The 72089-nt window shown below is 48.1% G+C and overlaps 1 protein-coding gene across 1 annotated transcript; it reads left to right on the forward strand.

Moving 5' to 3' along the window:
* Positions 1 to 948: 948 nt before the first annotated feature.
* On the forward strand, positions 949 to 45661 carry IFFO1 (intermediate filament family orphan 1). The gene is made up of 9 exons (XM_063962431.1): positions 949 to 1709; positions 22876 to 22936; positions 25831 to 25926; positions 26217 to 26357; positions 26659 to 26825; positions 28477 to 28597; positions 38955 to 39050; positions 39142 to 39272; positions 40506 to 45661. Exons 1-9 carry the CDS (start codon positions 1141 to 1143, stop codon positions 40594 to 40596), a joined length of 1473 nt encoding a protein of 490 aa, XP_063818501.1. The 5' UTR covers positions 949 to 1140; the 3' UTR covers positions 40597 to 45661.
* The last annotated feature ends 26428 nt before the right edge of the window (positions 45662 to 72089 follow it).

The raw sequence follows: 72089 nt of genomic DNA on the forward strand, positions 1-72089 counted from the left end.
CACTGACCTGTCACGCTGCGGCCTGTACTCCCCGTATACACTGACCTGTCACGCTGCTGCCTGTACTCCCCGTATACACTGACCTGTCACGCTGCGGCCTGTACTCCCCGTATACACTGACCTGTCACGCTGCTGCCTGTACTCCCCGTATACACTGACCTGTCACGCTGCGGCCTGTACTCCCCGTATACACTGACCTGTCACGCTGCGGCCTGTACTCCCCGTATACAATGACCTGTCACACTGCAGCCTGTACTCCCCGTATACATTGACCTGTCACACTGCGGCCTGTACTCCCCGTATACACTGACCTGTCACGCTGCGGCCTGTACTCCCCGTATACAATGACCTGTCACACTGCAGCCTGTACTCCCCGTATACATTGACCTGTCACACTGCGGCCTGTACTCCCCGTATACACTGACCTGTCACACAGCAGCCTGTACTCCCCGTATACACTGACCTGTCACACTGCGGCCTGTACTCCCCATATACACAGACCTGTCACGCTGCGGCCTGTACTCCCCGTATACACTGACCTGTCACACTGCGGCCTGTACTCCCCGTATACACTGACCTGTCACACTGCAGCCTGTACTCCCCGTATACACTGACCTGTCACACTGCAGCAGTTGTGTTTTCTTTATACAATATTTACATTCTATAACAGCTAGTCTGTAATAAGCCTCTCCCACCCCGTTATCTGTGCTCTCCCTGTTATTATGTCCCATTATCTGTGCATGCAGCCAGCTGCTGTCTCTTTCCCCAGCAGTCAGAAAGGAAGAATGTGCTGCCTCCATCTCTCGTTCCACCATCTCTGAGTCCTCCCCCTCTCTCTGCAGTTGGTCTGTGTGTTGCCTGTGGTGAATAAAACAGGAATGTCCCCCCCCTCTCCCGGCACGTCACAGCATATGTGTCTCATCCATCCAGCCCATTTCTGTCCCCTTCTCATCATACTTCTCTCTTTCCTCCTATCTTCCTGCATTCCCCTCTCTATCTCTGTCCTTACATCACAGATAATGTGAGTCCCCCACCCTCCTCTTCTCTCTGGTCTTCCCCTCCTCTCCCTCCTCTTCTCTCTGGTCCTCCCCTCCTCTCTGGTCCTCCCCTCCTCTCTGCAGTGCTGAGAATAGTCCAGCCATGAATCCTCTATTAACTCCCAATCTCCTCCTGCTCTCATCAGATCCCCCTCTCCAGCCGGGCGACAGCCCCCCTCCATCTCCTCAGTCGTCGTTACTTATGGGGGGCCCCTATCCCCAGAGCGGGGGTGCCTCTGCTCTGCGCAATGACTTCGGTTCCAACATCAGCGTCCTGAAGACCCTCAATCTGCGGTTCCGTTGCTTCCTGGCCAAGGTGCATGAGCTGGAGAGGAGAAACCGTTCTCTGGAGAGGGCGTTGGAAAGAGCCCAAGGAGCGGGGCCCATCACCCGGGACCAGGCAGTCCAGACCGGCTTTGTGGGGCCCATCTTACCCCCGCCATTACTGGGGCTCACACGTCCATCGCCTAGTCCTCCTCCTCAGCCATGGGTCTACGGGTCAAGGAGGTTGTTGACCAGGTCCGACGTAGGGTCAGTGAGCACCGGATGCAGCGCCTATTGGGGCCATGCCGATGGGGTTGGGGTGCAGATTGACACTATCACCCCTGAGATCAGAGCCCTTTATAATGTCCTGGGGAAGGTGAAGAGGGAGCGAGATGCCTATAGGCAGAGGTAAGTTGGCATGCTTATGTATTATACGCGTACAAGTCCAGAAAATGTATACACCACCTTACAGAGCGGATCTGCTCTCCGGGAAGCCGTAAACTTGCAATAGTCACTCAGGCAGTAGCACAGTACACATCTGCATCGTGCAGGCCTGTCCGTTGCACATAGTGCTGAGACACATATAGAAGAGAGAGATATAGGGACACTTCCAGGGGTGCTTCCTGCAGCCACTGATTTCAGTCCCCAAATCTACATTTAAGGCAGGTAGAGAGATGCGGACTGTTGTGTCCAGGCCCAGTAGCGATTTGCATAGGAAGAGATGTACTTAGGTTTATATAAAGTTCTCCTGTGTATATGATGACGTAAAGTTATATACAGCCGATAGTATATTTAGGATACCCAGGATATGTTTTTGATGACAAAGATTAAAAAGCAAACATACACTCCCAGTCCTAGTGTACGTGTAGGAAATGATCATGCTTTATAATAATACGGAAATATCACTGTCAGCGCTTAGGAAAGAGTCACAAATTTATGTTATAATTGCACAACATATAAATGTACGGTATATATGCATAATGGAGCATACAGAATTTGGTAGGATTCAGGATCCCCTGTGGGAGGTATAATAATTCACTTCCTTAGTACATTGCACTAGTTCTTGTACAACTGTCACAAATCTGCACCTGGATAGACAAGGCTGAGATACACAGGGTGCAATTACTTAGCATGCAGAGCACATAAAACTTTCCGTTCTAGCTTGCGGTGCACAGCTGTATTACTGTTGCACTGCGGTCGAGAGCTGAGTTAGGCAATGTACCTCCTGACTGCATTAACTTCTTACTGTAAGAGGAGGTAATGAGAACTGCATGCAGACAACGCTATATAATACTGTGGCCGTTGTGTAGGGGAAAGTGGGGTGAGACTGGCAGCTGCCAGGGGAAAGTGGGGTGAGAACGGCAGCTGCCAGAGGAAAGTGGGGTGAGACTGGCAGTTACAGGGGGAAAATGGGGTGAGAACGGCAGCTGTCAGGGGAAAGTGGGGTGAAACTGGCAGCTACCAGGGGAAAGTGGGGTGAGACTGCCAGCTGCCAGGAGAAAGTGGGATGAGATTAACAGCTGCAGGGGACAAGAAGGGAGAGACTGGCAACTGCCAGAGGGAATAGGGGTGAGAACGGCAGCTGCCAGGGGAAAGTGGGGTGAGACTGGCAGCTGCCACGGGAATAGGGGTGAGAATGGCAGCTGCCAGGGGAAAGTGGGGTGAGACTGGCAGCTGCCACAGGGAATAGGGGTGAGAACGGCAGCTGCCAGGGGAAAGTGGGGTGAGACTGGCAGTTGCAGGGGGAAAGTGGGGTGAGACTGGCAGCTGCCAGAGGGAATAAGGGTGAGAACGGCCGCTGCCAGAGGAAACTGGGGTGAGACTGACAGTTGCAGGGGGAAAATGGGGTAAGACTGGCAGCTGCCAGAGGGAATAGGGGTGAGAACGGCAGCTGCCAGGGGAAAGTGGGGTGAGACTGGCAGTTGCAGGGGGAAAGTGGGGTCAGATTGGTAGCTGCCAGAGGGAATAAGGGTGAGAACGGCAGCTGCCAGAGGAAACTGGGGTGAGACTGACAGTTGCAGGGGGAAAATGGGGTGAGACTGGCAGCTGCCAGAGGAAATAGGGGTGAGAACGGCAGCTGCCAGAGGAAAGTGGGGTGAGACTGGCAGTTGCAGGGGGAAAATGGGGTGAGACTGGCAGCTGCCAGAGGGAATAAGGGTGAGAACGGCAGCTGCCGGGGGAAAGTGGGGTGAGACTGGCAGCTGCCACAGGAATAGGGGTGAGAACGGCAGCTGCCAGGGGAAAGTCGGGGTGAGACTGGCAGCTGCCACAGGGAATAGGGGTGAGAACGGCAGCTGCCAGGGGAAAGTGGGGTGAGACTGGCAGTTGCAGGGGGAAAGTGGGGTGAGAGGGACTAGGGGTGAGAACGGCAGCTGCCAGAGGAAAGTGGGGTGAGACTGGCAGTTGCAGGGGGAAAATGGGGTGAGAATGGCAGCTGCCGGGGGAAAGTGGGGTGAGAACGGCAGCTGCCAGGGGAAAGTGGGGTGAGACTGGCAGCTGCCGGGGGAAAGTGGGGTGAGACTGGCAGCTGCCGGGGGAAAGTGGGGTGAGACTGGCAGCTGCCGGGGTATAGTCGGGTAAGACTGGCAGCTGCCGGAGGAAAGTGAGGTGAGAGTGGCAGCTGCCAGAGGAAACTGGGGTGAGACTGGCAGCTGCCTTGGGTACAGTGAAATGTGGGCTCAGAGAGCTCTGCCCCTACGCCGTAGCTGCAGTGCATCAGGTTATGGGTTGAGTACATATCATCTCTGTTGCTAGAGTCTGTCCTTAAAGTTACATAGGTGGTCATTCCGAGTTGATTGCAGCCAGCAACTTTTTGCTGCTGCTGCGATCAACTAATCCACACCTATGGGGGAGTGTATTTTAGCTTTGCAGGGCTGCGATCGCTTGTGCAGTCCTGCTCAGCTAAAAAAAAATTCAAGCAGAAGTAGACCAGCCCTATACCTACTTACCCTGTGCGACGTTCTCTGCGATGGCGGGGGCCGGCTTTGATGTCAGACATCCGCCCTCCATTCTGCTGGACACGCCTGCGTTTTCTTCACCACTCCCCGAAAACAGTCTCCAACGCTCCGGATCCGCCCAGGTACGTCTTCTTTCTGTCAATCTTCTTTGCGGCCCGCTCTGCGACCGCTTCCTTCGTTAGACGCAACGTAACCCGGCGACATCGTGCACTGCTGCCACTGCGCATGCGCACTCCGGACCCGTTCGCACTGCAGCGATAAACCGCTGCATGCGAACGGGTCGGAATGATCCCCATAGTTTGTGAGGCTGAGAGGAAATTGCAGGTCTAACAAGTTCAACTTTTTATAGTGTTAATCCAGGGAAAGGTGAAACAAAACCACCACATGACCGTTATCAGATTCAATTCATTGGGGAGTAAATATTCCATTCTGACCTCAAAAGCACAATTGGATTCATTTATTGTATCGGTTAATGTACTAATTAAAGTCACAGGTACCAGTTTAGTCTGTAAAACACTGCATAAAATATAAGCGCTACATAAAAATCTGTTTGTAAGTAAATAGTAAATATGGCGTCCGATCTGTTTTTTTAATCTTGGTAATGAATTTGTCATCACAGCCTTGCGTTGTAAAGAATCCCGCAACTTAACTACCTTTACCGTAAATAACTCTTTCCTCTGCTCCTGGTGAAATTTGTCTTCTCTCTGAATTTTATGAGCCCTTGTCCTCTCTGTGGTTACTGGTTCAAAATGTTCATTGGTAAAAGCTTTGTGCTAACCTCAGGCATAATATAGTATATAATTGTTTATTTAGTAACCTGTAATATATCTGTGACTATAGTATATAATTGTTTATTTAGTAACCTATAATATATCTGTGACAATAAGGACATCTATTAAGGCTCCTTTTTTGCAAAGTAAACAAACCTAGTTGTTCTAGCTTGTTTCATAAATGATGCCTGCATCCCTTTTACTACTGAGGTGGTGAACCACTCTAATCCCCCTATGTCCTTCAGACAGTGAGGTGCACGGAGCTGTACCCCGCATTCAGTATGTGGTGTAACTAGTAACTTATACAGTGGCCATACTAGGTTTGTATGACCGTACATTTAATTCCATCTGCCGTGTTACTATCCTGCTGTGAGGAGATTCATCAGCAGATATGGACCCTTTCTAGGCCAAGTACAAGGTCATTAATAAAAGTAATGGAAAGGACGGGCCCCAGCACTTATCCCTGTGGTATACCACTTACAGCATTAACCCGGTATAAATATATCCCATTAATCAGCACAATGCCTCTGTGATATCACTGCCCCCACTGATTTCGGTCACCTAAGGCATGCCTGTGCTGAGTGTGTGTAACAGCTGCATCAGCCCAATCCATATCTGTAGCAGAGGGTGGGGGGAGTAGCCAGAGTGCGGTCAGGCCTGATGAGGGGGTGGGGGTGGGGGGCGCGGTGGCCCAGGAGAATGCAAGTGACAGTCAGTGTTCCCATAAAGCTGCATGATTTACCTACTAAAATTGGAAATCATGGCAACAAATTTCATGGTGGCCACAATGATCCATTTTAGCGACCTCAGCTGCAGGGACACAGGCTCCCCATGAGAGCCCGTCCCAGAGATCAGTCAGAAGTAAAGTGACCACTGTACTTCTGGGTATGGTCCCCGAAGCCGCTACTGCTCGGTATGGCTTTCCAGCAGCGTATGTGCAATGTGTAGAATGCGCAGTGGGCATTGGGATCCCCTCCAACCCATTTACAAGATCCCTCTCCTGCAGGGCTGCCCCATGAAAGATAAAGGATTAACGCTATCTGAAGATGGCTGAAGCCCACATATGTAATGCGGATCTTGTTACATTCCGTCCCAATGGCGGACAGGTAATGCGAGGGCTAGCAGTCGGAAAGCAGGAGATAGCTATGTGTGGTATATATTTAGTTGATATAATGAATGTCGGCATGTTGACAATACGATTTTCCATGTAACCCTAATCTAGTCCTAATCCTAAAATCAGATGTTGACATTCAGGCTGCATCCCCTGGAGACACATGTTAAATGATCTATTACATGACTTTGTATAATGCAGCAAACCATTGTTTGTACTGTCACCGTTCCTGTGTGTGTGTGCCGTCGTGTTTTCAAAATGTTATTTGAACTCATCGAGAAGCCTGCAGCAGCCGGCAGTGAGCTCGGAGCTCTGATTGTCTAAAACACCCGGCAGAAAGCAAGTAAGAATGCATCTGAAATGGAAGTACACTGCCAGTGGGTATGAGGAAGTACAGTGCCAGTGGATATGAAGACACACACTGCCAGTGGGTATAAGGAAGTACACTGCCAGTGGGTATAAGGAAGTACACTGCCAGTGGGTATGAGGAAGTACACTGCCAGTGGGTATGAGGAAGTACAGTGCCAGTGGATATGAGGACACACACTGCCAGTGGGTATAAGGAAGTACACTGCCAGTGGGTATGAGGAAGTACAGTGCCAGTGGGTATGAGGAAGTACACTGCCAATGGGTATGAGGAAGTACAATGCCAGTGGGTATGAAGAAGTACACTGCCAGTGGGTATAAGGAAGTACACTGCCAGTGGGTATAAGGAAGCACACTGCCAGTGGGTATGAAGAAGTACACTGCCAGTGGGTATAAGGAAGTACACTGCCAGTGGGTATGAGGACACACACTGCCAGTGGGTATGAAGAAGTACACTGCCAGTGGGTATAAGGAAGTACACTGCCAGTGGGTATGAGGACACACACTGCCAGTGGGTATGAGGACACACACTGCCAGTGGGTATGAGGAAGTACACTGCCAGTGGGTATGAGGAAGTACACTGCCAGTGGGTATGAGGACACACACTTCCAGTGGGTATAAGGAAGTACACTGCCAGTGGGTATGAGGACACACACTGCCAGTGGGTATGAGGAAGTACACTGCCAGTGGGTATGAGGACACACACTGCCAGTGGGTATGAGGAAGTACACTGCCAGTGGGTATGAGGAAGTACAGTGCCAGTGGGTATGAGGACACACACTGCCAGTGGGTATGAGGAAGTACACTGCCAGTGGGTATAAGGAAGTACACTGCCAGTGGATATAAGGAAGTACACTGCCAGTGGGTATGAGGAAGCACACTGCCAGTGGGTATGAGGAAGTACAATGCCAGTGGGTATGAAGAAGTACACTGCCAGTGGGTATAAGGAAGTACACTGCCAGTGGGTATGAAGAAGTACACTGCCAGTGGGTATAAGGAAGTACACTGCCAGTGGGTATAAGGAAGTACACTGGCGGTGGGTATGACGACACACTTTCTAGTGGGTATGAAGAAGTACACTGCCATTGGGTATAAGGAAGTACACTGCCAGTGGGTACGAGGACACACACTGCATGTGTGTATGAGCTGGAAGTACACTGCCAGTGGGTATGAGGACACACACTGCCAGTGGGTATGAGGAAGTACTATGCCAGTCGGTATGAGGACACACACTGCCAGTGTGTATGAGGAAGTACAGTGCCAGTGGGTATGAGGAAGTACACTGCTAGGGGGTATGAGGACACACACTGCCAGTGGGTATGAAGAAGTACACTGCCAGTGGGTATAAGGAAGTACACTGCCAGTGGGTATGAGGACACACACTGCCAGTGGGTATGAAGAAGTACACTGCCAGTGGGTATAAGGAAGTACACTGCCAGTGGGTATGAGGACACACACTGCCAGTGGGTATGAGGAAGTACACTGCCAGTGGGTATGAGGAAGTACAGTGCCAGTGGGTATGAGGACACACACTGCCAGTGGGTATGAGGAAGTACACTGCCAGTGGGTATAAGGAAGTACACTGCCAGTGGGTATGAAGACACACACTGCCAGTGGGTATGAGGAAGTACACTGCCAGTGGGTATGAGGACACACACTGCCAGTGGGTATGAGAACACACACTGCCAGTGGGTATGAGGAAGTACACTGCCAGTGGGTATGAGGAAGTACAGTGCCAGTGGGTATGAGGACACACACTGCCAGTGGGTATGAGGAAGTACACTGCCAGTGGGTATAAGGAAGTACACTGCCAGTGGGTATGAGGACACACACTGCCAGTGGGTATGAGGAAGTACACTGCCAGTGGGTATGAGGATGTACAGTGCCAGTGGGTATGAGGAAGTACACTGGCAGTGGGTATGAGGACACACACTGCCAGTAGGTATGAGGAAGTACACTGCCAGTGGGTATGAGGACACACACTGCCAGTGTGTATGAGGAAATACACTGCCAGTGGGTATGAGGACACACAGTCAGTGGGTATGAGGAAGTACACTGCCAGTGGGTATGAGGACACACACTGCCAGTGTGTATGAGGAAGTACACTGCCAGTGGGTATGAGGACACACACTGCCAGTGTGTATGAGGAAGTACACTGCCAGTGGGTATGAGGACACACACTGCCAGTGTGTATGAGGAAGTACAGTGCCAGTGGGTAAGAGTATACGCACTGCCAGTGGGTATGAGGACACACACTGCCAGTGTGTATGAGGACACACACTGCCAGTGTGTATGAGGAAGTACAGTGCCAGTGGGTATGAGGAAATACAGTGCCAGTGGGTATGAGGAAGTACAGTGCCAGTGGGTATGAGGAAGTACACTGCTAGTGGGTATGAGGAAGAACAGAGGATATATGAAGAATGATCCATTCCTCAAGAAATGGCAATTGAAAATGAAATGTGACCAATCTTTAAAAATATGAATTCATGCTCGTGCGCGGCTGCAAATCATTAGTAGGCCCAGGGCAACACATTTGTGGCCCACATAACTCTTTAGAAAATTTTGGAAGTACTTCATAACTATATCCTAAAGGTATAGTGCATGTCCAGACCTATAATTGTTGCCGCCCCCTCCCTAGTCCCTTCACTACATGCCAATTCACCGCTTCCGTAACCTCCCTCTGTAAGCTGAATCCCAAACAACTTATTGTGATTGTTGAACAATTTTGTCTCGCTCTGTAACACCCTCGTGTTTCTTCCCCACCGTGTTCCTGATGTGTGATGGCCCCAGATAACGATATTCCCCTCCTGGGCTTCTTTTACTCAAGGATAAGAAATGTAGTAAGATACCAGGAATTCAGTGTGACCCCAGGCCTTATGTTTTATTATTGATAAATAGGTTTGTTTGATCTTCCTCTATAACTGTGCAAATTGCAGTCTAGTCTGAGAGTATTTTCTATAAAGTCCTGGTATCTTCCAGATGGCCTTTTGTATAATGTTATACCGTACGCTGTTATTCTTGTCGGGCAGCACAGTGAAAATATCTTGTGACTATTTCTTATTCCTGCCCTTTTCATCTCCCGCATGAGCTACTGTAACCTTTCACTCTTCAGTCTTCCTCTCTCCTACCTCTCCTCTATTAAACCTATCCACAGTGATGCTGCCGCCCACCTCGCCCTCCTATCTCGTTGCTCTGATCAACCCCTCCTCTACTGCAACTCTTTCACTAGTATGTAGTCAAACTGTCGACATTCAAACGGCCAACACCAGAATGTCAACATCGTCTGGATGCCACCATTGGCGTTATGTCACTTATCAAAATGTCAACGTGAATGTCATATTGTCAACACTGTGAATGATGACAGCACCCGTTAGTATTAGGGTTACGGTTAGGCTGCCGGTAGGGTTACAGTTAGGCTGTGTCGACATTATGACTGTCAAATTGTCAACATTGTGAATGTCAAACCACACAATGACGACAGCACCCGTTAGTATTAGGGTTAGGGTTAAGGTTAGGCTGCCGTTAGGGTTACGGTTAGGCTCCTGTTAGGGTTAAGGTTAGGCAGTGGTTAGGGTTATGGTTAGGCTGTGGTTTGGGTTAAGGATAGGCAGTGGTTAGGGTTATGGTTAGGCTGCGGTTTGGGTTAAGGATAGGCAGTGGTTAGGGTTATGGTTAGGCTGTGGTTTGGGTTAAGGATAGGCAGTGGTTAGGGTTACGGTTAGGCTGCTGTTTGGGTTAAGGATAGGCAGTGGTTACGGTTAGGGTAAAGGTTAGGCAGTGGTTAGGGTTATGGTTAGGCTGTGGTTTGGGTTAAGGATAGGCAGTGGTTAGGGTTACGGTTAGGCTGTGGTTTGGGTTAAGGATAGGCAGTGGTTAGGGTTACGGTTAGGGTAAAGGTTAGGCAGTGGTTAGGGTTATGGTTAGGCTGTGGTTTGGGTTAAGGGCAGGCAGTGGTTAGGGTTATGGTTAGGCTGTGGTTTGGGTTAAGGATAGGCAGTGGTTAGGGTTATGGTTAGGCTGTGGTTTGGGTTAAGGATAGGCAGTGGTTAGGGTTACGGTTAGGCTGTGGTTTGGGTTAAGGATAGGCAGTGGTTAGGGTTACGGTTAGGGTAAAGGTTAGGCAGTGGTTAGGGTTATGGTTAGGCTGTGGTTTGGGTTAAGGGTAGGCAGTGGTTAGGGTTATGGTTAGGCTGCTTAATTGCACACAAAAAGTCAACATGGCGATTGCCGACATCCTGGCAGTGTCGACATGTCAATTTTACATCACACCCCTCTCCCTGGCTCTCCTTTCCCTAGAGAAACCAGTTTAAGCTTCTCATCCTCACTTTCAGTCACTCGTCCAAATCCTACATCTCTGACCATATCTCAGTCCCTCTCACCCTCTCTACTCGCCCTGTTTCCTTGCTTTCTGTTCTCGAAGCATATAAAGGGGCTTATTAAGAGCTGCGTGCAATTTGGGGCGCATTGCATGCTCAGGAATAAATGCGGATCTCCATCTCTATTCAGAGTTGGCCGCACGACCCTGTACAATCTCTTGTGAAAGTAACCGCCATCACTTTCAGCGCGCATTTGCAATAGTCCCATCCTTGGTGCAAGAGTTCCCTCTGAAATCATATCCCTGCGTATGCTTCCCTCCAAATAGCGCACAATTCTGTATACACCCTCGCGGAGCTCATCCTACATGGGAACGCCTCTTTGCTCAACTTAGTTGTCAGTGGAAACGCGACTGAGATGCGTAAGATTCTGATTCGTCCATAGTTGCTCAAAGTTACGTCATACGTTGCTTAACAATCGCCAAATTCTGTCCTCAGAGCAGACCTCCATGTACCTCTGTATCAGCACCAATGGGGGAGTGGGCACCACTAGCGATGTAGTGGGTATACACCGGATGTATTGAAGAATTTGTCATTACAAATGGTCGTTATCGGCAAATTCATTTAAAATGTCGTCTTGTGCGTACCTGGCTTAAGCCATAAGCCACCTGAAATGTGAGGAGATTGTGCAGTATTTCGGCTGCAAATCACTTTCTGCTTTGTGCATTTAATGCTTCAATATAAATGTGCTTTCTAATAGTGCCATTGGCTGAGGCCTCCTGGGTGCGGATTTGGATCATTTCCTAACTGAGCTTTCCGGTATCCGGACTCCAGGTCGACAGCACAAAGGTCGACACACCTTAGGTCGACGCCAATTGGTCGACACACCTTAGGACGACATGGACAAAAGGTCGGCAGGAACAAGGTCGACATGGAAAAAGGTCGATATGAGTTTTTCACGATTTTTTTCTTTTTTTGAACCTTTTCATACTTAACGATCCACGTGGACTACGATTGGAACGGTAAAGTGTGCCGAGCGAAGCGGTAGCGGAGCGAAGGCACCATGCCCGAAGCATGGCGAGCGAAGTGAGCCATGCGAGGGGACGCGGTGCACTAATTGGGGTTCCCGGTCACTCTACGAAGAAAACGACACAAAAAAAACCTCATGTCGACCTTTTTCCATGTCGACCTTGTTCCTGTTGACCTTTTGTCCATGTCGACCTTTTGTCCATGTCACCCTAAGGTGTGTTGACCAATCGGCATCGACCTAAGGTGTGTCGACCTTTGTGCTGTCGACCCTCAGTCCCAGACCCGAGCTTTCCACCGTCCTGCGTCGGCTCTGCTCGGAATGTGCGTGTAGTGAGGGTATATTATAGAACCCGCGCTGGGCTGAGCACTCACCTTACCTGTAACACATCAGTGTTCACCTCCAATGCTGCACTTACTAACACGACAGTGATAATCACTGGTCTGTCGTCTATACTGCAATCTCTCCTCCCTGCTATTCCAGGTAACGGCCTGTTTATCAGTAAATGAGCAGTATAGCTATATCTCCATCTCAGATACTTTACCTGTAACTGATACCTGCTATTTCGGCAGATGTGCCAGGTGATACCACTCCTGGAGCAGGACGGGGCGGCTGAAGGCTTCCATCATGTGCGAATGTATGCAGGCCTGGAGCTATAAAAGCGTCGCTTTGGATAAGACAGAAAGGCCTCGGAGTCTTACTGAGAGGGAGTTATTATTAGAATTGCGATTTTTAAATCTCGCGCCTCAGCGCTGACTGACAGGTGGTCCTGGGGGCAGAGCCGGCCCTAACCAATATGATGCCCTAGGCAAGATTTTGGCTGCTGCCCCCTAGCACCGCCGCTAGTTCTGAAGGAGATACCTGGCATGAGTCAGCTGGCAGCTCTGCTAACGTCGGGCGCCTTTTGTTTATGAAAATGCATCTTATTTGCATTACTTTGTGGCTAGGATGCACAAGCAGCTTCTGCTGATTAAAATGATATGCAGCATGCCTATATACTGTGTACGACTGTGGCTGTATCTGCATACGAAATGCTACATTACAGTGATTTCCAGCAATACACTGCAACGTAGCATTTCTTATGCAGATACAGCCGCAGTCACACACAGAATATAGGCATGCCGCATATCATTTTAATCAGCAGAAGCTGCTGGTGCCCCTAAGCATACCAAATGCCCTAGGCATTTGCCTAGTTTGCCTATACCTAAGGCCGACTCTGCCTGGGGGGAATCAAACGTATTTTTATTTGATTTTTTTAAATTGCTACTTGTCGTTAGAGTTTGTGTGCTGCTGGCGTTCGAGTCAGCGTCTGTGCACGGATACAGAAATAATACAGCTGACAGTTACGAGGCACAGTAGTTATACTGATAGCACAGGGCTGGTATTTGCAGTTTTATAATACAATATAGGAAAGGCCCACTGAAATGCATTACACTTATTTCCTATGTTACTATGGCCTTCATCGCACATGTGTGTTTTATGGGGGTCATTCCGAATTGATCGCTCGCTAGCAGTTTTTAGCAGCCGTGCAAACGCTATGCCACCGCCCACTGGGAGTGTATTTTAGCTTAGCAGAAGTGCGAACGAAAGGATCGCAGAGCAGCTACAAAATAATTTTGTGCAGTTTCAGAGTAGCTGCAGACCTACTCAGCGCTTGCGATCACTTCAGACTGTTCAGTTCCTGTTTTGACGTCATGAACACGCCCTGCGTTTGCCCAGCCACGCCTGCGTTTTTCCTAGCATGCCTGCGTTTTTCTGAACACTCCCTGAAAACGGTCAGTTGACACCCAGAAACGCCCTCTTCCTGTCAATCACTCTGCGGCCAGCAGTGCGACTGAAAAGCTTCGCTAGACCTTGTGTGAAACTACATCGGCTTTTGTAAAAGTACGTCGCGCGTGTGCATTGCGCCGCATACGCATGCGCAGAAGTGCCGCTTTTTTGCCTAATTGAAGCGCTGCAAACAACGGCAGCTAGCGATCAACTCAGAATGACCACCTATATCATGGACCAGTCAACAAGAACAACTAACATCTTATGGGCTGTTTCAGATTCTGTTACAACCGCGGCCATTTTTGCTGCGGTTGTGCCTGTAACTTTATGGTAATGTCACTACAAAGCCTTTCCCTGGGGTACATCCATGCATCCGAATGTGCAAGACTGAGATGCCCACGTCTGCAGACCCTAAAATACCACCTGGTGCATCTTTAGAAGCCACCATCGGTGCACCATCAAAGCTTACACCAGCCTAACGGTAGGTGACGCTTCTCTGTCTTAGTATGGCCTCCAATGTGCCCGCTGCAACGCCAACACATATGCAGAGAAAACACTTCGCTCCACTGTGTCCGCCATCTCTACTGCGTCCAACTCACATCGTAGTATCCACATATCTGATCTTCAGCTCAGCTGCAGCGCAGTGAACAATGGCACAAAACATCAGCACCGTTTATTAAATATGAAGAAGAAAAAAGACAAAATAAATAACTTTAAAAATTTTCTGGAATGTTCCAAATATGTCCTATCACATATCACAGTGATGATTCATCTCCAGTGTGATTGAATTAAAATCATTTTAGTGATTCAGTTGATCAGAATGTAAGTCTCTAGCGAGATATGAGACGCCCAAGAGCTTTTAGTTTAAAATTAGCTCAAGTTTATATGTGCATACTTAGTAGTATATATAGCCTATGCATGTATCGTATATTTTATTATTAATATTACTGCAGTTCTGCTCCCAACTAATCTATACATCAGGAACACTGATAGTGCATACTTGCCAATTCTCCCTGAATGTCAGGGAGACTCCCTGAAATAGTAGCAATCTCCCTAACTCCCTGACTAGCAATCTCCCTAATTGCACCTTAGCCCAATTATGCAGCTGTTTTATTCTTGGGGGGGGGGAAAGGAAATCTGGAATATATACATTCAAATGTGATCCTGTGTGTCATTTCCCTGCATTGGCTATAAGACACACTGGCGCAAATGTATAAAGTCCTAAAAAGTGATAACGTGGAGACGGATAAAGGGTGATAAAGTACCAGCCAACCAGCTCCTAGCTGTCATTTATCAAACACAGCCTGTGACATGGCAGTTAGAGGCTGATTGGCTGATACTTTATCACTCTTTGAGGCCTATTTATTAACATTGGTGGTCATTCCGAGTTGTTCGCTCGGTAATTTTCTTCGCATCGCAGCGATTTTCCGCTAATTGCGCATGCACAATGTTCGCACTGCGACTGCGCCAAGTAAATTTGCTATGAAGTTTGGTATTTTACTCGCGGCATTGCAAGGTTTTTTCTTCGTTCTGGTGATCGTAATGTGATTGACAGGAAGTGGGTGTTTCTGGGCGGAAACTGGCCGTTTTATGGGAGTGTGTGTAAAAACGCTACCGTTTCTGGGAAAAACGCGGGAGTGGCTGGAGAAACGGAGGAGTGTCTGGGCGAACGCTGGGTGTGTTTGTGACGTCAAACCAGGAACGACAAGCACTGAACTGATCGCACTGGAAGAGTAAGTCTCGAGCTACTCAGAAACTGCACAGAGAAGTCTTTTCGCAATATTGCGAATCTTTCGTTCGCAATTTTGATAAGCTAAGATTCACTCCCAGTAGGCGGCGGCTTAGCGTGTGCAATGCTGCTAAAAGCAGCTTGCGAGCGAACAACTCGGAATGAGGGCCATTATTTTTACTAAAATAAAGTGAAAAAGGGTTGAGTTGTTGCTCAAAGCAACCAATCAGATTCAGGGGGACATTTACTAAGCAGAGCGTAGAAGTAGGGAAATTGCAGAGTCAGGTGCGCCAGATGGACAATTTTGGCTGAAAAAATGGGGATATGATTATAATAACACTCAGGCTAGTTGATTTTAAATAACAATTATGTTTTTTATTTAAACTAAAAATTACATCTGTATATACACAAACTGAGATCTTGCACAGTTGTGTCTGGATTGTTGTTAGTAGGTAGGGGAAGGGGATTGTGATATTGGGGGATGAGGACACTTCAGGTTGGTGGCGTCCCACCTCTGTAGTGTCTATGGTTTGTTTGAAATGTTCAGAGCCTATGGTCAGTGCTGGTATGTAAGTCCGTCTGGTAGAGAATGAAAAACAAAACAAAAAGCAAAAACAAAAGATAGGGGTACCCCCGGAGGGTCGGTGCGGCAAGGGATCTTATTGGTGGCTAATCGTTAGGTAGTGAGGGCTCTGGGCATACCGTCCGCCCCTGTGCTCTGACAGTTCACTGTGTCGCTTTTCTAAGCGCACAGTGACTGTCTATGCGAATGGGGAAGCGGTCACCGTCTTGGAGAGGAGAGAAGACAACTGCTTCTAGCCCTGATGGGCTGTCTGCTGTGCCTTCTCCTCTCCTACAGAGTCCCTTACCTTATCTTCGTAGCCCCGTCTTGTATCCTCTTGCCGTCGGCCTGCTCCGTTCTCCTGCAGCGTCGCCGTTCTCCTCTCACTTCCGGGTTTGTTCAGGTCACGTGTTCAGGTCACGTGACCGCGGCGTTCTCCTTCTGTGGGGCGGCTGTTCTTCTTCGTCTGTCCTTGTTCCTCTCTCTCTTTAGGCTCTGTTAAAGTTGAAGTAAATAGCTGAAGTATTCTGCAAACAGTCTGGTGGTGTGTTTCCAACGCGTATCGGCCCGTTGCGGCCTTCGTCAGGGAATGTTTTTGCTTTTTGTTTTGTTTTTCATTCTCTACCAGACGGACTTACATACCAGCACTGACCATAGGCTCTGAACATTTCAAACAAACCATAGACACTACAGAGGTGGGACGCCACCAACCTGAAGTGTCCTCATCCCCCAATATCACAATCCCCTTCCCCTACCTACTAACAACAATCCAGACACAACTGTGCAAGATCTCAGTTTGTGTATATACAGATGTAATTTTTAGTTTAAATAAAAAACATAATTGTTATTTAAAATCAACTAGCCTGAGTGTTATTATAATCATATCCCCATTTTTTCAGCCAAAATTGTCCATCTGGCGCACCTGACTCTGCAATTTCCCATATCTAGATTGAAGTTAGAGGTACTTCAAAAAAGAGGTTGCAGCCTGAGGACAATTTAAGATACTCTTATATACGAGCGCTGGACATCCTTCCTTCAGAGCGTAGAAGTAAGCCGGTGGAGAAGTTGCCCCATCAACCAATCAGCAGATCTGTATAATTTTACAGTATGCAAATTATAGATGTTACTTCAGTGCTGATTGGTTGCCATGGGCAACTTCTCCACTGGCTCACTTCTCCGCTCTTATCACTGCTTAGTAAATGTCCCCCTCTGTCACTTATCTAGCACAGTTTTTTACATGACAATTAGAAGCTGATTTGTTGCTTTGGGCAGATTCTCCACTTTTTCTCCCTCCAAGGCTGGATACATCCCACCCAAAAAAGTCTGGAGTGTGATTTATTTGGTGTACAAACGTTACAGTCACTAATGAGGAGCCCCATTTTGTCCCTTCACTGGCCCAGTATTATACCTCTTCCCTCAAAATGGCGGACGTGCCACTGACTGTTACCACGGCGACACAACAGGAGCTGCTCCAGTATTTATCATGGGATTTGAAAAGAAAACCAACATGGAAGGCGATAGTTAATATATTAAATTATTATTTTTATAACATATTCTGAAGCAAAATATAAATAAATTCAGGTCATAAAGGTGACGCAGACCCCTCGAGCAAAGGTATTTTGTAACCACATATTTGCGCAGATTAATCTAGAAAGTAAACAGAATAAGATCAGGATAATGTGTTTGCCTTTTAGATATGTTCATATGAAGCCTCTCACGTGTAAACCCGAATTGGCAGGGACGGATTGCTCCTTTGGAGTGTAAGACATGGTACAAATTACATTTTTTGAGGCTGGCCAGTGCACAGTACTACTCACCTCATACTGGGGGAGATGTACCAAACGTTGGAGAGAGATAAAGTACCAGCCAATCCGCTCCTAACTGCCATGTTACAGTCTGTGTTGGAAAAAAGGGATCTGATTGGTTGGTAATTCATCTCTGTCCACTTTATTTCTCTCCAAGGCTTAGTACATAGACCCCTGTGTTTGGAAAATGACGGTTAGTGGTACTTTATCTCCAAGCCTCTGTATGGCCTGAGACGGTGTAAGCATCTGGTCTGGACCCTGTGACCTGCAAATGTCCCTCATTATGGTGGGTCCAGCAGTAACATTCCTTTTAGGGCTAGCTTCAGCAGTTAGATGATATTAGGGGAGATTTATCAAACCTTGGAGAGAGATAAAGTGCCAGCCAATCAGCTCCAACTGCCATGCAACAGGCTGTGTTTCAAAAATGACAGGAGCTGATTGGTTGCTACTTTATCTCTCTCCAATCTTTGATACATCTCCCCCATTATGTGATAATATTGGCTGTTGTGCGATAATATTGGCTGTTGTGCGATGTACTGGGGGGGGGGGGGGGGGGACTGTGACATCACTAAGCCCCGCCCCCACATAGGGAAATGCCGCGATTCGCGGGTCCGCGGGAAGTGGGCGGGGCTAAAATGACGCGATTTGCGTCATTTTAACCCCTTCTCCACCCGATGGACCCGCAAATTTGCGGGAGGTTATCTCTCCATCCTGCTCGCATCACTAGGGTGCGAGCAGGATGCGGGAGACCTGCCCACTCTTCCGGGGGTGCGGGAGGCTACCCCAAAAAACGGGAGCCTCCCGCAGCTTCCGGGAGAGTAGGTAAGTATGCGTTAAGCTTGGTGACCCATCATTGTATCCCTTGGTCTGTTCCGGTGTCCTATCTGCAATAGGCTACTGGTTTTGTGTTCCTTTTGTCCAACTTTGATTGTCTGTTATTGGTAACGATAGAGGGTATGTAAAGACCAATTAGAAAACTACAGGGGATATTTAGCAAAGTTTGGAGAGAGATAAAGTGTAGAGAGATAAAGTACCAACCAATCAGCTCCTGTCATTTTTCAAACACAGCCTATAAAGTGGCAGTTAGGAGCTGATTGGCTGGTAGTTTTTCTAGAGATAAAGTACCAACCAATCAGCTCCTGTCATTTTTCAAACACAGCCTATAAAATGGCAGTTAGAAGCTGATTGGCTGGTAGTTTTTCTCTCTCCACTTTATCTCTTTCCAAGCTTTGATAAATCTCTCTCTCTCTCTCTAGAGAGAGAGAGAGAGAGAGAGAGAGAGAGAGAGAGAGAGAGAGATTTATCATATATATATTTAAAAAAGACAGAGAGAGTGAATAAAATCAGATTTCTCTTTCCGAGGCACGTGTCTGCTCTGTCACCTCATGTTCCCGTTTTCATACAGTATATGGTCGCTGTGTGGGCAGTCTGTCCAGGCCCTCACTCATTTCTCCTTTATCTTAGATAACTACGGGAAGCAGTAACCTTACCGGCGGCCGGGATCCTGGCGGTTGCTATGCCAACACCGGGATCCCGAAGAAGGACGTTATCCCGGCGTCTACATACCGACGCCAAATGGGATGCCGGCGTCACAGTACCGACAGCGGTATCCCGAACGTCCTGGCATCTTGCCGTGGGGAGGGAGGGGGGGTTAGGTTTAGGCAGGAGGAGGGGGTTAGGGTTAGGCTGCAGGGCCGAGAAGGTTAGGGACCGGGGAGGGAGGGTTAGGCACATAGAAGGGAAGGTTAGGGTTAGGGACCGGGGAGGGAGGGTTAGGCACATAGAAGGGAAGGTTAGGGTTAGGGTTAGGGACCAGGGAGGGAGGGTTAGGCACATAGAAGGGAAGGTTAGGGACCTGGGAGGGAGGGTTAGGCACATAGAAGGGGAGGTTAGGGTTAGAGATCGGGGAGGGAGGGTTAGGCACATAGAGGGGAAGGTTAGGGTTAGGGACCGGGGAGGGAGGGTTAGGCATGTAGAAGGGGAGGTTAGGGTTAGGGACCGGGGAGGGAGGGTTAGGCACATAGAAGGGAAGGTTAGGGTTAGGGACCGGGGAGGGAGGGTTAGGCATGTAGAAGGGGAGGTTAGGGTTAGGGACTGGGGAGGGAGGGTTAGGCATGTAGAAGGGGAGGTTAGGGTTAGGGACCGGGGAGGGAGGGTTAGGCATGTAGAAGGGGAGGTTAGGGTTAGGCATGTAGAAGGGGAGGTTAGGGTTAGGCATGTAGAAGGGGAGGTTAGGGTTAGGGACCGGGGAGGGAGGGTTAGGCATGTAGAAGGGGAGGTTAGGGTTAGGGACCGGGGAGGGAGGGTTAGGCATGTAGAAGGGGAGGTTAGGGTTAGGCATGTAGAAGGGGAGGTTAGGGTTAGGGACCGGGGAGGGAGGGTTAGGCATGTAGAAGGGGAGGTTAGGGTTAGGGACCGGGGAGGGAGGGTTAGGCATGGAGAAGGGGAGGTTAGGGTTAGGCATGTAGAAGGGGAGGTTAGGGTTAGGGACCGTGGAGGGAGGGTTAGGCATGTAGAAGGGGAGGTTAGGGTTAGGCATGTAGAAGGGGAGGTTAGGGTTAGGCATGTAGAAGGGGAGGTTAGGGTTAGGGACCGTGGAGGGAGGGTTAGGCATGTAGAAGGGGAGGGTTAGGCATGCGCCTCGGGTGCAGGATTTGAGGGGGCGCCAAGGAGTTACAGAGAAACAGTTTTTGTTTTGTTTTTTTTACTGGTAGTGCTGTGCTGCTCCAGTGAGACAGAAGACAGCTCTCAGGGCAATGTATCTGACCCACCTGTCTGCCCGCAGCTGGCTGCGACGCTGTGCGGGTGAGCTCCAGTACCTGGGATCTTTCCTATGTAGGCTTCTGTCTTAAACTCTCTTCTTTGCTATGCAGTGCTGCGACTAGCGTGCGGTGCACCGTACAAGCTAGAAACGCACTGTGCTCCCAGTTAGCAGTATCAACCTCTGCTTTGCCTCCCAGATGGGGGGATTTGGTGTAGCTTATAGTGTGGTGTAGTGCAGTGATGTAGTGTACCAAATAGGGTATATAGTGTAGTAATGTATTGCAGTAAAAAGGGGCATGTAGTGCACTGATGTGGTGTAGCATATAAGGCAGGGGTGGGGAACCTCAGGCCCGCAGAGCCACTTGATCCGGCCCGGCCAGGCTCACCTAACCAAGGGAGATGCAGGGTGCCCGCTGAGATTTTGTTACTAGCAGATGCCCGGCTTCTTCCCCTCGGCAACAGCCGGATGTAGGAGCTCACTCCTGAACTCCGGCTTCCGGCTCTGGCAGTGTGTGTGCAGCTGTGCGGTGCTATGGGAGAGATGTCATGACATCTCTCCCATAGTTCTGAGGAGCGGACGGCCAGGCGGAGGGTAACAGTCCGGGAGCAGGAGTGGGGCTCGTGAGTATTTTTTTTCTTTTCTTTTAATGTGTGTGTGTGTGTAGGCGTCGCTACTAGGGGGCATAACAAGTGACTGGGGTCATATCTAACGAGCATAAGTGACTGGGGGCTTAACTACTGACTTGAGGCATAACTACTGGGGGCATATCTACCAGGGGCAGGCTAATTTTTAAATTGATAATTTTTGTATGGCCCCCGAAGGATTTTATAAATATTCAAATGGCCCTTGGTAGAAAAAAGGTTCCCCACCCCTGATATAAGGGGATGTAGCGTAGCGATGTAGTATAGCATATAGGGTATGTAGTGCAGTGCATAGGGGCATGTAGTGTAGTGATGTATTTCAGCGTGTACGGGATGTAGTATAGCGATGTAGTGCAGTGCATAGGGGCATGTAGTGTAGTGATGTATTTCAGCGTGTAGGGGAAGTAGTATAGCGATGTAGTGCAGTGCATAGGGGCATGTAGTATAGTGATGTAGTGCAGCGTGTACGGGATGTAGTATAGTGATGTAGTGCAGTGCATAGGGGCATGTAGTATAGTGATGTAGTGCAGCGTGTACGGGATGTAGTATAGTGATGTAGTGCAGTGCATAGGGGCATGTAGTGTAGTGATGTATTTCAGCGTGTACGGGATGTAGTATAGCGATGTAGTGAAGTGGAGAGGGGCATGTAGTGTAGTGATGTATTTCAGCGTGTAGGGGAAGTAGTATAGTGATGTAGTGCAGTGCATAGGGGCATGTAGTATAGTGATGTAGTGCAGCGTTTAGGGGAAGTAGTATAGTGATGTAGTGCAGTGCATAGGGGCATGTAGTATAGTGATGTAGTGCAGCGTTTAGGGGAAGTAGTATAGTGATGTAGTGCAGTGGATAGGGGAATGTAGTGCAGTGATGAAGTGTTATGATATAGTGCAATGTATGGGGAAACACAGAGGAGCATGTAGTATAGTGATGTAGTGCAGCGTTTAGGGGAAGTAGTATAGTGATGTAGTGCAGTGCATAGGGGCATGTAGTATAGTGATGTAGTGCAGCGTTTAGGGGAAGTAGTATAGTGATGTAGTGCAGTGCATAGGGGCATGTAGTATAGTGATGTAGTGCAGTGTTTAGGGGAAGTAGTATAGTGATGTAGTGCAGTGGATAGGGGAATGTAGTGCAGTGATGAAGTGTTATGATATAGTGCAATGTATGGGGAAACACAGAGGAGCATGTAGTATAGTGATGTAGTGCAGCGTTTAGGGGAAGTAGTATAGTGATGTAGTGCAGTGCATAGGGGCATGTAGTATAGTGATGTAGTGCAGCGTTTAGGGGAAGTAGTATAGTGATGTAGTGCAGTGCATAGGGGCATGTAGTATAGTGATGTAGTGCAGCGTTTAGGGGAAGTAGTATAGTGATGTAGTGCAGTGGATAGGGGAATGTAGTGCAGTGATGAAGTGTTATGATATAGTGCAATGTATGGGGAAACACAGAGGAGCATGTAGTTGCTCACGCTGGCGTAGCATGTGACACATGGGGCATTTGAGGCACATAGGGGAATATTGTCCAATAGTGTCCCCTTTTTTCAAAACTTTTGATAATCTGATTATTTTACTGTGATAGGGTTTGTTTGTCTGTTTTTTTTTGTTTTGCATGGGTTGTTTTTTTTAGTGGGGGGGGGGGGGGGGGGGGGGGGTTGGTGCCAAATTACTGCCTTGCCCCGGGTGACATAAATCCTAATTTCGGCCCTGCACACACACACACGTATAAAATACAAGGATTTGTAGCTGACTGTGTGACGTGTTTATTCCAGATGGGAGGAAGAATATTCTGCTCGCGTACAGCTGCAGCAGAGGGTGACAGAGCTGGATGAGGTGAGTGCGTCTCCCCGCCTGTCTGTTCTGTATGTCATATACATGTATATACTGTGCTGTGTATCACTCCTCCATCACCTTATCTGCCTATATAGATTGGGAATGATAAGCAGATGAATACGTATCTGTAACATGGGGTATTCACACGGTAACTCACCCTTCTACTGTAGCAGCGGATGGACCTCTCTCTACAATACAACATATTGTAACACTTCAATCTTTCTCTTTTATAATTTGTTACAAATCCCTCGTAATGTCCGGGTTCCTCTATTAGTACAGAACTTCATCAGCAAACACTGTAGATACTCTGTAGATATAACAGCGGTACTGCAGCCATTAATCCATAATCAGAAGTGTTACATGTGCAATAATTACCTGCCGTGTTACAGACTGTGTAGAGCTGATGGGGCTTTATATCTCTCCACTTTATCTCTCTCTATGGTTTGATAAATACTCCCCCTTAGCCACAAGCAGCCGCTATAATAGGATCCAGGTGACAGACGTTTATGTTGTTCATGGAAAACACTGACTAGGATAGCAAAAATTTATAACGTCAGTATATTGTAACAGCCCTTCCGCTGCCATTACCAAGCACAATGATTTCTCTCATCAACATCCCCCCCAGAGCATGATTAAGAACACATGGGGCCCTGCCCCGGGCAGTATAACCCCCCCCTCCATTTGACAAAAAAATAAAATAAAAATTACTTGAGTAATTCAGACCCCTAGTGCTAGAACAGGCTGGAACCATAGGGGGTAATCCAGATCCGATCGGAGATGTACTAAATTTAGCACATCTACGATCAGTTCCTCTGACATGCGGGGGGACGCCTAGCACAGGCATAATCCGCCTCGCATGTCAGACCCTACCCCCCTGTTAGCATCTCACTGGGCTTCCAGGGGTGCGCACTCAAAGTGCGCACTCCACAAAGGGATTCAGACTTCGATCACTGCCGCCGCTGCAGCGATCCAGTCTGAATTACCCCTTTAGTTTGCCTAATGGATGATACGGTTCTGGTTTTCAGCCTTGTATTTATACAATCAGGAAATATTGTTTATGTTTGTTAACCTGGGGCATTACACAAGGCTGCTGTATGGATACAGTTGTATCCAAGATGGAGATACAGCACATATGTTATATTCCAAAACCTGACTTATATTATATATACATTACTGAAAAGCACAGACAAACGACAAACCAATGTGTTTCTTAAAAGTTGCTAGCGGGTATGTATAAGCGAGCTACGTAAATGATTGGAGATCACCTGTTACCCACAGTCTGCTGACTGGTATTATCATTATCCTGACAACATATTACATGTCATTTGAATGTATAATTATTACACCTGGGAACGTAGTTTATCCTATAATTTAGCGGGGACCCTCCACTCCAATAACTTATATTTTACCAAAAAGCGGACGTACTGAACCTGTTCTTAGGGTAAGGCTAGTCGGCAATGGCCGCAGTCAGTGTCTCTCGGCAGCCATGTGACAGGGCATTTCCCCATTACAGGCCCCTCATTCCATTTGTATTTTCCAAGCATTCTGTGTGTGTCTTGGCCTCCTAGAATGGGGACAGCCTGTTCCTGCTTGCTGAGTCCTCATTATTAGGAGACCGTAGTCCGTGAGGAGGGGGCAAACACTGGGGGGAGATGTATAAAAGTTTGGAGAGACACAGTCATATGACAGGCTGTGTTTGAAAAACGACAAAAGCTGATTGGTTGGTACTTTATCTCTCACTATTTTATCTCTCTCCAAGGTTTGATACATCTCCTTCTGGGGTAGCAGTCAATAAGTGCTCCGGGCTTGGAAAAGATGAAGGAAACAACTCTTGGGGTAATAATTGATGCAAAATGATTGCAATAAAATTCAGCAATTTAGTGATAATACTACATAAAAACATAAAACATCTCAAAGTGACAAATAGCAACAGAGCACTACAAACAGGTAATCCAATGGAATATCAGGAACCGTGGGAACAATGGGCAGATGTATTAAGCCTGGAGAAGTGATAAAGCAGGGATAAGTGCAAGGTGATAACGCACCAGCCAATCAGCTCCAATATGTAAATTGACAGTTAGGAGCTGATTGGCTGGTGCGTTTTCAACTTGCTCTTATCACTGCACTTCTCCAGGCGTAATACAACTGCCCCAATGTCTTCAACTGCCATTATTGACCGTATGAAATCTTTCATGTTTTTATGCACATTAGTATTATGATCATTAAGTTGCTGAATTCTATTTGGTCTGCAGAGAGTGCAATTTTTTAACCACAATTATTGCCCCAAGAGCTGTTTATTTTCATTTTGCTTTTGTTGTATTTATCCATACAGCAAGATCTACATTACCTTTATACAGCTATTGAGGATATGGAAATGATACCCCATGAAATGGAGGCTTTGGTGGAAGTCTGCTTGAGTCTTTGTAAGAAGGCACCTTCAGCCACCATGTTTGGTCAGGACATGAGGACAGGAGTATTACTAGTCTCCCTAAATGACCACCTTTGGACACCCTTGGCTATACATTAAAGGGTAGTCATTTGGAGAAACTGCTCCCGTTTATCATCTCCATTAGTAAGACAGAGTTGTTGGTCTCCATTGCCTGAATTTAGCTGCATCGTTCTCCACTTCTCCTGCCCACCACTTCATTGTAATTCCCACACAGTGTGGTGGAGTGGGGCCCCTTCCAACCTGGCCTCAGATAGCTCACCGAGCTTTGAAGCACCTCTGAGAGCTGGGCAGCAGTGCCAGGTCAGTACAGTGTTATTGTAACTGGGGAACAGACCAACCAAAAGTAAGCGACCAGGCAGGAACCCCCATTTCCCTTTGGCTGAATATTGTTCCCCCACCCTCACCTTGGTGCCACCTGGTTTCTATATCTACCCTCTCCATGCAGGAGGCCCAAGAGTCTGCACTCTACCAAGAAGAGCTGGCGATGAAGGTTAAGCAGCTGAAAGCTGAGCTGGTGGTCTTCAAGGGGTTAATGAGCAATGTGAGTACTTGTTCTTTAGCCTTATGTTTCAGGTGCATCTTCATCAGGCTCCTTTTGGCCCATCTAGATTTAGTACTTAGAAAATCTCTAGGACCCTGATTTCTCATTGACGTTGGTCCAGCCCATGATGGCTGACTCCACGGTATGTAAGCGATGGATATATCTGCAATAATCATTAGATTTGGCATGAAGCACCTCCCACCTGCGGGGCAGCTCATTTATTCATCATGAAGAGTCATACAGAAATATGTTCTCTATATCATTGTAACGTCTTCTGATCTCTGTCCTAGAACCTGACCGACCTGGACACCAAGATCCAGGAGAAGGCAATGAAGGTGGACATGGACATCTGCCGCCGCATCGATATCACTGCCAAACTGTGCGACGTGGCTCAGCAGCGGAGCTGCGAGGACATGATAAACATGCTACAGGTCAGCGCTCGGTTCTGACGTAATGGGGAGAGTCTATAATACTGGCGCAAAGGGGGAAAGAGTGGCGTTGCCATAGCAACAGCTATGAAGTGACTCTGTCCCTAATGCACTGTCGACACTATGACAAGTCGGCATGTCATTTGTTGATACTATGTCAATGTTGACATTTTATAAGTGATGTCGACATCATGAATGGCGACACCGTCACTGTGGACTTGGTGACCTCATCCCTCTTACATATGTGCAGGATGGATAAGTGACGCCATGCTGTTAATATTCTCTTTCCCTCCTTTCTCCTCAGACTGTCCACCTCTCTCCCATTAAGGTTTTGGGGAGAAGAAAAGAGAGGAAGCCTGTGGCCGATGACGAGACATCCATCTGTGAGAGTGACAGTGCGAGGGGAGGAGAGGAAGACGAGAGTACTGCGTTGAGTATCAACGAGGAGATGCAGAGAATGCTGAACCAGCTGTGCGTGGTCTCTGTTCCCCGTTATAGATATATAGGAACTCGCATTCCGTGTGCCATGTAATAGGGATCCAAACCAGCACCCAATTACACACTTGTCTACAAGTGGTCTGCTCATCTGCATCCTAAAAGATAAATGATATCCAAGATGGTAAAGCGTACTAACACATCTTCATCTCCGCCTAAGACCTCTAGGTATAAGTCTGATGTAGGAGTGAGCTGTCTATAGAAGCAGCCATATTAGCTATTTCACTTGTTTCCAGTATAACTGCTCCCTTACTGCTTTGTGTAATTCTCACTGTTGAACATCTTTAGTTTCTGACTTACAGCAGCGAAACCAATCGCAACACCAATAAGAAGATTCCACACTGAGTTGAATAAACATTTGTGCTACAAAACTGCACTGTGATTATATTGCTGTAACATTCACCTGTCACCACCCACAGTGGGAGCATCAATTTTGTGAGTGAGCTGTACTAATTATTTTGGATGCACTGAGTGACATCACTGAGAATGCAGCCTATCATTACACTAGGAATGAGTGACATCACTGAGAATGCAGCCTAGCATTACACTAGGAATGAGTGACATCACTGAGAATGCAGCCTATCATTACACTAGGAATGAGTGACATCACTGAGAGTGCAGCCTATCATTTCACTAGGACTGAGTGACATCACTGAAAGTGCAGCCTATCATTTCACTAGGACTGAGTGACATCACTGAGAGTGCAGCCTATCATTTCACTAGGACTGAGTGACATCACTGAGAGTGCAGCCTGTCCTTTCACTAGGAACCAGTGACATCACTGAGAGTGCAGCCTATCATTTCACTAGGACTGAGTGACATCACTGAGAGTGCAGCCTATCATTTCACTAGGACTGAGTGACATCACTGAGAGTGCAGCCTGTCCTTTCACTAGGACTGAGTGACATCACTGAGAGTGCAGCCTATCCTTTCACCAGGACTGAGTGACATCACTGAGAGAGTAGAGTGGTTTGATATACTGCTTTCTCATAAACATCAGCCCACAGAATCTCTGCGCTCACTGTTTGGAAACATATACACTTCAGGCAGCAGATAGACCCCCGGAAAATGGACAATATAATAAAACCAGTGCAAGCACAGCTGTTACAGTACTATGGGACTGATTCAACTGCAAAAAAGATGCGTGCGTGTGCGCAGCGCCCGTCCTGTGCATGCGCCCGCATTTTCTGCAGGGGGCCACTGAAAATGCGATGGCCTCTGTCAATCAGGCTGAAGGGTTTGCGGGGTGGGTGGGGGGGAGCGGCAACACTCCATTCCCTAGGTGGAGACGGAGCGTTGCGGGGGCGGAGGCAGGCAAACGGGGGCGGAGTCTTAGAAACTAGGGGGGTTGTGTGGGCGTGATCGCAGCAGCTGCGTGACATCACACGCAGCTACCGCGATCAGAAAGGTGGAGGCGGGCTTCCTGCGCGCCAGGCAGGAGGCCACCTTAATCTCTGCTATCAAGCAGAAAGTGCGATGCGATCTCAATTTCTGCTTGATCGCGGGGGGAGGCGGCTTCCAGCATGCGTTCACATGGATTGCAAATTCTGCTGCTTAGCAATCCAACCTGAATCAGACCCTATGTACACGTGCTCTACCTCGTGTAACCCTTGTCTCTCTACTCCAGGCGTGATTACGACTTTGAGGATGACTGTGACAGTCTTGCCTGGGAGGAGACAGAAGAAACTCTGTTACTGTGGGAGGACTTCTCCGGCTATGCAGTGTCTGCAGTGGAGAACCAAGGAGAGGTAATGGCTCCTTACCCTAACATAGAGATACAGGTCCAATATTATCCAGCACTGTACAGAGAGAAAGTGCTTATCCGAAGGGCTGCTTACACCGCTTAACCCTTCAAGCATATTATCGCATTTAAATAAGGGCTCTGATTAGTTACAGTGAGGTGTCACCATGTGATGTCACTTCCTCCGATGATTCCGTATTCCTCTGCCAGGCTGCGTTGGCCACAGACATCATTATCAGCTAATTGTGCCCTATTAATGGGGAAATGTGTCAAGCCTTGGAGAGAGATAAAGTGGAGAAATTGCCCAAAGTGGCACAGTCTAGGAAATGACAGTTTGAAGCTGATTGGTTTCTATGAGCAACTTCACTTTCTCACTCTCCAAAGCTTGATACATCTCCCCTTAAGTAAGTAATAATAGGAAAGTGGTGGAGACTGTAGTAGATGAGTCGGAGTGCAGGTGGGCAGCGGCACGGATAGGGATGTCCACTGTAGCCCTCCAGCTAATACCTTCCCTTGGAGACCAGCTATGACATTTATTTGTTAGCCTAGGGACCTGTTCTCCTCCACCGTACATTAGGTACAATGTATCAGATACAGCAATATGAGGTGTCCTGAAGCCTGTGTTGAATTAAGCATACCTTGGGCTGCAGGCATAGCCAGATTAAGGTGCGGGCGCAGGGGAAATTGTACCCTGGGACCCCACTCTGTCAGGAGTCACCCCGGACAGAGTACACTGACATCACTAGCTTTGCCTCTTGTGCAGCAGCAAAACCAGGCAGTCAGAATGGGAGCAGGACAGAATGCAGTGCAGGCAGAGATACAGGAGTATCAGGATTCAAGAGCTATGAATGGAGCTTCCCAACCAGAGGAGACATAGGAGTGGGGGAGAGAGCTGTAAGTGACCCAGGGATACCAGCTTCTCCTCCTCCCTGCCTGGGTGTCTGTCCTGTGTAACTGGTTATCTAATGAGAGTATTTGGGTCTAGAGAGAGACACACAGAGTCCTCCTGAGTTCTGTCCCAGTGTGTAAGTAGTACAGAGGCTGCTGTTAACTGAAAACTTTAAAATAGTTGTCTCTCAATTAGCTATAAACAATACCCAGGCATTATTAAACTATTAGTTTAAATCTAATATACACCATTGGTGTAAATTTAATATAAACAATCCATACCTCCCAACATGACCCATTCCGGGAGGGATAAAGTGCTCTCTACCTGGACTCCACTCTTAATTAATGATTACAATCACCTGTGTTGAAATATCTTTCTTATCAATCAAATAGATCAACACAGGTGATGACAATCATATATGAAGAGGGAAGTCCAGGTAGAGAGCATCTTGTCCCTCCTGGAATGCGTCATGCTATGAGGTACGCACAATCTAATCTCTCCCCCCCCCCCCTCCTCTTCCCCCAGGCCCCCGTGTTTTAAGTGCCCCGAGCCCCCTAAGGCATAATCCGTTCCTGTCTGGAAAGGTTTGTGCTAAAAACCTTGTAATTCTTGGTTAGAATTTTAACTAACAGAGGAATCTAGTTGTTTGACAGCTACAACTAACCAATTCCCTCCTTTTCTAGAAGTTGCACAGATAGGCACCTAATGCTGTTTCTTCTGAGATTGTAAATTCCCACCTGGGTCAATAAAAAAAAAAAAAAAAAAGATGATTTGTAAAATAGTTTATTTAGTTTAATCCCTGGAAAAGGGAGGTCCTCCTCACTACAGGTCTGCAGCTGGCCCAAACTCTGACAACTGTTGGACGGTGAAGTTGCCAGCCACAGCATTGAAAGGCTTTCTCAGCTGGCCGTACGTTGGGTCAGATAAATTATGACGAGCGCGTGTAAACTCCCAGACAGTGGGGTATATTCAATTAGCAGCGATAATGGACTTTTCGCCTGAAAAGTCTGGTTTTCGCGCGAAAAACCGGACTTTTCCCGCGAAACGCAATTACAGCCTATTCAATTTTCCTGGAAAATTTATCGGTGATCATTTTTGCACTAATTTTACTTCACCTACTCTGAAGCAGGTGAAAAATTGGGAAAAGTCACTATTTTAAGGTAAAAATGTTTGGATATGGTACAGAACTCCTGGGACACCCCCCTTAATGACTAATTAGGCACGTTAAGGTTTTTAATTATTTTTAATTGCCCAATAATGACATGTCATTATTGGGGTGAAAAAGTACAAAGTGATGGAAATTGGCGTTCAAGGTATGGGACAGGTTAATTGGGGTGCTTTATGAGTGGGACAGGTGTTTTTAGGCTTGCAGATGGGAGTAATCGGTCTGTTTCCACTTTTTTTTAAAGTACCCTAAAATGACCCAAATATATACTTATACCCATTTTCATGTACCCCAAATTTAATGAGAGCATTTATTTTACTCAAAAAAACTTGCTTTCTATCATTTTTTTGCATTAAAAAAAAAAATGCATATAACAGCCATTTCACACAATTTAAGTCCCCAAAAACTCTCTAATGTGATCTCTAACACACTTCTCTTCTGTTTTCCTATGTTAGTTTAGCATTTTTTGGGGTACAGGCTGATTTCCCCATTTTCACCTGCACTTTTCACTGCAAGAATATTCACGTGAAACCGGTTTGGAATTAAATAGGCAGAAAAATTGCCGCAAATTTGCGGATAATTGAATACCCTAGAGTGTGAGGTTGGGGGACAGTCACACAGGGAGTGTTAGGGTTAATGGGTAGGGATGTTAGCCAGTTAGGTTTTTCAGGGTGAGTGTTTAGGGTGGGGTGTCATCCTAGCTAGGGTCTGCCTCTTTTTTCTGCATTTGACGCCCACCCACCCTGCATTATTTTTTCTTTTTCTTTGCCTGTTGGGATTTGTCAACCGCTATGTGGTGGGAAAGAACGGCGCTCCAGTGGCTATTGCGCTGCTTTAAGGAGGTGCACTCTCTCTTTCAATACATTCAGCTAGTCTGACTTACCCTACTGGGGATCAGGGGCACTGGCTGTCTGGCCGGCCCATTAAGGTGTATTGACGGGAGAGTTGGAGCCTCAACATGTTTTATTGGTAACGGCCAATTGGCTTGGTTAAGCAAATGTCGTGGACATCCTAACAGCGCAAGTCGTAATGTCGCTGAGCAGCTGGCCGTTCTTTCTTTCTGCCTCCATACTTAGGGCATGCTTGCCGACACTCCCGCATTCTGCGGGAGGCTCCCGTATTACCCCTCCGTCCCCCGGTCCCCCGCCAAGTTCTCCCAGTACCCCGGATTCCCCCAGCCCCATCTGAAAAAATCCGGACAGCGCATGCACGAGTCCGGCCGAGGTGTGGGCGGAGCTAAGCAGGAGCTTTCAACATTGGCACCACTGGGGAACCTCAGAGCCTCCCAGCCCAGCAGAGTCTGTAAACAGCCAGCTACTATGGAGAGTTTACAGCGCTGCTCCCTCTCCACTGGTCGTGACAGAAGCAGCGGTACCCTCCCCCCTCGCATGTTGGGAGCTGCAGACTGACATCCAGGAGGGGGTATGATGGGGAGCTGGCACGGAAAGCAGCTTTGGTCAGCTGGGGTAGTTTGACAGTCCGGGTTGGCTGGGAGCTCATAGGAGAGGCTGTAAGAGGAGAAGGAGTGGCCGTTCCGAAGGTCACTGGTCAGTGTATATGGGGGGTCATTCCGAGTTGTTCGCTCGGTAAATTTCTTCGCATCGCAGCGATTTTCCACTTAGTGCGCATGCGCAATGTCCGCACTGCGACTGCGCCAAGTAAATTTGCTATGCAGTTAGGAATTTTACTCACGGTTTTTTCTTCGTTCTGGTGATCGTAATGTGATTGACAGGAAGTGGGTGTTTCTGGGCGGAAACTGGCCGTTTTCTGGGTGTGTGTGAAAAAACGCTACCGTTTCTGGGAAAAACGCGGGAGTGGCTGGAGAAACGGGGGAGTGTCTGGGCGAACGCTGGGTGTGTTTGTGACGTCAAACCAGGAACGACAAGAACTGAACTGATCGCACTGGCAGAGTAAGTCTCGAGCTACTCAGAAACTGCACAGAGATGTATTTTCGCAATAATGCGAATCTTTCGTTCACAATTTTAAGAAGCTAAGATTCACTCCCAGTAGGCGGCGGCTTAGCGTGTGCAATGCTGCTAAAAGCAGCTTGCGAGCGAACAACTCGGAATGACCACCATGGTTCTAACTTAGCAGCTCCACAGGCTGGCATTGTGTGTAGGCTGCTACTGTGCTGTGGGGTATTTGTTGGCTGGCATTGATCTGTGTATATGTGTGCATGTGTGTGTGTGGGGGGGGGGACTGGCACTGACCCCTATGTGTGTGTTTAGGATGGCACTGACCTGTGTGTGTGTGTGTGTGTGTGTGTGTGTGTGTGTGTGTGTGTGTGTGTGTGTGTGTGAAGGGTGGCACTGAACCTCATGTGTGTGTGTGTTTGTAAGCTAGCAGTTACCCCTTATATGTGTATATAGGCTGGCACCAGTGTGTGTGTGTGTGTGTAGGCTGGCACTGAGCCCTTTGTGTGAAGCCTGAAACTAACGTGTGTGTGTGTGTGTGTGTGTGTGTGTGTGTGTGTGTGTGTGTGTAGGCAGGCTGGCACTGACCCCTATGTGTATGTATGTGTGTGTGTGATTGTAAACTAACCCCTTTCCCCTATGTGTATATGTGTCTGTGTAAGCTTGCACTGTCCCGTGTGTGTGTGTGTGTGTGTGTGTGTGTGTGTGTGTGTGTGTGTGTGTGTGTGTGTGTGTGCGTGCGTGTAGTCTGGCACTGACCCCTTTGCATGTAGCCTGAAACTAACTCTTGTGTGTGTGTAGGCTGGCACTGACGTGTGTGTGTGTGTGTGTGTGTTTGTAAACCAACCCCTTTCCCCTATGTGTGTATGTGTCTGTGCAAGCTTGCACTGTCCCGTGTGTGTGTGTGTGTGTGTGTGTGTGTGTGTGAAGGGTGGCACTGAACCTCATGTGTGTATGTTTGTAAGCTAGCAGTTACCCCTTACCCCTATGTGTATATAGGCTGGCACCAGTGTGTGTGTGTGTGTGTGTGTGTGTGTGTGTAGGCTGGCACTGAGCCCTTTGTGTGAAGCCTGAAACTAACGTGTGTGTGTGTGTGTGTGTGTGTGTGTGTGTGTGTGTGTGTGTAGGCAGGCTGGCACTGACCCCTATGTGTATGTGTGTGTGATTGTAAACTAACCCCTTTCCCCTATGTGTATATGTATATGTGTCTGTGTAAGCTTGCACTGTCCCCTTTGTGTGTGTGTGTGTGTGTGTGTGTGTGTGCGCATGCGTGTAGTCTGGCACTGACCCCTTTGCATGTAGCCTGAAACTAACCCTTGTGTGTGTGTAGGCTGACACTGACGTGTGTGTGTGTGTGTGTGTGTGTGTGTGTGTGTGTGTGTGTGTGTGTGTGTGTGTTTGTAAACCAACCCCTTTCCCCTATGTGTGTATGTGTCTGTGCAAGCTTGCACTGTCCCGTGTGTGTGTGTGTGTGTGTGTGTGTGTGTGTGTGTGTGTGAAGGGTGGCACTGAACCTCATATGTGTGTGTTTGTAAGCTAGCAGTTACCCCTTACCCCTATGTGTATATAGGCTGGCACCAGTGTGTGTGTGTGTAGGCTGGCACTGAGCCCTTTGTGTGAAGCCTGAAACTAACGTGTGTGTGTGTGTGTGTGTGTGTGTGTGTGTGTGTGTGTGTGTGTGTGTGTGTGTGGTGTGTGTGTGGTAGCACGGACTCCTGTGTGCTCAAACAGTGGGAGTTATAGAAGCACGTGAGGGCTCATGTTGAGAGAAGTCAGTGTTAATCATCACATAAATTAGCAATATTTTCCGACTGCCCATACACAATCCCCCTCTGGCAGTAATTTAGGGGTAGATGTATCATCTGGAAATAGAATTTGACAACAGATGAGAACCACTTGGCCCATCTAGTCTGCACTGATCCCGTCCTCTCCCTCCCCTCCATGTATTACTAACTATTTAAAAGATAGCATGATGACGTGCAGGCAATGTATGAACGGTCCATAGCACTGACTGTTCCGACACCTGTAGCTAACGAATTCATCAGCTACATGGTGACAATGCCCACACACCACAGCAGGTACAGAGCTGTCCTTGGATGTGGCAGGTGTCGGCTCCGGGCTGCATAGGAGATAGTGAGAGTAGCAAGATCCCGAACATGCGCAGTGGAGCCGGCCGGGCAGGAAGACACAGTATATCAGCACTAAGCTGATGTGCTGTGTCCTAAGGCGGGGATCCCCGGAGGGGACGTTTTCATTCCCCTGCTTCGGCAGACAAGATATTCATACATCCTGTCAATGAAGCTTCCTACTTCGCCTCAGTAATGAGGCGAAGCAGGAAGTATTATAGCAGCAAGATCCATTCTGTTATAATACATTGCCCCCTTAGTTTCCACCTGCCACTGCATAATATCACCCTAAGCTGCAATTGACACGACCATACGTAGAGATAGACACACCCCTTAGGTGTAGCATGACATATCAGCTCAGCGACGCTCTGTGCGACTTCTCATACCACTTAGAATCTCCCTGAAACTAATTTCCAAAAGTAGGCAAGTATGACTTAGGGGGATATGTACTAACTAAGCAGTGATAAAAGTGGAGAAGTGAGTCAGTGGCAACCAATCAACATTGACGTAACATTTCTAATTTGCATACTATACAATTGTACGGAGCAGCTGATTGGCTGCCATGGGAAATTTCTCCACTGGCTCACTTTTCCACTTTTATCACTGGTTAGTACATGTCCCCCTTAATTTTAAAGCTTCTTTATAAAATAATAAAAGGTTGACCAATTTTAATGGAATTTCTGTTGTCGTTATTTAAATAAGTTTAGATTTGTATTGTTAATGGGGGTTATGGTTACGTGTGGTGGACACTCAAGCTCATCTGACAATAGGGGGTTTATAATACAGATGGGAGTACGTGGATCTGACCACATTTCAGTCCCCCATATACTGTATGTTTGATGGGAATGTAGGACATGGGAACTCTGAGGGGACCTTATATTAATGTGAGGTTCCATGGGGGAAGGGATATCTGAGACTCCTAAATCAGTGATTCTCAAACTCTGAAGGGTCTGTGGGGTCTATTCATGAAGCAGTGAAAAGCATGGAGAAAAGAATCAGTAGAGAAGTTGTCCATGGCAACCAATCAGCTTTGAAGGAAGCCTTTATCAAGTACATTCTATAAAATGTAAGGGAGATGCTGATTGGTTGCCATGGGCAAATTCTCCACTGGTCGGTCTCTCCACTGTTTTCACTGCTTCATGAATAAACCCCTATGTACTAGAGATGAGCGGGTTCGGTTTCTCTGAATCCGAACCCGCCAGAACTTCATGTTTTTTTTCACGGGTCCGAGCGACTCGGATCTTCCCGCCTTGCTCGGTTAACCCGAGCGCGCCCGAAAGTCATCATGACGCTGTCGGATTCTCGCGAGGCTCGGATTCTATCGCGAGACTCGGATTCTATATAAGGAGCCGCGCGTCGCCGCCATTTTCACACGTGCATTGAGATTGATAGGGAGAGGACGTGGCTGGCGTCCTCTCCGTTTAGACACTTGATTTACTAATTTTGGGGAGCATTAGGAGTAATCAGTAGTGTACAGTGCAGAGTTTTGCTGATAGTGACCAGTGACCACCACTTTTATTTATAATCCGTTCTCTGCCTGAAAAAAGCGATACACAGCACACAGTGACTCAGTCACATACCATATCTGTGTGCACTGCTCAGGCTCAGGCCAGTGTGCTGCATCATCTATATATATTATATATCTGTCTGACTGCTCAGCTCACACAGCTTATAATTGTGGGGGAGACTGGGGAGCACTACTGCAGTGCCAGTTATAGGTTATAGCAGGAGCCAGGAGTACATAATATTATATTAAAATTAAACAGTGCACACTTTTGCTGCAGGAGTGCCACTGCCAGTGTGACTAGTGACCAGTGACCTGACCACCAGTATATAATATTAGTAGTATACTATCTCTTTATCAACCAGTCTATATTAGCAGCAGACACAGTACAGTGCGGTAGTTCACGGCTGTGGCTACCTCTGTGTCGGCACTCGGCAGCCCGTCCATAATTGTATATACCAGTGACCTAACCGTGGTTTTTTTTTCTTTCTTTATACATACATACTAGTTACGAGTATACTATCTCTTTATCAACCAGTCTATATATTAGCAGCAGACACAGTACAGTGCGGTAGTTCACGGCTGTGGCTACCTCTGTGTCGGCACTCGGCAGCCCGTCCATAATTGTATATACCACCTAACCGTGGTTTTTTTTTCTTTCTTTATACATACATACTAGTTACGAGTATACTATCTCTTTATCAACCAGTCTATATATTAGCAGCAGACACAGTACAGTGCGGTAGTTCACGGCTGTGGCTACCTCTGTGTCGGCACTCGGCAGCCCGTCCATAATTGTATATACCACCTAACCGTGGTTTTTTTTTCTTTCTTTATACATACATACTAGTTACGAGTATACTATCTCTTTATCAACCAGTCTATATATTAGCAGCAGACACAGTACAGTGCGGTAGTTCACGGCTGTGGCTACCTCTGTGTCGGCACTCGGCAGCCCGTCCATAATTGTATATACCACCTAACCGTGGTTTTTTTTTCTTTCTTTATACATACATACTAGTTACGAGTATACTATCTCTTTATCAACCAGTCTATATATTAGCAGCAGACACAGTACAGTGCGGTAGTTCACGGCTGTGGCTACCTCTGTGTCGGCACTCGGCAGCCCGTCCATAATTGTATATACCAGTGACCTAACCGTGTTTTTTTTTTCTTTCTTTATACATACATACTAGTTACGAGTATACTATCTCTTTATCAACCAGTCTATATATTAGCAGCAGACACAGTACAGTGCGGTAGTTCACGGCTGTGGCTACCTCTGTGTCGGCACTCGGCAGCCCGTCCATAATTGTATATACCACCTAACCGTGGTTTTTTTTTCTTTCTTTATACATACATACTAGTTACGAGTATACTATCTCTTTATCAACCAGTATATATATTAGCAGCAGACACAGTACAGTGCGGTAGTTCACGGCTGTGGCTACCTCTGTGTCGGCACTCGGCAGCCCGTCCATAATTGTATACTAGTATCCAATCCATCCATCTCCATTGTTTACCTGAGGTGCCTTTTAGTTGTGCCTATTAAAATATGGAGAACAAAAATGTTGAGGTTCCAAAATTAGGGAAAGATCAAGATCCACTTCCACCTCGTGCTGAAGCTGCTGCCACTAGTCATGGCCGAGACGATGAAATGCCAGCAACGTCGTCTGCCAAGGCCGATGCCCAATGTCATAGTACAGAGCATGTCAAATCCAAAACACCAAATATCAGTAAAAAGCCTCTTTTTTTCTTTGCGTCATGTGCTGTTTGGGGAGGGTTTTTTGGAAGGGACATCCTGCGTGACACTGCAGTGCCACTCCTAGATGGGCCCGGTGTTTGTGTCGGCCACTAGGGTCGCTAATCTTACTCACACAGCTACCTCATTGCGCCTCTTTTTTTCTTTGCGTCATGTGCTGTTTGGGGAGGGTTTTTTGGAAGGGCCATCCTGCGTGACACTGCAGTGCCACTCCTAGATGGGCCCGGTGTTTGTGTCGGCCACTAGGGTCGCTAATCTTACTCACACAGCTACCTCATTGCGCCTCTTTTTTTCTTTGCGTCATGTGCTGTTTGGGGAGGGTTTTTTGGAAGGGCCATCCTGCGTGACACTGCAGTGCCACTCCTAGATGGGCCCGGTGTTTGTGTCGGCCACTAGGGTCGCTAATCTTACTCACACAGCTACCTCATTGCGCCTCTTTTTTTCTTTGCGTCATGTGCTGTTTGGGGAGGGTTTTTTGGAAGGGACATCCTGCGTGACACTGCAGTGCCACTCCTAGATGGGCCCGGTGTTTGTGTCGGCCACTAGGGTCGCTTATCTTACTCACACAGCGACCTCGGTGCAAATTTTAGGACTAAAAATAATATTGTGAGGTATTCAGAATAGACTGAAAATGAGTGTAAATTATGGTTTTTGAGGTTAATAATACTTTGGGATCAAAATGACCCCCAAATTCTATGATTTAAGCTGTTTTTTAGTGTTTTTGGAAAAAAACACCCGAATCCAAAACACACCCGAATCCGACAAAAAAAATTCGGTGAGGTTTTGCCAAAACGCGTTCGAACCCAAAACACGGCCGCGGAACCGAACCCAAAACCCGAAAAATTTCAGGCGCTCATCTCTACTATGTACTAAGCCTTGGAGAGAGAGACAGTTGGTGACACACAGGGCTCCTGCCGGGTGACCTGGAAAATGTGACCTGTTTGAGGTCCTGAGGTCCAAGTTTGAGAGACACTGTCCTAAACTGTCTGTGTTCCTTTGTACCAGGCGCAGGATGACAGCCTGGAGGAGGTGATAAAGGATACGGAGTCTCTCTTTAAGAATCGTGAAAAAGAATACCAGGAAACTATTGTCCAGATAGAGGTAAGAGTACAGAAGTAGAATAAAATGGGCCTACAAGGAGGGGGGGGGGGTTGAGGAAGACGACTGACGTCTAGGTTTTCCCTGTCTGCAGTTGGAATTGGCCACAGCCAAGGACGACATGACTCGCCACCTCCATGAGTATATGGAGATGTGCAGCATGAAGAGAGGGCTTGACGTGCAGATGGAGACCTGCCGGAGGCTGATCACCCAGTCGGAGGAGAAGTGAGTGACCCACCACCCGTTCGCACAAAATAAAGGGAATTGTTCTGTGACTGCAGGTGCATGTAGATAGACCAGCTCCATAGGAGACGCCCAGTAAGGTGTGATGCTCAGGGATTGGACAGCTGAACAATAGCTGGGGTGACCGCAGAGCAGCTATCATAGACCATAGGGAAGGTATATATATACAGCAGCCATAACTGGCGATGTGCCGGCTGCACCACAGATTTCTGTGAGCACCTCTATGGGAGCGCGATGTGCCGTTCCAGAAGCCCAAGAGCAGCCAATTGTATCTAATGCAGCCAATCCAATCGTATCTGTTAGAATAGAAGGGCTCTACTATGCATACTCCAACTTGGTTCATCCAGGGATGCTCCATTCCATAACCAAGATGGCTGCCGGAGATAGATTATGCATGTGTGGTATCATCTTTCACAGTGTAGAGCAGGCATTCCCAACCTCAGTCCTCAAGGCACACTATCAGTGCAGGTTTTAGTGATATCGGGCTGATAGCCAGCCGGTATTAGCCACAATATCACGAGGTGTCCGTCCGTCTTTAGAGTGAATGTATGTGCAGTTAGAAGAGCTGTGTGATACGGGACATCCAGTAACAGGCAATAACATGTTGTAACACGGGTACTGTAAATAAGGACTCGCAGGTAGGTTTTCCGGTTACAACCACAGTATTTTTACTGGTATCAGATACTGTAGCACAGCATACACAGGCTTGAGCCTGGTCACACAGGTACATACAGAAAAATGAAACAAACGAACATAAAAGGTCCTAGCACTTCCCGTGCTCACAAGTCATTCTGCTGCAGTGGCTTGCAGCTACACATGCCATGCTCTCCTGGCATGGCCAATGTCCACAGTCCCTGGCGCTATAAACTCAGCCCTGCTCACTGGCTTCTAACAGGCATCAGCGCAATGCATAGTGGGTAAGTGGGCTTTTTAAATCCCTCATCTGCACCTGATTTCCTGCTGTCTCTGGGTGAGCTGGTAAACCTGGACCTCTGTTTCTCCAGCTACAGCTGTGCAATTTAGAAAGCCTGGAATTATAAACTTCCGCTACAGGTGCCGAATGTGCAGGCCTTGTTTTCTTCCTTGGAGGGAGCTGATCCCACCAGAATGCGGGCAATTGTGGTGAGACACAAGCCCTCTCACCACAATGTATATATATGATTAATGCGTGTGACATAAGGGACCAGCTATCAACCGTAACCTCTTGTTCCTTAGGTCTCCGCCCCCCAGTAGTGAATCTGCCTGCAATGAGGACCCCGAAGATTCGGATCGTGACCCCCCATCCTCAGACAGCTCAGCCAGATGATAGGAGGAGACCACCGTGCACCTGCTACCACTGCCTCGGGAACTGTGTGACGCCGGATGTATATATATTACTTTCCTAAGAAAGACGCTGGGTACATAGGGGGTGCAATCCTGCATAATGCTTGAACTATACCAGGGGGTGAAGCTGTCAGACTTTGGGTATGTATAAGGGGTGCGTTACTGCTCTGTATACCCTGTATACGGAGGTGCAATGCTGTCAGAGTTTGGGTTTATATATATATATATGGGTGTGATGCTTTTGCCAATGCTGGGTGTGTATAGCTGCTATACCGTCTGTAGATACTGTCTGTACAGCTGTGGGTGCTAGGCATGAATTCACTTTAGTCTCCTGGGATTGATACTGGGAATGTATGGCTGTCACTAGCCAATGGCGTTTATGGCTGTCACTAGCCAATGGCGTTTATGGCTGTCGTTAGCCAATGGCGTTTATGGCTGTCGTTAGCCAATGGCGTTTATGGCTGTCGTTAGCCAATGGTTATGGTTGTCACTAGCCAATGGCGTTTATGGCTGTCACTAGCCAATGGCGTTTATGGCTGTCACTAGCCAATGGCATTTATCCGCAGCTGTAGATAGCGAAGGGCGCCCTGTATATAAGAGACTCTGGGTACATATGGGGGTGCGATGCGCTCTCTACCTGTGTACATAGAGAGAGATATTTCTTTATACGTTGCGGGGTCTTTAGCGGACTCTGTCTCATGTATATATGGTGATAAATACCCCGATTTACTCTGATGTAATCAGGGGTCTCATAGATGACTGTATTGACTTCTAGGCTTTATGTTGGACCTGAAAGCCTGGTAAACACGTGTGCTGAAATTATGTGTACATTAAGTGTGTGTGTATATAACTATACATACCGTCACAGAGCTCTCTATACATTATGTACATATACATCTCTATAAATACAGATCTATATCTTCAAAAAATCATGTCTACTCATTATTTCCTGGTCATAACACGTAAGAGAGATCATACATGTGTCACATCCCCCAACATAACAGACGTTCCTCCCAACAATGTGAATATGCCAAGGTCACGTATGTTCTATAATGTGAGAACAAGGTCACGTATGTGCTATAAAATGACTGATGTGAGAACAAGGTCACGTATGTATTATGAAATTACTGATGTATGTGAGAACAAGGTCACGTATGTGCTATGAAATGACTATGATGTGAGAACAAGTTCACGTATGTGATATGAAACGACTGATGTGAGAACAAGGACACGTATTTGCTATGAAATGACTATGATGTGAGAACAAGATCATGTATGTGCTATGAAACGACTGATGTGAGAACAAGGACACGTATGTGCTATGAAATGACTATGATGTGAGAACAAGGTCACGTATGTGATATGAAATGACTATGATGTGAGAACAAGGTCATGTATGTGCTATGAAATGACTATGATGTGAGAACAAGGTTACGTATGTGCTATGAAATGACTATGATGTGAGAACAAGGACACGTATGTGGTATGAAATGACTATGATGTGAGAACAAGGTCATGTATGTGCTATGAAATGACTATGATGTGAGAACAAGGTCAAGTATGTGCTATGAAATGACTATGATGTGAGAACAAGGACACGTATGTGCTATGAAATGACTATGATGTGAGAACAAGGTCACGGATGTGCTATGAAATGACTATGATGTAAGAACAAGGTCAAGTATGTGCTATGAAATGACTGATGTGAGAACAAGGTCATGAATGTGCTATTAAATGACTGATGTGAGAACAAGGTCACGTATGTGCTATGAAATGACTATGATGTGAGAACAAGGACACGTATGTGCTATGAAATGACTATGATGTGAGAACAAGGTCATGTATGTGCTATGAAATGACTATGATGTGAGAACAAGGTCACGTATGTGCCATGAAATGAGTGATGTGAGAACAAGTGTAATACACCACAATGTTTAGTATTACAGTATGTCTGACATTGTGCATTATGCTATAATGCAGGTGTATGTCATCATACAACTGACACACCGCAGCTCCCAGTAGCCCCAGCAACTGCTCAAGAGCTCAGGAGCAGGACACATGACCAGTCAGGTGGTGAGACCAGTGACAGTTGGGAGAAAGAGTTGGTTGGTGAGAGCTGAGCTGAGGTAATCTTGAGAGGAGAGCTATGCCATCAAGTGTGTGCTGAGGCGGCGTGGGAGTGACGGAGGAGATGGAGGCAGACCTTCCTCCCACAAGGGTGGTCAGAGAGATGGCTTTACCCCCATGCAAGGCAAGTCTGGGGGTGCAGATGTAATAAGAGTGACCACAGCAGCTTCCATAGCGGCAGTGGGTGAAGCTTTATCTGGAGCCCCGGCAGTTGGTAATGCCTCAGAGTGGACTAGGCCTCCCCAATTAAGGCAAGAGGTGGGCAGCAGTAACAAAGGGATAGCCCGTGGGAGCAGATTGTCCGGAAAGATACCCAGTATCCCACACTGACAGCTACGGACAGCATGGAGACCTAACACAGACACTTCGAGAGGTATAACTGCGATTTACCTTAGCACCACATAGTAGAAGCCATCACAGCTCAGCAGGCACTGGCTATACAGGGAGTCAAAACAGCACCTATAGCATTCTGCATGTCACGCTACCCGGCTATAGCACTACATGAAGTACCCAACTCAGAGGTAGCTATATTTGCCTAGCACTGATTTTTAGCATTCAAGCCTGCAGTATTGTGTACTATGTAAATGACCACTGGCGCTTCCTTTCAGTCAGGATTAAGAGCAGGTATTGCCGTCAGATATCCTGCTATAATTTAACTCTTACCAGCGATGCAGCTAGTGAAGCCTTTATTTACACTAACGCTCCTGCATACTTGATTGACATTACAGAAAGTTAGTGAAGGAAAGCTGCACACGAGGTAAAGAGAGAGACAAGGAGTACCGTAAAAGGATATTCTACATTAATTATTACCCTTGAGGGATTTAGACAGCATACCCCACAGATTAACCGACGCCTGAGTACTGTAAACCCTCACATCCTCAGGGAACTATAAAGAAAAGGCAGCAACAGACTAGTTGGAATTAATGTACTAATTTGCAATCTTGCTAGGAAACGTTACTTGAGAGAGGAGTAGCTGCAACCTAGAGAAAGTGTCTCTTTTGTGCTGGTCACGAGCAGCAACTATTGAAATGGAAAATTTGCTCGGAAACATTTGCCTAATTCCATTAATCCCTATTGGAGAAAGGACACCTTACCTAACATGCACCATCTATAAAATACTCAGCTGAACTTTGTGATTTAAAGTTATTGGGGATATTGATAGTATCGAGTAGTGTAAGAGTGACTAAAGGTATTGCGCTATTGTTTGCATGTGTAGTAGTAATGGTTAACAGCTTGTTTTAGACAAGCTCTATTAACAATTAGTATTGTATTTATATAGTATTGTTGTTGAATTCTGTTCTCTGCAAACTGAAGTATTCACAGTGCAAAAGAATATTTGTGTAATTGCTGGTGCACTTGTCTGGAGGTATTACAGTTGAACCATTTGGATCCAGGTACATGCAGAGAGAACAACTCCGGGGGCTACCAGTTCCAGAACAATGAAATAAATGTATTATTTTCTTTTGTGAAATTTATTGCCATTGCTTAGTATTGTAAACTGAATTACCAACTTACCTGCATCCGTACTTGTGCATTACATTTTTGGCGTCACGAACAGGATACGAACACAAGATGTCACCTGACGACTAAGCTGCAGGGGATTTGTCAAATACTCGTCCAACTATGGCTATCTTAAATCCAATTACGTTGCCCTATTACATTGGGGCCCCATGGCTTCCGACATATAGTGGAGATGCTCAAAGATCCAATAGGAACACTTTCACTGAATTTAAGAACAAAATGGAATCTATGTTCCGCCTGTACCCACTATCAGAAACACAGCAAGTGGAGATTCTGATTGGGCAGTTGAAAGGCACAGCCCTGAAAGAGGTCACTTTATGGCCAGTGGATCAAAGAAAAACAGTAGACCGGATCCTGAACCAACTAGCTACCACGTTTGATACAAGGACGTTGTCTGAACTCAAGGTTGCCTTTTACACGAGGAAGCAGCAGCCAGGCGAAACACTGCGTGACTTCGCACTGAGTTTACAGGAGGCACTTAAAGCACTTCAAGCCTTAGATCCAACAGAAATTCGACCAACAGATGAAATACTGATTAATCAATTTATAGAGGGGTCCCATGGTGAGATAGTGAAGATGCATTTACGCCTCCTTCAGTTACAGTTACTAAATAGCTCACTTTTATCCTTTAAAGAAGCTGCCATTAAAGTGGTAGGAACATTACAGCAGCAAGAAATGTCCTGTCCTGAGATGTTGGGGTACCAAGAAAATAAATATCCTGCAGAGATCATGAAGAAGGAAATCATGGATCAGCACACATTGGAACAAGTTGTTTTACAGGTATTACAGTATGTCTGACATACTGTAATACTTCACATTGTGGTGTATTACACAAGGTCACGTATGTGACTCTCACTTACAAAGCTCTCACCCAATCCTCTCCCATTTACATCTCTGACCTTATCTCCCTTTACTCTCCCACCCGTCCTCTTCGCTCTGCTAATGCACGCCGCCTCTCCTGTCTCCTGATTACTTCCTCCCACTCCTATCTCCAAGATTTTTCACGTGCTGCTCCCTTCCTTTGGAATTCTTTACCTCTCCCCCTCAGACTCTCCACCTCTCTACAAAACTTCAAACGGGCTCTCAAGACCCATTTCTTTACCAAACCCAGCCAAATCTCATCCTAACCCCCTGTTCCATGCTCTATGTACCCCATCTGTGTCACCCCTGTCTGTCTACCCCTACCCCTAGAATGTAAGCTCTCACGAGTAGGGCCCTCTTCCCTCATGTGCTCACCCTTTTCTTCTTTAATAATTCTCAACTGCCCAAATCACAGTTTTTGGGCCACCTGGAACTTATCTCTGTCATTTACTGGTGTAGTTATGCTTAGTTACCCTGTACTTGTCCAAAATTGATTTCAATTGTAAGTCACTGTTTTGATTATGTGCATATGTACTCTGTAATTGGGCGCTGCGGAACCCTTGTGGCGCCATATAAATAAATGATAATAATAATAATAATAATAATGTGCTATGAAATATATGAGAACAAGGTCACGTATGTGCTATGAAATGACTACGATGTGAGAACAAGGTCACGTATGTGCTATGAAATGACTGATGTGGACTTGACTTGATGGTGAACACTGAGACTGAGCATCAGGTCCCACCATTCAGGTCCACCATCTAACCCTTTGCCTGCCGCGGAGCTTCTGCACCATCGCTGTCGCAGCACCATAGGAGTACAAAGTGTTCCTGACTCTAGTAACCTAATGGGACAAAGTAACCTCAGTCATTCCCTTTCCTGGTATCTCTGGTTATATCTCCTCATGGATAGGACAAAAATAGGATTTTAATTACCTACCAGTAAATCCTTTTCTCGTAGTCCGTAGAGGATGCTGGGGTCCATTTTAGTACCATGGGATATAGACGGTTCCACAGGAGCCTTCGGCACTTTAAGACTTTTCAACAGTGTGAACTGGCTTCTCCCTCTATGCCCCTCCTCCAGACCTCAGTATAGGAACTGTGCCCGAGGAGACGGACAACTTCGAGAGAAGAATTTACATTAAACTAGTGGCGAGATTCACACCAGCTCACACCTTACAAAACATGCCGCCTAACATGGCCTTCAACATAACCCACGCTAACGTGCATGCATAACATAACAGCTACTGCTGTAAAACATCGTAACACATGAGAACCTGTGTAAAAAGACAAAACGTAATTTGCAGGAAAAATTAGCATTGGGCGGGCGCCCAGCATCCTCTACGGACTACGAGAAAAGGATTTACCAGTAGGTAATTAAAATCCTATTTTCTCATGTCCTAGAGGATGCTGGGGTCCATTTTAGTACCATGGGGATGTACCAAAGCTTCCAGTACGGGCGGGAAAGTGCTAATGTTCCTGCAGTACTGACTGACCAAACTGAAGGTCCACAAACAGCCAAGGACTCAAACCTGTAAAACTTAGCAAACATGTTTGCCCCTGACCAAGTAGCTGCTCGGCAAATTTGCAACGCCGAGACACCCCGGGCAGCCGCCCAGGAAGAACCCACTTTCCTTGTAGAGTGGGCCTTTACCAAACTCGGTAACGGCAATCCTGCCGTGGAATAAGCGTGCTGAATGGTACCTCTGATCCAGCGCGCAATAGTCTGCTTAGAAGCAGGACCCCCAATCTTGTTGGGGTCATAGAGGACATACAAAGATTCTGTTTTCCTTATCCGAGCCATTCTTGCAACATAAGTCCTCAACGCTCTGACGACATTCAAGGACTTTGAAACGGCTGAGGTGTCAGAAGCCACTGGCACCACCACAGGTTGGTTGATATGGAAATAAGACACAACCTTTGGAAGAAAATGCTGACGCGTCCGCAGTTCAGCTCTATCTTCATGAAAAATCAAATAAGGTCTCTTGTGTGACAGAGCCCCTAATTCAGACACTCGTCTGCCTGAGGCCAAGACCAACAGCATGACCACTTTCCAACTGAGAAACTTCAACTCTAACTCTTGTAGAGGCTCAAACCAGTCCAATTTAAGGAACTGCAACACCACATTAAGATCCCATGGCGCCGCAGGAGGCACAAAGGGAGGTTGGATGCGCAGAACCCCCTTCACGAACGTCTGGACCTCAGGAAGGGAAGCCAACTGTTTCTGAAAGAAAATGGACGAGGCCGAAATTTGGATCTTGATAGACCCTAATCTCAAGCCAGCATCTACACCCACCTGTAGAAATAGGAGAAGACGTCCTAATTTAAACTCCACCGCAGGAGACTTCTTGGATTCACACCAAGATACATATTTTCTCCAAATACGATGGTAATGTTTGGACGTTACCCCTTTCCTGGCAAGAATAAGTGTGGGAATGACTTCATTGGGAATACCCTTACGGGCTAGGATCTGGCGCTCAACAGCCATGCCATCAAACACAGCCGTGGTAAGTCTTGATAAACAAACAGCCCTTGCTGAAGCAGGTCCTCACGAAGAGGAAGAGACTGAGGATCTTCCAGTAATAACTCCTGAAGATCTGGATACCAAGCCCTCCTTGGCCAGTATGGAGCAATGAGAATTGCTCAAACCCTTGATCTTCTGATGATCTTGAGAACTTTTGGTATTAGTGGAAGTGGAGGGAACAGATACACTGACTGAAACACCCACTGGGTCACCAGTGCATCCATTGCTATTGCTTGTGGGTCTCTCGACCTGGAACAATATTTCTGAAGCTCCTTGTTGAGACGTGATGCCATCATATCTACTTGAGGAACGCCCCAACGATCTGCTACCTCTGCAAAGACTTCTGGGTGGAGGCCCCATTCTCCTGGATGGAGATCGTGTCTGCTGAGGAAGTCTGCTTCCCAGTTGTCCACTTCCGGAATGAAAATTTCCTGTCTTTCTGCCCAGAGGAGTATCTTTGTTACCTCTGCCATTGCCGCTCTGTTTTTTTTTGTTCCGCCCTGGCGGTTTATGTAAGCTACTGCCGTTATATTGTCTGACTGGATCTGTATGGGACTACCTTGAAGAAGGTGTGCCGCTTGATGAAGGCTGTTGTACACAGCTCTCAATTCCAGAATGTTTATTTGAAGGAGTACTTCTTGACTTGACCATCGTCCTTGGAAGCTTTCCCCTTGCGTGACTGCTCCCCAACCTCGGAGGCTTGCATCTGTGGTCACCAGGATCCAAGTCTGAATCCCGAACCTGCGTCCCTCCAGGAGGTGAGAACTTTGAAGCCACCACAAGAGTGAAATACTGGCTTTTTTTGACAGGATTATCCTCCGGTGCATGTGTAGGTGCGATCCGGACCACTGGTCCAGTAGGTCCCATTGGAACACCCTGGCGTGGAATCGGCCAAATTGTAGAGCCTCGTAGGCCGTTACCATCTTCCCCAGCAGGCGGATGCACTGATAAATCGATACGCGTGCCAGTTTTAAAACTTGTTTGACCATCCTCTGGATCTCAAGAGCCTTTTCCACTGGTAGGATTACTTTCTGTGCTTCCGTGTCCAATATCATTCCCAGAAATGATAACCTCATTGTGCGTTCCAATTGTGATTTTGGAAGGTTTATGATCCAACCATGCCGTTGAAGCACCGTCAGGGAAAGTGGAATGTTCTGCACTAGTTTCTCCCTGGATCTCGCTTTTATGAGGAGATCGTCCAAGTATGGGATGACTTTGACTCCTTTCTTGCGAAGAAGAACCATCATCTTCGCCATCACCTTGGTGAATATTCTCGGAGCCATAGAGAGCCCGAAAGGCAATGTTTGGATTTGTAGTGGCAGTCCAGCACCGCAAACCTCAGGTATGCCTGATGCGGCGGGTAGATGGGAACATGTAAATCTTTGATGTCCATCGATACCAGAAAATTCCTTTTCCTCCAAGCTGGAGATCACCGCTCTCAGGGATTCCATCTTGAATTTGAACCTATTCAAATAAAGGTTCAGAGTCTTTAGGTTTAAAATCGGTCTGACAGAGCCATCGGGTTTCGGCACTACAAACAGGCTTGAATAAAACCCTTTTTCCTGTTGTGACTCAGGAACTAAGGAAATTACGCTGTCTTGACATAATTTCTCTGACGTCCTAAGTGGATGCTGGGACTCCGTAAGGACCATGGGGATTAGCGGCTCCGCAGGAGACTGGGCACAACTAAAGAAAGCTTTAGGACTACCTGGTGTGAACTGGCTCCTCCCACTAAGACCCTCCTCCAGACCTCAGTTAGATTCTTGTGCCCGGCTGAGCTGGATGCACACTAGGGGCTCTCCTGAGCTCCTAGAAAGAAAGTATATTTAGGTTTTTTATTTTACAGTGAGATCTGCTGGCAACAGACTCACTGCAGCGAGGGACTAAGGGGAGAAGAAGCGAACCTACCTAACAGGTGGTAGTTTTGGCTTCTTAGGCTACTGGACACCATTAGCTCCAGAGGGATCGACCGCAGGACCCGACCTTGGTGTTCGTTCCCGGAGCCGCGCCGCCGTCCCCCTTACAGAGCCAGAAGCATGAAGAGTCCGGAAAATCGGCGGCAGAAGACTTCGGTCATCACCAAGGTAGCGCACAGCACTGCAGCTGTGCGCCATTGCTCCTCATGTACACCTCACACTCCGGTCACTGATGGGTGCAGGGCGCTGGGGGGGGCGCCCTGAGGGCAATATATGACACCTTGGCTGGCAAATCTACATCATATATAGTCCTAGAGGCTATATAGATGTAAAATTACCCCTGCCAGTATTCCAGAAAAAGCGGGAGAAAGTCAGTTGAAAAAGGGGCGGGGCTTCTCCCTCAGCACACTGGCGCCATTTTCTCTTCACAGTGCAGCTGGAAGACAGCTCCCCAGGCTCTCCCCTGTAGTTTTCAGGCTCAAAGGGTTAAAAAGAGAGGGGGGGCACTAAATTTAGGCGCAATATATGTATACAAGCAGCTATTTGGGGAAAAATCACTCAGTTATAGTGTTAATCCCTGCATTATATAGCGCTCTGGTGTGTGCTGGCATACTCTCTCTCTGTCTCCCCAAAGGACTTTGTGGGGTCCTGTCCTCAGTCAGAGCATTCCCTGTGTGTGTGTGGTGTGTCGGTACGGCTGTGTCGACATGTTGGATGAGGAAGGTTACGTGGAGGCGGAGCAGAGGCCGATAAATGGGATGTCGCCCCCTGTGGGACCGACACCAGAGTGGATGGATAGGTGGAAGGTATTAACCGACAGTGTCAACTCCTTACATAAAAGGCTGGATGACGTAACAGCTGTGGGACAGCCGGCTTCTCAGCCCGCGCCTGCCCAGGCGTCTCAAAGGCCATCAGGGGCTCAAAAAACGCCCGTTACCTCAGATGGCAGACACAGATGTCGACACGGAGTCTGACTCCAGTGGCAACGAGGTTGAGACATATACACAATCCACTAGGAACATCCGTTACATGATCTCGGCAATGAAAAATGTGTTACGCATTTTCTGACATGAACCCAAGTACCACATAAAAGGGGTTTTATTTTTGGGGAGAAAAAGCAGCCAGTGTTTTGTTCCCCCATCAGATGAATGAATGAAGTGTGTAAAGAAGCGTGGTTTCCCCCGATAAGAAACTGGTAATTTCTAAAAAGTTACTGATGGCGTACCCTTTCCCGCCAGAGGATAGGTCACGTTTGGAGATATCCCTTAGGGTGGATAAGGCGCTCACACGTTTGTCAAAAGGTGGCACTGCCGTCTTAGGATACGGCCACCTTGAAGGAACCTGCTGATAAAAAGCAGGAGGCGATCCTGAAGTCTGTATTTACACACTCAGGTTATATACTGAGACCTGCAATTGCCTCAGCATAAATAGGGCTGCTGCAGCGTGGTCTGATACCCTGTCAGATAATATTAATACGCTAAGACAGGGATAATATTTTGCTAACATTGAGCATATTTAAGACGTTGTCTTATATATAAAGGATGCACAGAGGGATATTTGCCGGCTGGCATCCAGAATTAATGCAATGTCCATTCTGCCAGGAGGGTATTAGAAACCCGGCAGTGGACAGGTGATGCTGCCTGTAAAAGGCACATGGAGATTCTGCCTTATAAGGGTGAGGAATTGTTTGGGGATGGTCTCTGGGACCTCGTATCCACAGCAACAGCTGGGAAGAAAATTTTTTACCTCAGGTTTCCTCACAGCCTAAGAAAGCACCGTATTTTCAGGTACAGTCCTTTCGGCTTCAGAAAAGCAAGCGGGTCAAAGGCGCTTCCTTTCTGCACACAGGCTTGCCCACAGGTGGATCTCTAGGTTCTGCAAATAGTATCACAGGGATACAGGCTGGAGTTCGAGGCGACTCCCCCTCGCCGCTACCTCACATCAGCCTTGCCGGCTGCCCTCGGAGAAAGGTAGTACTGGCGGCAATTCACAAGCTGTACTTCCAGCAGGTGAAAGCAAGGTACCCCTCCTTCAACAAGGCCGGGGTTACTATTCCAAAATGTTGTGGTACCGAAACCAGACGGTTCGGTGAGACCCATTCTAAAATTGAAAGCCTTGACCACTTATATACGAAGGTTCAAGTTCAAAATGGAATCGCTCAGTGCGATTATTGCAAGCCTGGAGAATTTCATGGTATCACTGGACATCAAGGATGATTACCTGCATGTCCCTATTTACCCACTTCACCAGGAGTACCTCAATATTGTGGTACAGGATTGTCATTACCAATTCCAGACGTTGCCGTTGGTCTGTCCCCGGCACCGAGGTATTTACCAAGGTAATGGCCGAAATAATTATCCCGTACTTGGACGATCTCCTTATAAAGGCGAGGTCCAGGGAGCAGTTGTTCGTCGGAGTAGCACTATCTCGGGAAGTGCTACAACAGCACGGCTGGATTCTGAATATTCCAAAGTCGCAGCTGGTTCCTACGACGCGTCTACTGTTCCTGGGTATGGTTCTGGACACAGAACAGGATAAAAAGGGTTTCTCCCGGAGGAGAAGTCCAAGGAGTTGTTGTCTCTAGACAGAGACCTCCTAATACGTATACAGGTGTCGGTGCATCAATGCACGCGAGCCCTGGGAAAGATGGTAGCTTCTTACGAAGAAATTCCATTCGCCAGGTCCCATGCAAGGATTTTCCAGTGGGATCTGTTGGACAAGTGGTCCGGGTCGCATCTTCAGATGCATCGGCGGATAACCCCGTCTCCAAGGGTCAGGGTGTCGCTGTTGTGGTGGCTGCAGAGTGCTCATCTTCTAGGGGGCCGCAGATTCGGCATACAGGACTGGGTCCTGGTGACCACGGATGCCAGCCTTCGAGGCTGGGGGGCAGTCACACAGGGAAGGAACTTCCAAGGCTATGGAAAAGTCAGGAGACTTCCCTACACATAAATATTCTGGAACTGAGGGCCATTTACAATGCCCTAAGTCAGGCTAGACCCCTGCTTCAACACCGGCCGGTGCTGATCCAGTCAGACAACATCACGGCGGTCGCTCATGTAAACCGACAGGGCGGCACGAGAAGCAGGATGGCGATGGCAGAAGCCACAAGGATTCTCCGATGGGCGGAAAATCATGTGTTAGCACTGTCAGCAGTGTTCATTCCCGGAGTGGACAACTAAGAAACCTCCACCCGGGAGAGTGGGGACTTCATCCAGAAGTCTTCCAAATGATTGTACACCGTTGGGAAAGGCCACAGGTGGACATGATGGCGTCCCGCCTCAACTAAAAGTTACAAAGATATTGCACCAGGTCAAGGACCCTCAGGCGATAGCTGTGGACGCTCTGGTAACACTGTGGGTGTACCAGTCGGTGTATGTGTTCCCTTCTCTGCCTCTCTTACCCAGGGTAATGAGAATAATAAGAAGGAGAGGAGTAAGAACTATACTCATTGTTCCGGGTTGGCCAAGAAGAGCTTGGTAACCAGAACTCCAAGAAATGATCTCAGAGGACCCATGGCCTCTGCCGCTCAGACAGGACCTGCTGCAGCAGGGGGCCTGTCTGTTCCAAGACGTACCGCGGCTGCGTTGACGGCATGGCAGTTGAACGCCGGATCCTGAAGGAAAAGGGAATTCCGGAGGAAGTTATCCCTACGCTATTTGAAGCTAGGAAAGAAGTGAACGCAAACCATTATCACCGCATATGGCGGAAATATGTTGCGTACTGTGAGGCCAGGAAGGCCCCAAAGGAGAAATTTCAGCTAGGTCGATTTCTGCACTTCCTACAGTCAGAGGTGACTATAGGCCTAAAATTGGGTTCCATTAAGGTCCAGATTTTGGCTCTATCGATTTTCTTCCAAAATTGAACTGGCTTCACTGCCTGAAGTTCAGACTTTTGTTAAGGGAGTGCTGCATATTCAGCCCCGTTTGTGCCTCCAGTGGCACCGTGGGATCTCAACGTGGTGTTGGATTTCCTGAAGTCGCATTGGGTTGAGCCACTTAAATCCGTGGAGCTATAATACCTCACGTGGAAAGTGGTCATTCTGTGGGCCTTAGCGTCGGCCAGGCGTGTATCAGAATTGGCGGCTTTGTCATACAAAAGCCCTTATCTGTATTTTATATGGATAAGGCGGAATTGAGGACTCGTTCCCAATTCCTTCCTAAGGTGGTATAATTTTTTAATGTGAACCAACCTATTGTGATGCCTGCGGCTACTTGGGACTTGGAGGATTCCAAGTTACTGGATGTAGTCAGGGCCCTGAAAAGTATATGTTTCCAGGACAGCTGGAGTCAGGAAAACTGACTCGCTATTTCTCCTGTATGCACCCAACAAGCTGGGTGCTCCTGCTTCTAAGCAGACGATTGCTCGCTGGATCTGTAGCACGATTCAACTTGCACATTCTGCGGCTGGACTGCCGCACCCTAATTCTGTAAAAGCCCATTCCACAAGAAAAGTGGGCTCTTCTTGGGCGGCTGCCCGAGGGGTCTCGGCTTTACAACTTTGCCGAGCTGTTACTTGGTCGGGTTAAAACATTTTTGTAAGAGTCTACAAGTTTGATACCCTGGCTGAGGAGGACCTAGAGTTTGCTCATTCGGTGCTGCAGAGTCATCCGCACTCTCCCGCCCGTTTGGGAGCTTTGGTATAATCCCCATGGTCCTTACGGAGTCCCAGCATCCACTTAGGACGTCAGAGAAAATAAGATTTTACTCACCGGTAAATCTATTTCTCGTAGTCCGTAGTGGATGCTGGGCGCCCATCCCAAGTGCGGATTGTCTGCAATACTTGTATATAGTTATTGCCTAACTAAAGGGTTATTGTTGAGCCATCTGTTGAGAGGCTCAGTTATATTTCATACTGTTAACTGGGTATAGTATCACGAGTTATACGGTGTGATTGGTGTGGCTGGTATGAGTCTTACCCGGGATTCAAAATCCTTCCTTATTGTGTCAGCTCTTCCGGGCACAGTGTCCTAACTGAGGTCTGGAGGAGGGTCTTAGTGGGAGGAGCCAGTGCACACCAGGTAGTCCTAAAGCTTTCTTTAGTTGTGCCCAGTCTCCTGCGGAGCCGCTAATCCCCATGGTCCTTACGGAGTCCCAGCTTCCACTACGGACTACGAGAAATAGATTTACCGGTGAGTAAAATCTTATTTTCTGTATTTTCTGTCCTGAACAGAAGCTGGTAAGTCTGATTTGAAAAATCGGCATGGGGGAAGGTCCTGAAATTCCAATTTGTACCCTTGGGATACTATCTGCAATACCCAAGGATCCAGATCTGAGTGAACCCAGTCCTGGCTGAAAGACATTAGACGTGCCCCCACCCGATCGTACTCCCGCAGGGGAGCCCCAGCGTCATGCTGAGGTTTTAGCAGAAGTAGCTGTTGACTTCTGCTCCTGCGAGCCTGATGGTGTTGTAGATTTGTTACCTCTTCCTCGACCTCTTCCCGCGAAGAAGGGGATACCCTTTGCCTTTTTGGACTTGTTGGGCCGAAAGGATTGCATCGTATGAGAATGAAATCCTTTCCTAGGTGGAGCAGCTGCGGAAGGCAGAAATGCTGACTTGCCTGATATAGTTGTTGAAATCATGGCATCCAGCTTGTCTCCAAAGAGAGCTTCTCCATTGTAAGGAAGCGCCTCAATATTCTTTTTTTATTCCGCATCAGCATTCCATTGGCGGATCCACAGCGCCCTGCGGGCTGAAATCGCCATAGCGGAGGATCTTGAACTCAGCAACCCAATATCCTTCATAGCTTCAATTAAGTAACCTGCAGCATCTTTGATATGGCCAAGAGTTAGGACTATTTCATCCCTGTCAACTGTGTCTATGTTAACAAGCAAGTTGTCGGACCATTTTTCCACAGCGTTACCTACCCACGCACAATCAATGGTGGGCCTGAGCATCGTTCCGTTAGCCGTATATATGGATTTTAGGGTTGTTTCTAATTTACGGTCAGCTGGATCTTTTAAGGCGGCTGAACCAGGGGTAGGCAAAACTATTTTCTTAGACAGCCGAGAAACTGAGGTGTCTATCATTGGGGGTGTCTCCCATTTGTGCCTGTCTTCCTTAGGGAAAGGGTACGCTACACGTATTCTTCTGGGAAGGGTACATTTCTTCTCAGGGTTAGCCCAGGATTCTTCAAAGAACGCATTCAAATCCTCTGAAGGAGGAAAAGTCACAACCTGCTTTTTATTTAATTTAAAATAATCCTTTTCCTCTGGGACCAATGTTGTTTCAGGAAACTCCAACACTTCCTTTATAGCAACTATCATACATTGTATGCTTTTAGCTAATTTGGGGTCTACCCCTCTCAAATCCCCAGTGTCGACGTCAGAGTCGGAATCTGTGTCTGTGTCCCCTTGCATTATCTGGGCCAGAGACCTTTTCTGGGAACTAGATGGGACCTGAGTGGATGATATGGAGGGGTCAGTAAACAGTGCATCCTCCACAGACTGCCTCCAATATTTAGTCTGTTGTTCAGACTCAGAGAATTTCTTTGCAAGCATTGACATATTCTTTTGCAACATTCTCACCCACTCCGGCTTCTTCTGAGAGGGAAGGGCCACCACATTACCCTCTTGTGTATCTAAAATGGGATCTTCCTGGGAAGAACCCTCGCCAACACACACACAGTGAATTGTGGAAATATTACCCACTTACAGCGCATATACCAATAATAGTACCACAGACCTAATTATAATGAACACTCTCTGCCCCTTCTATAACACCCCGTACTTGTATCAGCGTTGTCATGAGGAGAAACAGTGTTCAGGAGCTTCACACTGGAGTTTCTGTAGGAGAAAATGGCACCCAGTGAGTGTTCTGGTAAGTCTGAGGAGAAGCCCCGCCCTTCAGCCTCAGCAATGTAATATTTATACTGGCTGGGGATGGCACATCAGCGGCTGTGCATGTATGTACCCTTTTTGCCAGTGAGAGTAAGGTTTTAAAACATGCCCTCAGAGCGTGCCCCCCCCCGGCGCTCTGCACCATTGTGCTGAGAGACATGGCGCGCGCTGCGCGTGTACCTGTATGTCGCCAACGATGACCGGAGGATCCCCTCTCTGCAGGACTCCGGTAATATACTCACCAGCCTTCTGACTTCTGCCTCTGTTAGGGGGTGGCGGCAGTGCTGTGGGAGTGAACGCTGGCCAGGCTTGGGCTGTGTTCAGTACCCTTCAGAAGCTAATGGTGTCCTGTCAGCGGAAGCAGAACCATTAACTAATTGAGAAGTTGGTTCCTACTTCCCCCCCTAAGTCCCACGAAGCAGGGAAGCTGTTGCCAGCAGCTTCCCTGTAAAATAAAAACCTAAGAAAGTATTTTTCCAGCAAATCTCTGTAGAGCTCCACTAGTGTGCATCCAGTCTCCTTGGCACATTTTCTAAACTGAGGTCTGGAGGAGGGGCATAGAGGGAGGAGCCAGTTCACACTGTTGAAAAGTCTTAAAGTGCCAAAGGCTCCTGTGGAACCGTCTATACCCCATGGTACTAAAATGGACCCCAGCATCCTCTAGGACGTAAGAGAAAAGCTCTTTGTTTAGACTGACATGACCAAGAAAATAAATATTGGTATAACGTGAGACATTGGGTCTGTGCACCTGACCTGCGGCCATATTGTACTGTAGTTTTGTGTTCTGAACCTATCGGGGGAGAATTGTCAGAGCATGGAGAGAGATAAGTACTAACCAATCAGCTTTTGTCATTTTACAGGCTGTGTTTAAAAAAAATGGCAGGAGCTGATTGGTAGGTACAATATCTCTCTCTACTCTATCGCTCTCCAAGCTTTGATACATCGCCCCCATAGTGCCCCCACAGTGCTGCATTTATCTCCATTTAAGCATGACAAAACCTATTTCCTGATACAAACGTCACATGATTTATAGATGTGCAAAGAAAAAGAAGTAGAAAAATATTAGTTCACTGGCGATAACTTTTCTGTCTTTATAGCAGATGACGTTTGACTAGTTGGGCTGGCTGCTGTAGTCCTCAGGGTGGTAACTCAGAGAAACCTCAGGATTTATTCATATGCTGCATGTATGTATGTATATATATACATATATAATATATATAGATTTATATTTATTTTTACTTAATTTTTTTGCGGGGGGAGGGGCCTTTATCTCTCCTGGTTTATCCTCCAAAGAGCGGTCTTTGGATGTGGTACGGGCTCTCCGTATATATGTAGAAAGGACCGCCTCTACATTTTGGTTTTCACAAATGTGGCTGGCTTGCTAATTAGCAGACCTTGGCTAGATGGATTAGAATGGTGATTGCACAAGCTTATGCGCAGGCTGGGCTTTCAGCTCCTGCTGCTATCAAGGCCCATTCTACTCGGTCGGTTGGACCTTCTTGGGCGGCCCGCCGTTGCGCGTCCCTAGAAAAATTGCGCAAGGTGGCTACGTGGTCCTCAGTGAACACATTCATCAGGTTCTATGCCTTTGATACCTCTGCCTCCCAGGATGCCTCCTTTGGACGCCAGGTTCTTCTGCCCGCTACAGTGCGTCCCCTCCCTTGAGGAACTGCTTTAGGACATCCCCGATGTTATTCCCTGTGGAAAACCAGTGTACCCCGCTGCAGAAAAGGAGATTTATGATAAGACTTACCATGGTTAAATCTCTTTCTGCGAGGTACACTGGATTCCACAGGGCGCCCACCCTGATGCACTTAGCTTCTTTGGGTTTGTATGGCATTAGCCGCTGGTACCTTCTCCTGTGGTGAGAATGTGGTTCTATGTGGCTAACATCTACCATCTCTTTACCTGCTACTGCATTGGACCGGTTAACAAAACTGAGCTCCAGTGCCTGGAGGCCGGGATATAGAGGAGGCGGTGCAGTGCATCTTGGGAGCAGTCAATACTTTAGCCTGTTGGTGCCTCGGATCAAGATCCAACTCTACACCCAAATGTTATTCCCTGTGGAATCCCAGTGTACACCGCTGCAGAAAATATGATTTCCTGAGCTGCCACCATCAGCAGTTTAAGGGACAGAACGGAACTGCTGGACAAGACCAGTGGTTGCAGCTGTGTGTGTGTGTGGATCTGAGACCTCAGTCACCGCACTGGACCACAGAGTAGCTGCCAGGAAGAAGAGACAGGAGCCTTACAATGAAGTGGGAGAATGAGTGCTTATAATGTGCAGTTCTGTCTCCTACAGGTTCTTTTGTATGTATGTGTATTGTATTATGGGATGTTTAACCTTATCCTAACCACTTATTTTGTTATTTATATTAAATATTAGGTGATTCATTGCGCCCTACGGGCGCTCTTCACACCGTCGTAAGCGGCTAAGCCCCCTTAACCCTTGCAAGCCCTTGTGGCGTGCAATATTTGTATTATATGGAGTATTACCTCCAATCATAATTGTGTGAGTGGTTAAATATTGCACGGACAAAGGGTGTGCGATGGTTAAGGGGTCATAGCCCCTTGCAACGGTGTGAACAGTGCACGCAGGGCCTGATGAATTACCTAGTAGGTGCTGTGGTTGGGGGAGTGGCGGGTGCGGGGGAGACGTGGAAGGGGGTCCGGGGGTGCAGCGGGTGGCGGCGGGTGGGGGAGGAGCTGGTGCGGTGGTACCATGGGTGGAGGAGGGGCGAGTGCATGGGTGGGGGTCCAGAGCCACTGCTGGTGCGCCGCGGGTGTGTGTGTGTGTGTGGGGGGTGCGGCGGGGAGGAGGGGGGCCCGGAGGTACTGCGGGTGGGGGAGGGGCGAGTAATGCTTCTCCTCCTGGAAGCAGCTAAGCTGCTGTCCTCCGTTTGGCAGTGGCTCCCCGGAGACTCGCACAGCAGCCAAGCAGCCAGTCACTATTGTTAGCGCCGGTGTCCCAACGCGCCACATTACAAGGAAGAAGATGCACTCAATAAACTACAGCTCCCAGCAGCCCTTAGGGCCGGAATGCCTTGGCGTTAAGGGCTGCTGGGAGGTATAGTTTATTTAGTGCGTCTACTTCCCTGTAATGAGACGCGTTGGGACACCGGCGCTAACAATAGTGACTGGCTGGCAGAACTGACTGACTCGCTGAATCAATGTAAAAGGTGAGAGTGCTGTGCAGTGTCAGTGACACTGCACACCCACTGCACTGCACAGCACCGTCACCTTTTACATTGATTCAGCATCCAGACATTACCCTCCGCGATATCACCCACTCTATCTGTTACATTAGCCATCTCGGGGCTTCCAGGCTGGCAGGCCAGGTGCTGTGTTGCGGAGTCAGGGCCTCTGGGCGTGGCTGTGGTGGGGAGGCACTTCTGTGACATCACGCGCAGAGGAGGCTCCGCGGCTCAGAGAATATGTGGCGCAGGGAGGGCTATGAAAGCCTTCCGCTGCGCCGCTTTCATACACATCTATGCCGGTGGCCGCAGCAGCTTTTCTCTGACGTCCTAAGTGGATGCTGGGACTCCGTAAGGACCATGGGGAATAGCGGCTCCGCAGGAGACTGGGCACAACTATAAAGAAAGCTTTAGGTCTAACTGGTGTGCACTGGCTCCTCCCACTATGACCCTCCTCCAGACTTCAGTTAGATTCTTGTGCCCGGCTGAGCTGGATGCACACTAGGGGCTCTCCTGAGCTCCTAGAAAGAAAGTATATTTAGGTTTTTTATTTTACAGTGAGATCTGCTGGCAACAGACTCACTGCAGCGAGGGACTAAGGGGAGAAGAAGCGAACCTACCTAACAGGTGGTAGTTTGGGCTTCTTAGGCTACTGGACACCATTAGCTCCAGAGGGATCGACCGCAGGACCCGACCTTGGTGTTCGTTCCCGGAGTCGCGCCGCCGTCCCCCTTACAGAGCCAGAAGCACGAAGAGGTACGGAAAATCGGCGGCAGAAGACTTCGGTCTTCACCAAGGTAGCGCACAGCACTGCAGCTGTGCGCCATTGCTCCTCATGTACACCTCACACTCCGGTCACTGATGGGTGCAGGGCGCTGGGGGGGGGCGCCCTGATGGCAATATATGACACCTTGGCTGGCAAATCTACATCATATATAGTCCTAGAGGCTATATAGATGTAAAATTACCCCTGCCAGTATTCCAGAAAAAGCGGGAGAAAGTCAGCCGAAAAAGGGGCGGGGCCATCTCCCTCAGCACACTGGCGCCATTTTTCCCTCACAGCTCCGCTGGAAGGAAGCTCCCTGGTTCTCCCCTGCAGTCTGAACACTACAGAAGGGTAAAAAAGAGAGGGGGGGCATTAAATTTAGGCGCAGAATAGATATATATATATATATGATATATAAAAAAGCAGCTATAAGGGAAAACACTCATTTATAGTGGGATCCCGGTGTTATATAGCGCTCTGGTGTGTGCTGGCATACTCTCTCTCTGTCTCCCCAAAGGGCTTTGTGGGGTCCTGTCCTTTGTCAGAGCATTCCCTGTGTGTTTGCGGTGTGTCGGTACGGCTGTGTCGACATGTTTGATGAGGAGGCTTATGTGGAGGCGGAGCAGATGCCTGTAAACGTGATGTCACCCCCTGCGGGGTCGACACCTGAGTGGATGGTGCTGTGGAAGGAATTACGCGACAGTGTCGACTCCTTGCATAAAAGGTTTGACGACATACCTAATGTGGGACAGCCGGCTTCTCAGCCTGTGCCTGCCCAGGCGTCTCAAAAGTCATCAGGGGCTCTAAAACGCCTGCTACCTCAGATGGCAGACACAGATGTCGACACGTATACTGACTCCAGTGTCGACGCCGATGAGACTAATGTAACTTCCAGTAGGGCCACACGTTACATGATTGAGGCAATGAAAAATGTGTTGCACATTTCTGATGTTACCCCCGGTACCACAAAAAAGGGTATTATGTTTGGAGAGAAAAAACTACCAGTAGCTTTTCCTCCATCTGAAGAGTTAAATGAAGTGTGTGAAGAAGCGTGGGCTTCCCCTGATAAGAAACTGGTAATTTCTAAGAGGTTACTAATGGCGTACCCTTTCCCGCCAGAGGACAGGGCACGCTGGGAAACATCCCCTAGGGTGGATAAAGCGCTCACACGCTTGTCAAAGAAGGTGGCACTACCGTCTCCGGATACGGCCGCCCTGAAGGAATCTGCTGATAGAAAGCAGGAGGCTATCCTGAAATCTATATATACACACACAGGTGTTATACTGAGACCGGCTATTGCTTCAGCCTGGATGTGCAGTGCTGCTGCTGCTGCGTGGTCAGATTCCCTGTCAGAAAATATAGATACCCTAGACAGGGACACTATTTTGCTAAACGTAGAGCATATAAAAGACGCACTTTTATACATGAGGGATGCACAGAGGGATATTTGCCGGCTGGCATCCAAAATTAGTGCAATGTCCATTTCTGCCAGGAGAGGGTTATGGACTCGGCAGTGGACAGGAGATGCAGATTCCAAACGACACATGGAGGTTCTGCCTTATAAGGGTGAGGAGTTGTTCGGGGATGGTCTCTCGGACCTCGTATCCACAGCAACAGCTGGGAAGTCTACATTTTTACCCCATGTTCCCTCACAACCAAAGAAAGCACCGTATTATCAGGTACAGTCCTTTCGGCCCAATAGGGGCAAGCGGGTTAAAGGCGCGTCCTTTCTGCCCAGAGGCAGAGGTAGGGGAAAGAAGCTGCAGCATACAGCCAGTTCCCATGAGCAAAAGTCCTCCCCCGCTTCCTCTAAATCCACAGCATGACGCTGGGGCTCCACAGGCGGAGCCAGGTACGGTGGGGGCCCGTCTCAAATATTTCAGCAATCAGTGGGCTCGCTCACGGGTGGATCCCTGGATCCTTCAAGTAGTATCTCAGGGGTACAAGCTGGAATTCGAGACGTCCCCCCCCCCCCCCGTTTCCTCAAATCTGCCTTGCCAACCACTCCCTCAGGCAGGGAGGCAGTGTTACAGGCAATTCACAAGCTGTATTCACAACAAGTGATAGTAAAGGTACCCCTACTTCAACAAGGAAGGGGTTACTATTCCACAATGTTTGTGGTACCGAAACCGGACGGTTCGGTGAGACCCATTTTAAATTTGAAATCCTTGAACACATATATAAAAAAATTCAAGTTCAAGATGGAATCGCTCAGGGCGGTTATTGCAAGCCTGGACGAGGGAGATTACATGGTATCACTGGACATCAAGGATGCTTACCTGCATGTCCCCATCCATGAGTACCTCAGATTTGTGGTACAGGATTGTCATTACCAATTCCAGACGTTGCCGTTCGGTCTATCCACGGCTCCGAGGGTCTTTACCAAGGTAATGGCCGAAATGATGATACTCCTTCGAAAGAAGGGAGTTTTAATTATCCCGTACTTGGACGATCTCCTGATAAAAGCGAGGTCCAGAGAGCAGTTGTTGGTCGGGGTAGCACTATCTCGGGAAGTGCTACAACAGCACGGCTGGATTCTAAACATTCCAAAGTCACAGCTGGTCCTTACGACACGTCTACTGTTCCTGGGGATGGTTCTGGACACAGAACAAAGAAAAGTGTTTCTCCCGGAGGAGAAGGCCAAGGAGCTGTCATCTCTAGTCAGAGGCCTCCTAAAACCAAAACAGGTGTCGGTGCATCACTGCACACGGGTCCTGGGAAAAATGGTAGCTTCCTACGAAGCGATTCCATTTGGCAGGTTTCATGCAAGAACCTTTCAGTGGGACCTGTTGGACAAGTGGTCCGGATCGCATCTTCAGATGCATCGTCTGATAACCCTGTCTCCAAGGACAAGGGTGTCTCTGCTGTGGTGGCTGCAGAGTGCTCATCTTCAAGAGGGCCGCAGATTCGGCATACAGGACTGGGTCCTGGTGACCACGGATGCCAGTCTTCGAGGCTGGGGGGCAGTCACACGGGGAAGAAACTTCCAAGGACTATGGTCAAGTCAGGAGACTTCCCTGCACATAAATATTCTGGAACTAAGGGCCATTTACAATGCCCTAAGTCAGGCAAAACCCCTGCTTCAAAACCAGCCGGTACTGATCCAGTCAGACAACATCACGGCGGTCGCCCATGTAAACCGACAGGGCGGCACGAGAAGCAGGACGGCAATGGCAGAAGCCACAAGGATTCTCCAATGGGCGGAAAATCACGTGTTAGCACTGTCAGCAGTGTTCATTCCGGGAGTGGACAACTGGGAAGCAGACTTCCTCAGCAGGCACGACCTCCACCCGGGAGAGTGGGGACTTCATCCAGAAGTCCTCCAAATGATTGTAAACCGTTGGGAAAGGCCACAGGTGGACATGATGGCGTCCCGCCTAAACAAAAAGCTAGAAAAGTATTGCGCCAGGTCAAGAGACCCGCAGGCGATAGCTGTGGACGCTCTAGTGACACCGTGGGTGTACCGGTCGGTTTATGTGTTCCCTCCTCTTCCTCTCATACCAAAGGTACTGAGGATAATATGGAGAAGAGGAGTAAGAACTATACTCATTGTTCCGGATTGGCCAAGAAGAGCTTGGTACCCGGAACTTCAAGAAATGATCTCAGAGGACCCATGGCCTCTACCGCTCAGACAAGACCTGCTGCTGCAGGGGCCCTGTCTGTTCCAAGACTTACCGCGGCTGCGTTTGACGGCATGGCGGTTGAACACCGGATCCTGAAGGAAAAGGGCATTCCGGAGGAAGTCATTCCTACGCTGATTAAGGCTAGGAAAGAAGTAACCGCAAACCATTATCATCGCATATGGCGAAAATATGTTGCATGGTGTGAGGCCAGGAAGGCCCCAACGGAGGAATTTCAGCTGGGCCGTTTCCTGCACTTCCTACAGGCAGGGGTGACTATGGGCCTTAAATTGGGTTCCATTAAGGTCCAGATTTCGGCTCTATCGATTTTCTTCCAGAGAGAACTGGCTTCACTACCTGAAGTTCAGACTTTTGTTAAGGGAGTGCTGCATATTCAGCCCCCTTTTGTGCCTCCAGTGGCACCTTGGGATCTCAACGTGGTGTTGGATTTCCTAAAGTCACATTGGTTTGAGCCACTGAAAACCGTGGATTTAAAATATCTCACGTGGAAAGTGGTCATGTTGTTGGCCTTGGCTTCGGCCAGGCGTGTATCAGAATTGGCGGCTTTGTCATGTAAAAGCCCTTATCTGATTTTCCATATGGATAGGGCAGAATTGAGGACTCGTCCCCAGTTTCTCCCTAAAGTGGTATCAGCGTTTCATCTGAACCAACCTATTGTGGTGCCTGCGGCTACAAAAGACTTGGAGGCTTCCAAGTTGTTGGACGTAGTCAGGGCCCTGAAAATATATGTTTCCAGGACGGCTGGAGTCAGGAAAACTGACTCGCTATTTATCCTGTATGCGCCCAACAAGTTGGGCGCACCTGCTTCAAAGCAGACTATTGCTCGCTGGATCTGTAGCACGATTCAGCTTGCACATTCTGCGGCTGGACTGCCGCATCCAAAATCAGTGAAAGCCCATTCCACAAGGAAGGTGGGCTCTTCTTGGGCGGCTGCCCGAGGGGTCTCGGCTCTACAACTTTGCCGAGCGGCTACTTGGTCGGGGTCAAACACATTTGCAAAATTCTACAAGTTTGACACCCTGGCTGAGGAGGACCTAGAGTTTGCCCATTCGGTGCTGCAGAGTCATCCGCACTCTCCCATCCGTTTGGGAGCTTTGGTATAATCCCCATGGTCCTTACGGAGTCCCAGCATCCACTTAGGACGTCAGAGAAAATAAGAGTTTACTCACCGGTAATTCTATTTCTCGTAGTCCGTAGTGGATGCTGGGCGCCCATCCCAAGTGCGGATTGTCTGCAATACTTGTATATAGTTGTTGCTTAACTAAAGGGTTATTGTTGAGCCATCTGTTGAGAGGCTCAGTTGTTATCATACTGTTTACTGGGTATTGTATCACGAGTTATACGGTGTGATTGGTGTGGCTGGTATGAGTCTTACCCGGGATTCAAAATCCTTCCTTATTGTGTCAGCTCTTCCGGGCACAGTATCCTAACTGAAGTCTGGCGGAGGGTCATAGTGGGAGGAGCCAGTGCACACCAGTTAGACCTAAAGCTTTCTTTATAGTTGTGCCCAGTCTCCTGCGGAGCCGCTATTCCCCATGGTCCTTACGGAGTCCCAGCATCCACTACGGACTACGAGAAATAGAATTACCGGTGAGTAAATTGTTATTTCTTTCCACATGCGGCGTGGCTAGGGAGTGGGGATTGTTGATGCTGGAGGGGGCAGGCGGACTGGCAGTAGGACATAGGATGCTGCAGTAAAAGGATCCCCCCCCCCCCCCCCCCCCTATCTACAGCGCAGAGACTTGCTGCAGGTGCAGTGGCATACCCTTGAGCTGTACTTTTTTGGCAGGTACAGTACCTTTTTTTTTCTAGTCTGTACCGATTTTTGGCTCTCCAAACTTCCATTGAAAGTATAGGAAAAGGGGCATGGCCACGTCACTGCACCCGTGACCACGCCCCCTTTTGAATGAGTAGCGATTTTTATGTGTAAATTGTTGGAGGGTATGTTGCTGCAGATGCAGTGGGCCTATTTTGGGGTGTGGACCTGGAGCTGCAGCTCCATCAGCCCCATTGTTAATCCTGCTCTGTGAACACACACTAGCCAAAGGGCAGAGCCTCCCATTGGTTGTAACCTGTGTGGGAGGGCGTTTCTCACCCAATCAGCTGTGGACTGGGTGTGATAGACTTTCTACTAACCCAATGAGAGCTCCTAGCCATGCCCAGCGTTATACACACAGGCACAGAGTCACAGATCTGGGCTATTATATAGGAGATGTTTACAGCCTATACTATAGGCAGTCTATATATTCAGTGTATAAATAGACCAATGTGTACATATATGTCCAGGGTCAGTACTAGGTTCATCAACCACTCCCCCAGAATCCCGCACTTGCTCCAATGTTCTGTAGAGTGGGAGATTGTGGATCCCGTACTTGCTCCAATGTTCTGTAGAGTGGGAGATTGTGGATTGCATTTGGAAACCCCCCTCTAGAAATACTGCGTTTGCCCCTGCTACAAGTACCCCATGCTGGGTGCAGGAGTTCCGCCTGAAGGTGGCCACTGCTTACGCACGACTCGGAATAGGATGCAACTCTGGCTATGTGCCCAAGACACAACTACGAAACAGTTGGCTTTGGTGCGTCCACCCAGTTCTCCTCTATTTTACATACGGAGAGAAGCAGCCGAGCAGCGTCTGACAGAATTGCCCGCACATGCGTAAAGACGCGTCTACGTTTGCTACTACGCATGTGCAGTTTGCAGAGAATCATTAGATGCGGCAGCATACGGAGCTGCGTGCTGACTCGGAATCAGGCCCACTATCCGTAAAGGGGTTCAAACCACGCTCATGCTCACCCAGGGGGACGAATCACATCACTGTGGTACTCAGGGAATCTCCAGCCAACATCTGTAGCTCATACCAGGAAGTCCGGCACACTGTGCGTCAGCTGCTGCACGGAGGGAGGCAGCGTGACTGTGTAACTTCCCCATACAGCGAGCAAGGACTCCACCCTTCTTTCCCTCTCAAGCATAAAGCTGGGTACACACTATAAGATATATGGTATATCGCCCTCATGGGAATGCTATGTCGTACACATCGGATAATGGCCCTCATTCCGAGTTGTTCGCTCGCAAGTGAATTTTAGCAGATTTGCTCACGCTAAGCCGCCGCCTACTGGGAGTGAATCTTAGCATCTTAAAATTGCGAACGATGTATTCGCAATATTGCGATTACACACCTCGTAGCAGTTTCTGAGTAGCTTCAGACGTACTCGGCATCTGCAATCAGTTCAGTGCTTGTCGTTCCTGGTTTGACGTCACAAACACACCCAGCGTTCGCCCAGACACTCCCCCGTTTCTCCGGCCACTCCTGCGTTTTTTCCGGAAACGGTAGCGTTTTTTCCCACACGCCCATAAAACGGCCTGTTTCCGCCCAGTAACACCCATTTCCTGTCAATCACACTACGATCGCCAGAACGATGAAAAAGCCGTGAGTAAAAATCCTAACTACATAGCAAATTTACTTGGCGCAGTCGCAGTGCGGACATTGCGCATGCGCATTAAGCGTAAAATCGCTGCGATGCGAAGATTTTTACCGAGCGAACAACTCGGAATGAGGGCCAATGTGAACCCCCGATCCGTCGCTCTCACCCATCGTTCACTGAATCATTCCATTGGAGGTGCTGCACGTGCGATGGGCCGATTCCATGGCTGACCGTGGTGTAGTTGCATGCAGCATGTGACGATACCCTGTGTACAGGGAGTCATGTAATGTGTATGGCGGATGCAATGTATCGCCACACGCTGTGTACCTAGCTTAAGGGGTCTATTTACTAAGCCTCGGATGGAGATAAAGTGGACGGAGATAAAGTACCAGCCAATCAGCTCCTAATTGCCATGTTACAGGCTGTGTTTGAAAAATGTCAGTTAGGAGCTGATTGGCTGGTGCGTTATCTCCGTCCAAGGCTTTGTAAATAGAACCTGAGTCTCCAGCCAGCCCTTCCGGAATAACAAGTACAACTTTTCTCTATGTAACTGAAAGGAAGTCCGGCCTGACTGCATCCAGCTCTGAGTGATAGTTTTCTTAGCATCCACTAAGCAGCATCCACAGACCATCTGGTGCGTCTTTAGACTCCACCATCGATTGCAACACCGATACTTGCGCCAGCCCTATGGTAGGTGCAGATTAGTCTTCTATGTGAGCGGTTGGCGCCTCTGTTTGCAACCGCTTACTGCAACTTGCCCATAAGATATCCTTGCGTCTTTAGAGCCAACCCCCCGCTTGCCGCCTGTCACTGACCCCGGAATGCCCCCTACATTCCCGCTACAGGACACGTGTGGGGTGCGGCTCAGATGCATGCAAAAACATGGCTCCACTGCGTCTGACTCAGAATCAGACCTACACTGCTGAGTGGATACGTGCAACAGAACGCAACCATGGAAATGCACCATTGTTCCGATATGCTACATGAGGCCCAAAGTGTAAATTGCACCAGACAGGTAGATGGTCACTGCTGATTGCTGGCTGTGGTACGGTACTGCCAGTCAGTGAGACATCCTGTGTCTGAGGAGCTCGGCTGTGATGTTGGTGTGATACACACAGGAGGTCATTCCGGAGGCCACCGCAAAAATTATTTGGTGTGTATGTACCCTGCCTGCCTGCCTGCCTGGGTGATGCACATGCGGGGAAATCTCCAGACACGCATGCCAGTAATGTAGTTTTTAGCCTCATTTACAACATGAGAGTCAGGGGACCAGGGTCGGACTGGCCCACAGGGGTACCAGGGAAACCACCGGTAGGCCCCACTGCCTGAGCGCCCACTCCTTCCTCTAGGGATCAGGTTCCAGACTGTGCACTTGTATTATACATGGTAGATATGTTGCATTACACTGCACTAAACTATTGTGTATTTCAAGCCTGTGTGGAGTCTGGCCACACCCCCTTTGTAGGCTGGCCACACCTCAAAGTATGGGCCCCTATAACTGCATTCCTCCGGTGGGCCCTTCATGCCCCAGTCCGACACTGCAGGGGACACTGGGCTGTCTTCATCACATTTAGCAATTGTGTGCTTGTGTATGCGCGACTGTCGTTTACATTGCTCGGAGCGCACCTGCATATCCCCTCCTGCACAGATGTGCAACATGGAGGAGCAAAATGGTTCCCATTCTAAATATACAACGAGACCTGAAGCCGGATGATTCCGAGCTGCATTTTTGGCTGTCAGGGAAACCTCATGGTGACCTTGGTTTGTATCTTGGTGGGAATAGCCGGCAGGTCTCCCCTCTGTCCCAGGAACAAGGGGGCAGCGCTATTCGCACAGTGACGCCTGCTATGGGAAAACGTGTTAATAAGGTGAGTAAAGTGATCAAGTGGAGAGAGCGAAAGCACCAGCCAATCAGCTGCCATGTTACAGGCTGTGTTTGAGAAATGACAGGAGCTGGTCGGTTGGTACTTTATCTCTGTCCACTTTATCACTCTCCAATGCTTAGTACATAGACCCCAAAATGCCAACTAGCTAGTTCCTGTCATTTTTCAAACACAAGCTGTAACATAGCAGTTAGGAACTGATTGGCTGCTACATTATCTCTCTCCAAGGCATAGTACATAGAACCCTAACTTCCTTAACTTGGGAAATAAGGGTACTTGTTCATGATCACTAGCACCTTATTATTATCCTTTATTTATATGGCGCCACAAGGGTTCCGCAGCACCCAATTACAGAGTACATAAACAAATGATCAAACAGGAAAACAGCAACTTACAGTTGATGACAGTATAGGACAAGTACAGGGTAAATACACATAGTTACATCAGCAGATGACACTGGAATAAGTATCAGGTGGCAGAAGACTGCTGGAGTTGGTGCAGTTGAAGATTATTAAATTAAGAAAGAATAAGCACATGAGGGAAGAGGGCCCTGCTCGTGAGAGCTTACATTCTAAAGGGGAGGGGTAGACAGACAGGGGTGACACAGATGGGGTACACAGAGAGCGTAGAACAGAGGGTTAGGATGAGATTTGGCTGGGTTTGGTGAAGAAGTGGGTCTTGAGAGTCCGTTTGAAGTTTTGTAGAGAGGTGGAGAGTCTGAGGGGGAGAGGTAGGGAATTCCAAAGAAGTGGTGCAGCACGTGAAAAATCTTGGAGGTAGGAGTGGGAGGAAGTAATCCGTAGGCAGGAGAGTCGGCGTGCATTAGCAGAGCGAAGAGGACGGGTGGGAGTGTAAAGGGAGATAAGGTCAGAGATGTAGATGGGAGAGGAGTGGGTGAGGGCTTTGTAAGTGAGTGTGAGAAGCTTGAAATGGATTCTGAAAGGGAAGAGGAGCCAGTGAAGGTCTAGTAAGAGAGGAGAGGTGGATGTAGTGCGTTTGGTGAGGAAGATGAGCCGGGCAGCAGCATTGAGGATAGATTGGAGTGGAGAGAGGTATTTGTCAGGAATGCCATATAGGAGGAGATTACAGTAGTCCAGTCTGGAGATGACCAATGAGTGGATAAGAGTCTTAGTAGCATCCTGGGTCAGAAAGGGTCTGATCCTGGAAATATTTTTTAGATGAAAACGGCAGGTTTGTGAGAGGTGCTGAATGTGTGGTTTGAAGGAGAGGGAGGAGTCAAGGACTACTCCAAGACAGCGCACTTGGGGGCTAGAGGAGATAGTAGTGCCATCAATAGATAATGAGATTGTAGGAGGTGAGGTTATGCGGGAGGGAGGGAAGATGATCAGCTTGGTCTTAGACATGTTAAGTTTAAGAAAGCGCTGGGACATCCAGGAAGAGGTAGCAGAGAGACAGTTGGAGATACGAGTGAGGAGAGCAGGGGAGAGGTCTGGAGAGGAAAGATAGATTTGGGTGTCATCAGCATAGAGATGATATTGGAAACCAAAAGAACTAATGAGCTTACCTAGTGAGGACGTATAGAGAGAGAAGAGAAGAGGACCAAGGACAGAACCTTGGGGTACCCCTACAGTTAGTGGAAGTGAGGGGGGGGGGGGTGGAGTCATGAGAGGAGACAGAGAATGAACGGTCAGAAAGGTAGGAGGACAGCCAAGAGAGGGCAGTGTCACACAGACCAATGGAGTGAAGGATTTGCAGTAGGAGAGGATGGTCCACAGTGTCAAAAGCAGCAGAGAGATCAAGTAGAATAAGTAGAGAGTAGTGTCCCTTAGATTTAGCAGCATGGAGGTCATTGCATACTTTTGTAAGGGCAGTTTCAGTATAGAGGAGAGGACGGAAGCCAGACTGGAATGGGTCAAGCAGTGAGTGTGAGGAAAGAAAGGAAGTAAGGCGGTTGTAGACAATACGCTCAAGGAGTTTGGAGGCAAAAGGGAGGAGAGAGATGGGTCGGTAGTTGGAGAGAGTGTTTGGATCAAGGGTAAGTTTTTTAAGAATAGGAGAGATGAGTGCATGCTTGAAGGCAGAGGGGACAGTGCTTGATGAGAGGGAGAGATTAAGAAGGTGGGAAAGATGGGAACAAGCAGAAGGAGAGAGGTAGCGGAGGAGGCGGGAGGGGATAGGGTCAAGTGAGGAGGTGGTGAGGGGACAGGAACGAATGAGGGCCATGACTTCCTCTCCAGATGCATGGGAGAAAAATGTCAGAGTAGGTGCGAGGGATGGGGAGGGTTGGTAAGGGATGAGAGAAGGCTGGTTACTGATGGTGTGGTGTGATGTGATGTCCTGACGTATGGAGTCAATTTTGGATGTGAAGTATGTGGCAAAGTCAAGAGCAGAGAGTGAGGAGGGGAGACGAGGTGGAGGGGAGACGAGGTGGAGGTGGGCAGAGGAGTGAGTTGACAGTGGCAAAGAGGCGCCGGGGGTTGGAAGACTGGGAGGAGATGAGGTTCTTGAAGTATGACTGTTTAGCAAGAGAAAGGGCAGCACTGAAGGATGAGAGCATAAGTTTGAAATGGAGGTAGTCTGCCTTAGAACGTGATTTCCTCCAGTGTCGCTCAGCAGTACGTGAGCATTTTTGCAGATATCTGGTGCATTTGGTGTGCCAGGGTTGAGGTGTTAATTTGCGAGGGTGAATAGATGAATCTGGATCCTATGGCTTCAGGAAGATATGTCCAGTTTACCTTCCTGCCCGAGTGAGTGGGGGGAGGAGGCGTGGAATGTCCCAACGAGGCTAGTGGGATACAGGTAGGTTAGGGCCGGGCTGCAGC

This window comes from Pseudophryne corroboree, chromosome 3 (genome assembly GCF_028390025.1).
Source record: "Pseudophryne corroboree isolate aPseCor3 chromosome 3, aPseCor3.hap2, whole genome shotgun sequence".
NCBI lineage: Eukaryota > Metazoa > Chordata > Amphibia > Anura > Myobatrachidae > Pseudophryne > Pseudophryne corroboree.

What these genes read in the sequence shown, in the direction of transcription:
- IFFO1 (XM_063962431.1), top strand. Translation starts at nt 1,141, where the DNA reads ATGAATCCTCTATTAACTCCCAATCTCCTCCTGCTCTCATCAGATCCC. An exon ending in AAACTATTGTCCAGATAGAG is followed by an intron (nt 39,051 to 39,141) that starts GTAAGAGTACAG and finishes CCCTGTCTGCAG; the next exon opens with TTGGAATTGGCCACAGCCAA. An exon ending in ATCACCCAGTCGGAGGAGAA is followed by an intron (nt 39,273 to 40,505) that starts GTGAGTGACCCA and finishes CTTGTTCCTTAG; the next exon opens with GTCTCCGCCCCCCAGTAGTG.